Source organism: Camelus dromedarius, chromosome 34 (genome assembly GCF_036321535.1).
Source record: "Camelus dromedarius isolate mCamDro1 chromosome 34, mCamDro1.pat, whole genome shotgun sequence".
NCBI classification, from domain to species: domain Eukaryota; kingdom Metazoa; phylum Chordata; class Mammalia; order Artiodactyla; family Camelidae; genus Camelus; species Camelus dromedarius.
The window spans coordinates 5776995-5847989 of NC_087469.1; the positions used below are offsets into that span (position 1 = coordinate 5776995).

Below are 70995 nucleotides of genomic sequence, written 5' to 3' on the forward strand. Positions count from 1 at the left end.
CGTGGTGGTGAAGAATGATTCTATACAAGCTCAGAAATGTATACACACCATCAGCATCCGTACTTTACCCAGCGGAAGGACATTTGGGGGCACAAACTTAGTACCTGGCCATACTTTTATCAAAGCCTTTTTAGTTGCAAGTAAGGGAAACCAGCACAAAGCAACTCTAAGCAAAAGTGGTCGGGAGGGCTTTTTTGGAGGCCACAGAGCAACCTCTCGCAAGTGCAGCTGGGCCACGCAAGCACTGAACCCGAGTTCTTGCATCATCAGGAAGCAAAATTACTCCTCTCTCTGCTGCCCCACGTGGTCTCCCCTCCTCGATCTCTCTACAGGTCTGTCTTCCTCTCGTTCTCTGTAGTCCAGCGTTCTCTGCTTCTCGGTGGAAATGGTGGAAATTCACATCCCCCCAGCCCTGGGTCCGTGATGCTTTCCCAGCCCCAGCACCACTAACCAGCTGGCTAGTGACTTACTGTCCAAGTTCTGGGAGAGAGTCTCGTGGTCCACTTGGTCCAGATATCCATCCCTCTTCCTACTGGCTTTGGTCAGAGAGGGTGGGGTAACAGTACACATCTGGAACTGGAGAAAAAGGCAGCGAAGGAAAGTATAGGCAGGGCAAACATGCCAAGAGTTTCCTTTTATAAGCATCAAAGTGGAATTCAATAATAACCCAATGAAGGCAAATTCATCTCATCCATCTGCAAGTGAATGTATTTGCATTGATTTAAACTTGTGATTTTTAGACCTGGTGCACATCAGAGTCACCTGTGGAGTTTCAAAAACATGCCAGTGCCTGGTTCCCACCTTTGACCATAACGTCAGACTCTGTAGAGGTGGGATCAGGTAATTTTTAAAGTTTTTATATATTTATTATTTTTTTAATTTTTAAAATTTTTAAACAGTCCAGTGATTCTGTTGTGCTGGCAGGATTGCAAACTGTTTAGATCTCACATCATTATAATTTAGACCTCAGATTTTATGATTTCATATCTTATTCTTAAAGATGTGATCAAGTTAGGGACCACGTGCCTCTGCTAAAATTTGTGGCAAAACCATCATTGAGTAGTTTGGGGAGACGAGCTTCCTTCAGGAGGGGTAGCATGAAGTTAGCTTTTTATATTTCTGTATGATGAGGCTCTGAAAAAGTTGATCATCAGATTCCTTGGAATGTAAGTCTTCTGGAGAAATAAACTTAGTGCCTCCCATAAATCTTCGCTGACTCTGCAGCAGAAACCTTCAGTGGTCTTCCCAGATCTTCTCAGACCCCTCGTTAGTGTTTCTGTGCTCCCCTCTCTCGGCTTCTGTGTGCTGTTGCTTCCAAAGGCCAACACCTACAACTTTTATAGAACTTCCCTTGGGCTTCTAAAGCTTTGTCCGCCCAAGGAAAGAGCAGGAAATGCCAGCGAGTTCACTCCCTGTCACCCCTCCCCGCTCAGGCGCAAAGCCAAAGACTGACAGGTGTGCGCATGCCGGCCAGGCTTCCTAGTGAACAAACCTCTAGCTTTCACTGTCAGTTTCCCCGTTGCGTCACGCTAAAACCATCGTTTCTCCTAAGCTAGTTCTATTGTGAGCGCTTCGATAATAAACACTTGTTCACAAATCCGCATCTCAGGTCTGTTTGAGGAAAACCCAATCTAAGACAGTCAACTTTATAGAATTTTATGCTTTCTGCCTAATATCAAAATTCTATATGGCTTTCAATAATACTGTTTGTAACTTTTTAGATATGGAGCATCAAGGCTTTATTTATTCCTGCTCTTAGAAACAGAGTAGGGAAGTTACCCCCTTGAGAAGTCACTGAGTCCCTGGGAAACTTGGGAGCTCCCAGGAACAAGGAGTTTGGAGGAGAGAGAGGAAGGAAGTAAGCAGGGAGGAACTGGATGACAGCTGTAAGCAGAATGGAGACAGATTGGCCAGGTTGGTGCGGGGAATCTGAAGAGAGATATTTAGAGCAAAGAGAAAAGAGTGGTGACATGAATAGAGGCAGGGCATGACTTTCGATTCATGCAAAAGTGCACCGTGTGATAAAAATGTAACAGCTTGGAGTTTTCTGGAGCTGCAGGTATGACAGTTGCCACAAGGGGACGCTCCGAGTACATTCACTTTGGTTTCCGCTGAGCTTTCCATTTTCCCACTCTGCTTGCAGTCTTGAAGGGCTCCAACTAGAAGTCTGTCACACTCCAGCCATAGCCAGCCAGCCTATTATTAGTGCCAAGACTTCCTCCTGGAGCAATGACAGTGTAAACTTCAGCAATGGCAGAGAGGGGACAAACACAGCTGCTGTGCATTTTAGAATAATTGCTGCAGGCCATTTGGAGACAGCTTTATAATAACACCACTTACACAGACTTCTATAGTAGTTCACTTTTCTGTTTTATTCTCCCCTCAACACTTTGTAACACGAACTTGTTAATCCACTTAACTCACGTGAATCTGAAATTATCTGCCCCTTGATTTTACGAAGTGCAACTTGCAGCGCCCTGGAAGGCACCACACTCTTTCATCTCACCTTCCAGCCTTTTTGCACACTGTTCCTCCCGCTCACCCAGCTCTCTCCTCGCCCAGCTGACTGTCTCTACCCAGCACAAATGCCATCTGTGAAAAGCCTCTCCTCACCTCACCCCAAGTCTGGACTCCTTTTTCTTTTCCCCCACTTCCATCATCCACAGTCCCCTCATCTGCTAGCATTATCTCGTATTCTAGGTATTTCTTATCTATTACCTCCACCCCAAGCTCCTTGAACTTTCTTACCTTTCTATCCCCAGTGTCTACCACAATTCTCCACATAGTGAATGAATGAATGAATGAATGAATGAATGAATGAATGAATGAATGAATAGTGAATGAAGCAAGCTCTGAAAGATCAAAGCCCTTGTCTCATCTTGAGTCTACAGCAGAGATAGAAATATCCAGAAACGTAGACCCAAACCAGAATATCTTAACGGCCACTGTGATGGGCTGTATCCAGGCCTCTCAAACGTAAATGGGAAAGTCCTGGCCTCTTTCGGGATTCACAGGTCAGGACAGACTCCTCGGTGTTGGCACAGCAAGACTTCGAGGCTCACGACCTGTGCAGAAGGCCTGGACAGCATGGCTTTCTGAGTAAGACTATTTTTCTTACCCTGCAGTCTGAGCAGTTTCCTGTCACTGATGTCCTTGAGGGCATACGCAGAAGCAGCAAGCCCACAGTTATGTAATCCTCTGGCTTCCAGGGAGATCTCTCACTCCCGGGAGCCACAAGAGCCCTGAATTTTGGGCGCCCTCTGAGAGAATCAGGCATGAACGTCCTGCATCTGTGTGCCGTGTTTATCCTTTGCACCACTTGCTAGCTGGTTCTGGAGCAAACCAAATAAAACCATCTTGCTCTGAACCCAGGTCGTCTTCCTCATCCTTTGTGAGATGCATGGTGAAAGGATAGCTTATTGGAGGTGCTTGTGAACAAGCTAGGCCCTTCTTGTGCCAACTGTCTTGCGTAAACCGAAATTCTTTTCTGTCTGTTAACTCTTTCCTCCCTCTCCTCCTTCCATCCTTCTCAAACATTTAGCAAGCACTCACTAGGTACCAAGCTCTGTGCTGGAGATAAGAAGATAAGATACAGTGCCCTACCTTCAAGGAGTTCACAGAGTTCTAGAAGAGAGGAGAGTATACAGATAGTCACAGCACACTTGAATGAGTGCTGTAATGGAGATATAACATGAAGCCTTGGAAGATCAAGGAGAGGGCCCTGGGGTGCTAGTGGATGTTGAGTCACCAGCTGGTGAGAGGGGCCCTGATTTGTAGTGTTTGCTGATTTCCATGTGGCAAATGCTCCCATCGTGGCTGATTTCAAGCTACTAACCTGATGTCACCGAACACAGAGTTGGGGAGGAGCACAGTTGGCCCTTTCGATGCTGTAAGAGCCGGCTCCAGCATACAGCCACAATTACTGCCTTGTGAGACCCTGAGCAGAGAGATTATTCCTGCGGTTCCAGGGCTTCTGACCTCCAGAACTGTGACCTCACAGACAAGCTGTTTTAAGCCGCTAGGAGTGTGGTAATTGGTTACGCAACCATAGAAAACTAAACGGAGCCCATGATACCCTTTTTACAGATGTGAAAACTCAGGCTTAGAAACAGTAAGCAATTGGACCAAGGCCATGAGCACCTAGCAGGTGATGGAGCTGGGAGACAAAATGAGGTGTGTCCAAAAGCCTGAACCCTAAGCTCCTAGGTGCTCGTAGAAAACGTTGTCACATAACCAGTGAAGGGCCAGAGTCCTGGGAGACACTTGGGACATACTTATTTATTTGTTTGTTTATTTTTAGGGGCCAGGAAATGTCCATTATAATTTTAAAAACGAAATTCTGTGCCAGAAAAAAAAATCAAATGTTGAGTGTGGCTTTGGACTTGAAGTGGTACCCAATCGGTTATCTTGATATTTATTTCAGAGGACAATGTTATGGAGTAAAAGACATTTCATATGGGATTCTACTCAATAAAGATTTGAGTTTGGCCCGAGTGTCCATTTCTGTTTTTCTCCTCCAGCCTGACCAGATGTGCTCAGAAAATTTGGTTCCCCCTGAACATGTACATCTGTCAAAATTCCTGTCAATTTTAGCACGACTGCCAAGGGAATGAACAAAGAGAGTTAGCGATTAACTTCAAAGAACTTTGTTGGAGAGGAATAAAGATATTTAAGGCCTGTTTTGTGAACTAATTGCATTTGCATATTTATAGGATTTACTGATATAGCAGTAATTAAAAACTATTTAGTAGTCTTAAAGGACACATAACTCAGTTGCTGTTTGCATAATAAACACTTCCTTATTATGTTTGCATAATAAACCCTCTTCCCCTGCTTATTCCAAAACACTGGCCCATCTAAGAGGTGTCATATCTTACTTGGAGCTAATGGGAAAACAAAGTGCAAGGACTCATGGGAATGTGGAGAGGGGACTTCTGAAATAAATATATTTCTAGGTACTCTCTTAATGATAGGCCTGGCCTGAACTGCTGTCAGAGAATGGCAGATTTGGACCTTAGTTTAAATACGTGTTTCTTTTTCCCAGGGGGTAGTTAAGAAGCCTGAATGTTTCTCCCCTGACAATTCCAATTTTTTTATTTTAATGCATTGATCTACTTGAAGGGCCTGAATGGGGTTCTGGCCCTCTTCCTAAAGAGATGTCCAAGGTGGGGTGAAATCTTTGACTAATACATTGTAAGATACAATGTGACTAAAATGTGCTATACTGAAGGAGTGAGAAGTGACAGCTTTCATGGAAAATTTAAGGTTGAGCAAGGGATGGGTACCAAATGCAAAGTCACTGAGTAAACAAACTAAACCCGGCAGGACAGTAAGGTTGGGAAAAGAAAGCTCTGAGCCACCTGGTGGGGCAGAGCAGGGCCGTCACGGGAAGATCAGGAAGCACCTGCCCATAAACTCCTTGGAAGACAAGTCACTCACACAGACCTTTCCCGTCTTGGCCGACTTCATCAGCCAATAAAGAGCTGTAATGGGTGGGACCAGCAGGCTGCTGTTAAATTAGCTAATGAAGGTCATAATGTACATCATTAGCAGTGGCCTTCCAGGAACAGATGGGCATATGAGAAGGTGAAACAGAAGGGAGGGCAAAGCATATCCCAGAAAGTTTGACTTAGAGCCACGGCTTATTGAAATGTGTGGCAAGAACGTAATGCTGATGATCATCCCGATTAAACCTTTGCATAAAGGCAAGCTTCTTCGTTCCCTGCCCATAAAAAACTGCTATGCTGTCTGCAGCTTGCCTTTCTCCAGCCCTAATTCAGCTCACAGGTAGAAGTCAACAATCCGGAGCACTGATGGGAAGTGAAGGGACTTCCGTGGCCAGATCGATCCTGGGTGATCATAATTAGCTCTTGATGGAGCCCCATTTATTTGGCCACTCTCTAAAGAGTATATCTCAAACTTTCCCTAATTTTGTAGCAAATTTCCTTTACAGATTATATTTCTTTTTTTTTTCTTTTTCTTCTGAAATATTTTCAAATGCACAGCAAAATTGGAAGCACGGTGGAAAGAACTCTAAAAAATAAAACAAAATAAAAATAAAAAAAGAAAGAACTCTCCACCCCACCCAGACATCTGAGAGGATGTTGCCATGATGGCCCTTTACCTGTGAGTACTTAGCATGTTATTGTTACAAACAGTGATGTTATTTTAAATAATCTCAGTACAATCAAAACCAGGAAATCAGAATCACTCTATTAGTACCATCTAATCCACAGACCCTATTTGAGTTTCACCAGTTTCCACCAAAATGTTCTTTATAACAAAAGGATCCTCTCCAGAATCACACATTGCATTGAGCTGTCATGTCAGCAAGTCAGGGCCAGTGGGAGCCCCTTCAAGCTATGTGTTTTTAGTGTGTCCCCATCATCTGTTTAGTCTTCTTCACTTTATGATACATGGAGATGTTTTAGGCTCTTCTTGTACGTTTCCTGCCCCAGCCCTTGAATCACTCATTTCTCCATTTCTTTAATCTCCTTTCATTTGATACAGTTTCTCAGCCTTCTCTTTAACTTTTATAACCTTGACACTTTTGAAGATTACCTGCCTACTATTTTGTGGACTGTCCCACGATATGGACTTTCTCCTGGATAGATTCAAGTTACGAATTTTTGGCAGGATAACAGAGGGCGGCTGAATCTCCCCAGTTCCTCCTGTCTGCTGGTGCACAATTCCCGTAACTGGTGATGCTAATTTTCATTGTTTGATGAAGGTGCTATCTGCCGGATTTCTCCACTGGAAGATTTTTTTTTCAATCTTTGTAATAAGTGTTTTGTGTAGATGTCCTATTCCTCATCAAACTTCCACCAACTAGTTTTTATCACCCACTGATGTTTCTTGAGTGAATTCATTATCACCGTGAAGATTCCATTATTCCTCCTACATTCATTAGTTGGCATTCTCATTCAAGGGGAAAAGCTTTCTCTTCTTCCCATTCATCTGTTTATTTAAATCAGGATGGACTTGTGGGTTATTATTTCTATTTAGTGGGTTATAATTCTTTGCCACCGTTACTGATTTTGCTCGAATCACCGATGATGCTCAAATCATCGCACATTTGGCCAGTGGGAGCCCCTTCAAGCTATGTGCTTTTAGTGTGTCCCCATCATCTGTTTAGACCTCTTCACTTTATGATACATGGAGATGTTTTAGGCTCTTCTTGTACGTTTCGTGCCCCAGCCCTCGAATCACTCATTCCTCCTTTTCTTCCTTGTAAATAGGTATGTTATTTAGAGACTAAGATCTGGCAGCTGGGTGTACTCATTGGGGTGTCCCTGCTCCCAGGCCCTCTCGTGGATAGAGCTAGGGATATATACACATTTATGAACATGTGTACACACATTTCATTTCACATTTGTATTTATTTCTATATTGAGCTATATATTGAAAATCAAGAGTTTCACATCAGTACTTCTAAAACCAACTCAACATCACAGGATTTCTTCTAGTCTCCTTTTCCATATGTGTAACTCCCTTCACCCACAGTGGGAAACCAGTCAGGCTACGTTTCATTGGTGGATGAAAATTAAAAAAAGAGCTTCATGGATTCCAAACAAAGGGACCAAATAATTAGAACAGAGATCAGGTATATACTTTCCCCCTCAATTTGTCCTATGAAAACTTATCTCAAACCTGTGCCTCTACATTCAATTCATACGATAAAGCAGGCAGATGTTGGAAACGGTATGAAATTTAGTTTTTGTTTCTAGAGCATCTACGAGTCTACCAATGGCAGATAGAGTTATGGAGAATGAGGCATTTTTCCCTTAATAATGAAGAGTGAATGGGTGCCCAGTGAAAAAGTGAAAAAAAAATTTTTTATTGAATGATGTTAAACTTTAGTAGTTCTCATCCTCAATAAGCCTAGGCACATACTCTCTTATGTGGTTACTTTCTGAGTAGTGGGCAGTGGAAATTTACGGAGCACTGCTGTTTATCAAAAATCAATGTTTCTTTTAATGAAAGGGACTTAGGAATAAACAAAAAGCACTCCTCCCACTGCACTGTTAACAGTTGCTCATCATTTGATAATACCAGGTTTCCATTAGCTTTGTGTAATTCGAGTCTAATAACCATTGTCAAATGCCAAAGATGTTACCGCATAAGTCTGATTTAGGACAGCTATTTGAATCTCAATTATTAATGAAATTAGTGTCCTGAATGTCAGCTACAGCATTGCCTTAGGTAAAGTCTGTAAAGGAAATCATATTAGTGTGGAATTTCCCCTCCTTAGGGGCTCCTCTAAGATTACATTATTCACTTAGCTATCTCCTGTCGGGGAAATTGAAATGCTGGCCAGGATCTGATCCGGGGGCAGGACCAAATGGAGAAGTTAAGGGGCATCACAGTGACATCGATCCCAAAACATTTGTGCGGTGCTGGTGTTGCCTTTGGTCCCATTTAGTGTTTACAAACTAGCACCAGCAAGGGCAGCATAAACTGGCAAAAAGAGAAGAACGGAGTGCAAAGACGCCCTTTCAGGAAAAATTGAGTGGCATTCCATCCAACAGGCAAGTTTGTGTTTCTCATCTTCAGGACGGGCCCCGGGGAACACTGGCAAGTAGGATGGCTCCTCTGTGGCCCTTCGTCCTGGCTGCTGCCTCAGGTGAGTCCTTTAATGATTCTGCCAAGCGTTGACTGTTGACTCCTGGAAGCTGGAGGCACGGGTCTTCTGCATTGTGCCTTATAACCGCTCATGAGAGTTCATTTCTATTCACCGTCTGTAAATCGCCAGTCCTGTGAAGCTGCATGGAGACTAGCAGTGTGATGACTTTGCTCTTACAATTACGAACGCATCTACATACAGGGTCACACAGTGGGGCTTTACACGTAGCTGAAGATCTGCTCCAGAATGATACAGTTGTTTGGTAAATCGCTGCTTCCCTGGAAATCAAGCTCTCTTTGCAACAATTGACATTGAGAGTTTGGGGCATTCTTTTTCAGATTTACTTTTACATCTGAATAATACATTTTTATTATCCAGAATAGTCTTGGGTTTTAGTAGCCCAGAGGGAGAGTTCCTTGGATCCGTCATGGCTACAGACACCTGGATGTCATTTTGGTATTAGGGGCTTTACCTTCAGCTGCACAAAGTCTGTATAAATGAAGAGTTTATCTCTAAAGACAAGCTCCATAAACTTGCAAGTTGAGTGTACAATTCCCTTTAAAAATACTTTAGAAACTAACATATATATATATTTTTTCTAAATTTCTGGAACTAAACTTCCGTGTTGCCAGTATTAATTCTACTGAATTGAACCATTTGAGTTAAGATACTAACTAATTCTTAGAAAACATACATAAATCAAAAATTTATGTTTATGCTGGTGTTTCCCAGCACCCCATTTTCTTGAGGGTTCTCCTAGAGCTCGTATCTGAATTTCCATGTTTTAAAATATAACTAGAAGTGGAATGAGTCAATTATGGAGATGAGGAAGGAATTTGGTAGCCAAGCAGCTGGAAACGATTTTTTCATTGGGTAGAGAAGAAAAATAGCCACTTATCATTAAAGCATAAAAATCCTGGATGTTGAACTTAAAGGATAAAAGCATATCTTAATTATAAAAATGCAAACAGAGGAAATTTCATTAAATGCCAAATGGGTTTCTTAGCAGAAAATAATTGTGAACATTAAACTAAGTAAGATAAAATAGAAAAATGAAGGTTAGAAAACAGAAGAAATCCTTAATGATTTCTCTTTCTAATGTTTTGTATGATGCTTGATTTTTGTTCTGAATGTGGCAGAAAAAGTATTTTAATAGTGTCTCATAATCACTGCTTGACCGAGAACATTTGTTGCAGAAAAATTCACCCTTTGGGATTTTTACTGGGTTGACATCAAGATGGTTTGTACATATAAGAGCATTGAACCAACTCCCAGTTCACAGGTGCACCCTGGAGGCAGTGTGCAGGGGTGGGAGGCCTGGACTAGGACCATTTAGTTCCAGTGGCACTACTTACCAGCCATGTGACCCTGGGCAAGGCAATTTACCTTAGAGATCCTGGTTCTCTGTAAGTTAACTGTTTATTTTGTATGTTCATGAAGACCAAATAAGGTAGCATTATGAAATTGTAAGGGGCAACGCAAATGTTAAGATATTGTTGACCTGAAATCATACATACATGGAAATTCACAATGGGCTGTTTCTGCCCAGTAATGCAACAATTCCTTTTGAAGGGTTGCTCACTGCTGTTCCTAATATTCTCAGGGAGCCAGTTCAGTGTAGTGTCAGAGTGAGAGCTTGGCCTTTGGCTCCAGATCAGTCTTGTTTAGATTCTGGCCTCTTCACCTTGCAAGCTGTATGACCTTGGGCAGTACCAAGCTCGCCAAGCCTACAGTCGTCACCTGTAAGTGGCTCCTCACAGAGCAGCGGAGTACCTATATCGTAACGCTCTTGTAGAAGTTAGATGAGATAATTCACGTAAAGGGATTTTAGCCCCGTACTGGGCATACAGCAAGTTGTTTAATCAGTGTTACGTATTCATTAGTACCACACACCTGACTTCTCTTTCCTTGTAACCTCTCAGATGGGTGTACGACTCTCTTATTTTTATTGATTTATTTTTATTGAAGTCTAATTGATTTACAATGTTGTGTCAGTTTCTCATGTATAGCAAAGTGATACAATTGTTTGTGTATATATATTCTTTTTCATGTTCGTTTCCAGTATGATTTATTACATGATAATGAATATAGTTCCCTGTGCTATATAGTAGGACCTTGTTGTTTATCCATTTTACATATAATAGTTTGTATCTGCTAATCCCAAGCTCCTAATTCATCCCTCCCCCAGCCCCTTTCCCCATTTGGTAACCGTAAGTTTGTTTTCTATGTGTGTGGCTCTCTCATAATCCTAAGGATGGTATACTCAGCAAAGCAAGAAGAGCTCTTTTCATCAAAGCACCCAGAACACTGTAAGACAGTGTATGTGAGTAACTCATTCAAACAAAGAAAGCAAAGGAATAATTCTATTGTGTTCTTATCTTTTTAAAATCTCTCCTCACCTGAAAGTGTTTCACAGTTCAGTTCCTAACGTAGTCTGCTTTCCAGAAATCTTACAAGTGAATTATTTGAAGCTGATGATTAGCATTCAAGGGGGCCGGCTAGTGAGGAATCTTTCCTGGGTCTGTTGATGGCTTCCATCAGTGTCTGTTGAAACATTGCTGAACTGTGAGTCGTTTAGTGCTTGTGTGAATGTCACATTAGCTTTCAAGGGGCATAATTTACTGTTAATTAATGGTCACTTAAATCCTTAATCTCACTCCTGTAATTGATCTTTCTCCTCAGGCAAATTTGCATTCATAGCAGAAATGTAATTTATTATTTCTTCCCATTTTAAACAAAGAACTCTTTCCCCCTGTAGTTTATTTAAGCACACTTTTGTTTGCTTCTTATTTTTCTCCTATCACTGCCTGTTTCTCTTTTATTTCTGTTTCTAGCTTTCAGAACATTCTCTTTTTACCCAAAGACTTTGACACGTTCCAGAAAATGTGTTTATCTGTGGGGGAGCCTAAGGAGGGGGCTTTGAGTCTCTATGAGCCGAGGGTGTAGGCAACACACATTCATTTCTCAGAATTATGTCTTAGCTCTGTCTTGGGTAGTTTCCTGTATTGAAACATACACATTTCAGAGTTTCCCCAACTGGGACTTGAATTGGAGGCTTCCAAGCGAGTAAAAGTGAAGTTGCCCAAAGCGAAGTTCGCAGGAAAAGCACCAGACTAGCTTTGCTCTGGGCTTCTGACTTCTCTCCCCTGGGGTCCCTCAGCAAGAAATGGTCTCAGGTAGAGAGATTCATAGCACATTTTTTTGGACGATCACAGTTCACAAAAACTAAAGATGATGCCTGATGCGAACCACCCGCCTTGGTCTTACACACCTGAATAGCTGCTGTCACTTCCAGCATCTCGTCGGGTGAATAGTTAGGGAGTTAAAATGCTCATTAGATTCCTGGTTCTGATGGTAATAAATGTGAATATTCCACTGCCCACAATGAGCCTGCAATTGCACCTCCAGCGCCATTGTGAGCATGTTGGTCGCAGTGATATTGATAAATCATAGAAATTGCTGCCTGTGGTGGCAAGTGACATGGCATCGTTCATAAAGAAATGGGTATAAACAGGATTGTCGCATGGGGAGAAGATATCTCATTTACAGTTTCCTGCTGGATCCCACGCACCGTCAGCAGCTCATCAAAATAACCATCAAAACCACTGAGAACTGAGGTGAATTCATGCACAGGACACTACAGATAGATTTCACCCTTGCGCTGTGGCAGGAGGGGTGCAATTTGATTCAGCCCAATGACTTTGCGAAGCTTTGAATCCCCCAGGGGCTGGCAGAGCTTGTGAACAAAATATCTTTCTGCAATTCCGAGAAAGCCCTCACAGATTTGTCACTTCCAATTGCTGGTGCTCACTTCTCTTGCGTCTTTCCCCCTGGCCTCCCCGGCCTCAACACCAATCACTGCTCCTCTACAAATCAGGATTCCTAGGTCATATAGGAAATGGTTGTTCCCTGGAACCACAGAGAATTTTCCCAAAATGAAGATCTCATTTTCTGACAAGTGCCTTTTATCTAAAGACAGACCAAGTGAGAGAACAGATGTATTTTTTGCTGAGAAAAGGATGAAATGGAATCTCATTAATCCTATAACTTAGAAATCCACACAGATCTTTGGGTTCAGAGGTTTGTCCATGTTTCTGCCTGGGTTTTCTATGTAATTTTGAATTACAAATGATTACAAATGGAAAATCAAAAGAAAAATCCAAGGCGGGTGTGACATTTTGGTTAAGTGCATAGGAAGATTTCTCCTAGGTACCAGGAAGGGGTGATACAGGAATACAGAAAGGATGCTGTCTCCAACATGCACAATTGCTGTGAAAATGGAATTGTAGGTGCAGCTTGCATCTTTGAAGATGGGTCTGATTTATTTATGTTTACAATGAGATTTCTCCATTGGGCACTAAGGCCATCAGCTTCCATTTAAATAAGTGTCTGCCAAGAAGCCCCCCAGCTTGCTGTGAACTTAAGCAGATTAAGGGGAGCTGAAAACTGCATGCTGCTAGGAGCCACCAAGCCTTGAGCAGTCCAGTGTCTCCTTAAGATGCTAAGTTCCTCTTATTTTCATCCTCACGATGACAGTTCTCTTTTCCAGGAATCCTGGCCATTGATGCGCCTCATCCCAGGAGCTCTGCTCTGCGTCATCTCACCAAGCAACTATTGCAGAAATACCGCAAGGAGGTGAGGCCGGTTCACAACTGGACCCAGGCCACCACTGTCTACCTGGATGTGTTTGTCTATGCAGTGCTGGATGTGGTAAGGACCACCTCACTGTCTCCTATTCCTACCATTCTTTTGAGAGACTACCTGCTATTTACACAGGGGCCAAGGGGTTTCATTCTTGAGACTCTCATTGAGTTGACTGAGACACTGTGCTAGGCTCATCTGAGCAGTGAGCTGGCGGGGGGGGGGTGGATATTTATTAGACAAGTCATGCTTTCTAGCTTCCAGCTTACATCGTGAGGGGCAGGTAGTCTAGAAATATGAATTTCATGGAAGAAATTTTAAGAATCTGGTCATAGATCACAGTATGTATTTTATGAGCACTGTTGAAACCAACAACTGTAATAGGTGTTGTTTTCTGTGGTTCACATTTCTTTGTGATAATAGTAGGTTTACGAAACATCTACCAGGTACTGCCTGAAATTTTAAAAAGAGGAAAAAAGTGTCTTGGTATCCTGAGTCTACAAGGGACTTTATACCTAAGGCATATGCTAAGAATGTTGGGAAGTATTGGTTATTGAAGCACGTCTTTCCTACCATGAAAAATGGGTTGTTGTGGGAATTAAGGAGAAAAATGAATGTAAAGCAGGTAGCAGAGGTCTTAGTAAGCCCTCAGTAGATGATGGCTCATCAAATTATCTCTGCTTCTTCTTTCTCCTTTTTCTTGATTGCAAAGTCTTCAATATAAATAGATCCCAAATTTAACTTGATTTTTTTTTTAAAAAGCAGACTTTACTGAGCTTTTTTGTTGTTGTTAAAGTAGTTCAATAATCATTTTTCAGTCTACTTCTAAAAACTTTTTTTCTAATTGTGGTACAATATACAGATACCGAAATGCACAGATCTTCAGAACAGCTCAACAAGTTCTGGTAATTGCGTGTACCCACATAATCCACATCCCTATCAATACGTCAAACATTTCCACCACCCCGGAGAGATCCCTCATTTCCTTCCCAGTCAGTCCTCATCCCCTCCATCCACAGGGACAACCACTGTCCTGATCTCTTTTATCAGAGATTATTTTTGCCAGTTCTAGAACTTCATACTTTTATGGTTGCTGTTGTGTCTGGAGTTTTCACTCAGCATAATGTTTTTGAGGTTCATTCATGTTACTGTGCATATCAGTAGGTTTTTTTCAATTGATAAGTAGTACTTCATTATGGCTATATCGTGATTTGTTTATCCATTCTCCTATTGATAAGCATTTGGGTTTTTTTTTTTTCCCAGTTTTAGGATCTTATGAATAAGGCTGCTATTTCTGTGCAATTCCTTTGGTGCACATATATTTTTATTTCTCTTAGGTAAAACCTAGAAGTGGAATAATGGCCACTTCTCATAGGATAGTTGTACATTTAATGGGAAACTGCCAGACTGATTTATAAATTGGTTGTACATGGTATATACCCTCCCGCCCAGCAGCCATGAGAGTTCCCATCTCCCCACATCTTCACCAACGTTAGGTGTTATCAGTCTTTTTAATTTTAGACATTCTGGAAAGGGTGTAATGATATTTCATTGTGGTTTTTCTTTGTACTTCCCAATGCTAATAATTAGGGGCTCATTTTTGTGTGATTATTGGCTTACATATCTTTCTTTGTGAAGGACCTGTTTAAGTCTTTTCCTCTTTTTTATTGTGTGGGTTGTCCTTTTATTACAGATATATAGGAGTTGCTTATATATTCTGGACACAAGTTCTCTGTCATCTATATACTGTGAACTCTCAGTCTGTGGCTTTCCTACTCATATTCCTAATGTGTCTTATGATGAACAGACATTTTAAAATTTAATGAAGTCCATTTTTTATCAATTCTTTATTTATCATTTGTGCTTTCTAGGTGCTGTCTGAGAAATCTTTGCTACTTCAAGTTCACGAAAATATTTGCCTGTATTTTTCTTCAGAAGATTTATAGTTTTTAGCTCCTCAGATTTAATTCTACAATCTATTGAGAATTAATTGTTGTGATGGTGTGAGGCATAGGTCATTTTGTTGTTGTTGTTGTGTTTTGTTTTGGTTGGTTTTTTGCATTTAGAAAAGATTTGTTCCAGCACCATTTTTTGGAGAGGATTTTCTTTCCCTATTAAATTGCTTTGATGTCTTGGCTGAAAACTCAGTTAATTGATAAATGGGACTATTTCTCTTGAAATCAGATAGTGTAAGTCCTTGAACTTTGTTCTTCATTTTTAAGATGCTTTGGCTTTTAAGACCTTTTACTTCTACATAAATTTTATAATCAGCTGGTCAATTTTCTTTAAAAAAAAAAAAACCCTCCTGGGAGTTTGTTTAGAATGTACGGAATCCACAGAGAAATTTAGGGGAGAATTGACATTTTAAAAATATTGAGTTTTCCAGCCTTTAAGTATGGTTTGTCTCTCCATTTATTTGGGTCTTCTGCAGATCAATCATTTTATTTTTTATAATTTTCAATATGGAAGTTTTACACATATTTCTATTAAGTTTATCTGAAAGTATTTTTGTTGCTGCTATAAATACTACTTAAATTTTAAAATGTTGTAGTTTTTTGTTGTCATTATAAAGAAATAGGACCATTTTGTACATTGATTTTATTGCATTAAATTTTTTTTACATTTTTTATTGATTTATAATCGTTTTACAATGTTGTGTCAAATTCCAGTGTAGAGCACAATTTTTCAGTTATACATGAACATACATATATTCATTGTCACATTTTTTTCTCTGTGAGCTACTGTACATTGATTTTGTGTCCCGTGACCTTGCAAAATGTACTTAACTAATGCCAGTAGTTTTTTGTAGATTAATATTTTCTATATATACAATCATGTCCTCTGCAAATAGTTTTACTTCTTCCTTGCTGATCAGTGTGCTCTTCATGCTTCTTATCTTGTCCTATAGCTTTGCTTAAGACCTCCACCACAATGTTAATGGAAGTGGTGAGAGCAGACATCCTTGTTCCCATTCTTAGGGAAGAAGATCTTTCACCATTAACTCTGATGTTAGCTATGGATTTTTCATAGATGTTCTTTATCAGGTTGAAAAGTTCCCTCATTTCTTGTGTGCTGAGAGATTTTTTTGTTAAATCATGAATGATGTTGAATTACATCAAATTTTTTTCTCCATCAATTTGAACGATCATATGCTTTTCCTGTTTTATGCAGTTATTATGGTAAATTATTTTTGATTGATTTTCAAATATTAAACCACCCTGCCTTCTTAGAAAAAACCCACTTGATCTTGATATATAATCCTCTTTATTCATTTCTGGAGGTGAATTTCTACTTATTATAGATTGCAGCTGTGATAATGAGGTGCATTGGGCTGTAGCTTCATTTCTTGTAACGTATTTGTTTGGTTTTGGTATCAGGATTATGTTGGTATCAGGGCTATGTTGGTGTCAGGAAAATGTTCCCTTCTCAATTTTCTGAAGGAGTTGGGTAATATGGGGATTTTCTTTTCCTAATGTTTGATAGGATTCACCAGTATACTATCTGGGATTGTCGTTTTCTTTGTGGGAGGGCATTTAAATAGGAACTCAATTTCACTAGCATGTATAGGAATGTTCAAATTTTCTATTTCTTCTTGTGTTAGGTTTGGTAATTTGTATTTTTCAAGGAATTTGTCTGTTTCATCCAAGTTGAAAGTTAATTTGCTCACAATATTCCTTTTTAATTCTCTTAATGTTCAAAGGCTGGCCAGCGTTACTGCCTCTTTCATTCCTCATATTGGTAGTTTGGGTTTTCTCTTATTTTCCCCCGGCCAATATTGCCAAATGTTTATCAATTTCATTCATTTCTTTAAAGAACCAAATATTGGTTTTGAATTTTCCTTATTGTTTTCTGTTTTACTGAGATCTGCTCTCATCCTTATTTCCTTTCTTCTACTTACTGTGAATTTAATTTTTCTTCTTTATCTAGTTTCTTAAAGTGAATAGTTACATCATTGATTTTAAACCCTTTTTCTTTTCTAATTTTAACATTTAAGTTATAATTTTCCTCTAAGCACTAATTGAACTGCATCCTATGGACTTTTGATGCATTTTAAAATTTGAGGTATAAATTGCATAGAATGAAATTCATCTTTTTTAAGTTAGTCCCTTCCTCCAGCTCCAGTCCCTGGCAACCACAGATTTTATTTTTCTCCCTATAGTTTTGCCTTTCCAGAATGTCATATGAATGGAATCATATTGTATTTTACCCTTTGTTTTTGACTTCTGCCTTTGAGATCCATCCGTGTTGTGCTGTTGCATGTATCAGGAGCAGTATTCCATTGTACACATTGCTGCAGTTTGTTTATCAATTTGCCATGTGATGTCAGTTCTTTCCAGATTGGGGCAATTATGAATAAAGCCATTATAAGCTTTTGCATATGTTTTCACTTCTGTTGGGTAAATACTTAGGTGTGGGATTGCTGAGTTGTTTAAGTCTATGTATAAGTCTATATAACTTTATATATGAAACTGCCAAACTGTTTGCCAAAGTGGCTGTGTCATTGTGCATTCCACCTGCAACGTATGAGAGTTTCAGTTCCTCCACATGATTGCCAGCACTTGATGCTGTCAATCTCTTTAAATTTTAATCATTCTAATCGATTTGTGGGGGTATCTCAATGTGGTTTTAAACTTTCATTTCATTAAAGACTAATGATGTTGAATATCTTTTCATGTGTTTATTTGACAACTGTATATCTTTTTAAGTAAAATATTTGCTCAAATCTTTTATTTATTAAAAAATAGAGTTGTTTATTATCTTATTACTGAGTTCCAAGAGTTCTTTATATAGTTTTGGTCTGTTTCTGGATTCTGTTCTGTGTCGACATATTTCTCCTTATGCCAATACACTGTGTCGATTTCTGTACATTGTAGAAGTCTTAAAATCAGATAGTGTTAGTCTTCCAACCTTATTCTTCTGTTTAAATGGTTTTTGATGCTTCTAGGTACTTTCCATTTTCATATATACTTTAGAATCAGTTCATCAATTTCTATTTTAAAAACTGCCAGAATTTTTGAGTTTGCATTAAATCTGTAGATCAATTTGAGGAGACTCAACATCTTAACAACAGGCTTGCAATCCACGACTACAGTGTACATCTCCATTTGTTTAGTTCTTTACTTTCTTCCCAGAATGTTCAGTATTTTTCAGTGTTTGGCACATATCTGGTTAAATTTATCCCTAAGTATGTCACATTTTTGATGCTATTAAAATTGTATTTTAATTTTGGGTCTCTGTTGCTCGCATACAAAATATATAGAGCATATATATACTGGCCTTGGATCCTGTGATTCTGCCATGCCATTAATCTTTGAGTCTTTTTTTTTTGTAGATTCTTTCAGATTTTCTATGTAGAAGATCTTGTCTGTGAATAATGAAGATTTTACTTCTTTTTTTTCCCAATCTTTATACATTTTCTTTCCCTTTATTGCCTATTGCATTGGCTCGAACTTCTAGTACAATGTTGAATAGAAAGATGCTCTGTTCCATAAGTGTAAACGCAATAAATGTGTTTACAGTATTGTTAAAATCTTCTATAACTTAAACATTTTTGTCTAGTTGTTCTATTAATTTCATAAAGAGATACATTAAAATTCTCAATTATAATTTTGGTTTGTGTATTTCTCTGCTCTGCTATTAGACGCATACACTTTTAAGATTGTAAGTCTCATGACAAACAGAACCCTTTACCACTACGAAATACCCTTTTTTAATCTCTGATAATATTCTTTTCCTTGAAGTTTTTTTATGATAACTTTTTGCATAGTATATGTTTGTCCATTCTTTTATTTTTCAACTTCTGTGACATTGTATGCAAAGTTATTTCTTAGAGAGTGCATTATAGTTTGATCTTGCTTTTTTCCCCCCAAGTTTTTGTTTTGAAATAATTGTAAATTTACAGGAAGTTGCAAACAAACTTATAGGGAGGTTTTGTGCACCCTTCACCCAAATGCCCCCCCTAATGTTAACATCTTCCAAAAATATAGTACAGTATCGATACTAGGAAAATGATGTTATATTTTGTTAACAACCTTTAATGCAAAAAATATGAAAATGAATACATGTATGTATATGAATGACTAGGACACCAGAGATTGACAGATTGTAATTGACTGTACTTTAATAAAAAAAATAGTTTAAACCTTCAGAGACTCCATGGGGCTCATGGGTGAAAGAAACACATGAATAACATTTTAAAGATCAAAAAAAAAAGAAAATTGTTGTTGATACAATACAGTGGGTATTCAGATTTCTCCAGTTTTACATGTGCTCTTTCGTGTATATGTATGTGTGTGTGTGTGTGTGTGTGTGGAGAGGGGTGCTTCTGTGTAATTTTATCATATGGGTAGCTTTGCATAACCAATATTACCACCACATCAAGCTACACAATCATCACCACAGGGCTCCCTAAGACATCTAAGTTGTTGTGTGTATCAATAATTCACTCCTCTTTGCTGCTGAGTAGTATTCCAGAGTATTGCTTTTTTTAATCTGTCAATCTATGCATTTTAATTAAATTTTTTGTCCATTTACCAATACCATTTGCTGTTTTTTTTATTGATTTATAATCATTTTACAATGTTGTGTCAAATTCCAGTGTAGAGCACAATTTTTCTTATACATGAACATATATATATTCATTGTCATATTTTGCTGTTTGTTTTTAGTTGTCTCATCTGTTTTCTGCTCCTCTTAGTTCCTCTAAAATCAAATTGGCTTGTTAGCAATCCCTCTGTGTTTCATTTTTAGATGTTACTTTGGGGATCTCCACACCCTAGTACAATGTATTAATTTAATACAATGTAGTTAGGATTAATGTTATTACCCTTCATATAAAATGTACAAATCTTACAACGGTAAAATTCCATTTACCTGTTCCCCTTAAATTAACATACATAATGTACCCTACAATACAATTTTATTATCTTAATGTACTTTGTTAAAATAATTTAATAATTTCTCTTCATTTCAATGGAGGTGGTTTTTCTATACTAATATCTTAGTGCTATCCTATGAATCATAAACTGATTTTTTTTTTTGACAGAGAATCAGGCATTGAAATTGATGGAAAAAAATAGTTTGAAACTAGCAGTATAGTTGATCTGTTCTAATAGTGTTTAAATTGTTATCTTTTATCTGATGCAAGTAATTTTAGCATAATTTTCCTTTAGATAAACCCCTTCTCATTGTTTCTTCATAAGCAGGTACATTTGAATGGTACACAAAAATCCCCCTTTTAGCAAACAATTTCACTTTTCCCAGCTTTATTTTTCCACTCACACTAGTAGAAGTACCATGTCTAAGATCCTAGAAATGTTGTTTAATTAAATGCCAGAAAATACCCACTCTTAACTTCAAAAGACCTAGTCTTACACAGAACTCCAAGAGAAAACTCCTTTGAATCTCTTTTCTAATTGGATGTTGAACTCGGATTTTGGAGACAATTTTCCGGGGCTGTATCTTCACCTACTTAAAAGATATTAGTTCTTGCTATGTACTTGTCAGTGGGTTACCATGCCTATATTGTTTATTGGACGTTATCCAATAGGAAAAGCATGATTTGAATAAAGACATGATACGAGCTGTGTCATATGAAACTCCAGGGCAGAGGTATAATCAGCCTTGAGTAATTCTAGGTCTCTCCTCATCCTTCCACTTTCTGACTTCATATTGATTAAGGTAAAGTGGAATTGCTCAGACTTTCCTTTAGAGGCTTATTTGGAGATAAACAAAGAAAAGGAGAGGTATTTAGGTTTATTTATTTATTTAATGGAGGTACTGGGGATTGAACTCAGGACCTTGTGCACGCTAAGCATGCACTCTACCACTAAGCTATGCCCTCCCCCCAGGAGTAAACTCTTTATATTAATATTTTCCCTTGGAACAACAGTATCAAGTTGAAATTTTTAATGTAACTCTTTCTTCCTACCCCAATAAAAGAAAATAAAACCGTATCCATTATTGTAGGTAAGGAGAACACCATTATTTTTTCAAGATAAGTTTTTCTCTATCGTTGCGGAATATATTAATATTTTTACAAGAGTATGTTAGACATTTTATTGAATATGGAAAACTTGCCTTCAGAAATGTGGAAAAATCTTATAGTCATCCCTCTAGTTTTATCCCTATCTACTATCTTAACTTTATCTCCTGCATATGCTCAATGCTACAATAAACTTGAACTCCTTGTTATTTCCTGCCTGTATGCTGCTTACATGCTATTTCCCCCACTGAATGTCTTCCTCTTCCTTCTCCATCTATAAAATACTATCGTCCTTCAAATCTCAGCTCCTAAAAGAAATTTTCCTCATTTCTTCGAACTGACAGCAGTCTCATTCTTTTAAATCCAATGAAGTATGTATATTTCTTAATGCACATAGCTATTTGTTAAAATATCACATACCCTAATTTATCAATAGCTACACGAGGGAAGGATTTTCTAACTCACGTTTGTATTTCCCACAATATGTAGCAAGCACAACGTATCTTACTTCAAAGATGCTGGGTGGATATTTGGCTAACCGATTAAGATCTGTGAGTACAATTCTAGGATTGTCTTCATGAATGACTTCAGTCTAATATGCTTTGCAAATGTCTCTATTACATTCAGGTGGGCTAATCTTAAAGTCCATCCCAGAGGCAGGGCCAGTGGGCCAGTGTGAAGGACTTGGTAACATCGCGCACAGATTTTGCTCAGACAAGGACACTCCCAATGTGAATAGATGACTTGTTGGCTGCATCTGCCAGCAGCTGAACTGTTGGCAACTTTTGTTTGGAGTGGAGAGCTTTCAGCTTTTCATCACAGTACCTCACTTCCATTATAATGTTTTGCCTCCTGTTTTGTTTACATGAAAGACTACAGTCTTGTCTTAGAATTTCTGGGTATTATGAGTACCTTAGGGAAATCTGATTATAGAGATAATCTGCTCAACAGTGAAGAGTTTCAATTTGTTTCTATTGAGTTTTGTCGATTCCGAATCCCAAATACCTTTGTATTCCAGTCCATTGACTAGAGGCTCCCAGCCAGACGTTGAGGCATCTGTTTCTATAGTCTTCAGAACTGGGGAAGATAAATAAGAATGTGCGGGAATTATCTGTATATTTGCTAACCACCAATTTAGATCTAAATAGACTCCCTCTGTTAGGAAGACTAATGAATTCCAATTCTCTGAAATATCCTTTGCTTTTAACAAGCAAGATGGAAGGTATCTAAAGAAAAAAGCGCAAGAGAGATACACAGAGGGAAAAGCTGTGAATAATGCCACCAGAGAACCAATTATGTTCACCAGCTGGCATTGAGAAACTTGTTTCCCTTGACAAAAAAAAAAAAAAAAAAGATTTCAGTTTTAGCCTCAAACTTCTTTTTGACATTGTGTTCTTTAGGGCTGAATGACGAATCCGCCCAGATACCCCTCAAAGATGTTAGGGGGAAAAAAATCTTAACGCTGTTGTTACATGTAGCATGACAAAGGGATGGGCATCAACATGGTGGTTAATAAGAGACAACTGGAGAAAATGACTGTGAAAATGAAACATGAAAACACAGAGACCTCCTCCCTAGCCACACGACTGAGTCAACGAGATGCGTTCGCAACTTGGCGTGACAGTGATGAAGAAACTGGTCAGGACATTGCATAGATGTGAAAGGATATTTGTTATGAAAGTGGTTAAAAGGTGTATTTCCTGGTAATACAGGCGGCACTTTAGGCATTTTCCCCGTTATTGGGGAGCCCTCGCTGACTGCAATGAGCTGTGCTTTAGTGGGTGAGACCTGGTCTATTTCAGGACCTCTCAGCTGGTAAAACTTGGAGGAGAGTGGTGTCATCTAACCCTGAGCTCAGAGGTCTTTTTTACACTAGCATGATCCCCGCAGAGCCAGTCTTGGCTTGGAGTCCCCTCTGTACCTCCTCTAAGAGTTCCCTTGGGGAAATACTTGTGAATTCAGTGTTTTCACTTTGTACAAGTCAGTCCTCCACATCCTTGGGTTCTGCATTTACAGACTGAACCAACTGTGCATCAAAAATACCTTTTAAAAAATTCCAGAAATTTCCAAAAAGCAAAATTTGAAGTTTCCATGCACTGACAGCTATGTATACAGCATTTACATTGTATTAGACATCATAAATAATCTAGAAATGATTTAAAACACACAAGAGGATGTGTGTAGATTATATGCAAATACATCTCCATTTTATACATAAGGGACTTGAGTATCCATAGGTTTTGGTTTCCAGGGGGTTCTGGAACTAATCCTCCCAAGGACACCAAGGGACAATTGTATATCACTTTAAAACCTGCCATTCCCAAGTATCTATTTGAAGTTCATAAAAACCTATAGAGCGAGTTCACTCAGACTAGCCTTACTGAACCACTTATGCAGAGTCACTCTGTATCTGCACAATCTCTTCTTTCTCAAGGTACCTAGTAATGTTTATTCAATAGCTACTTGCTTTCTTGATTGCAAAAAGGGGGGACTTTAAGAAATTTATTGTTTCTCTTTCAAATGATGCTAACCTGTGTAACCCCTGTGTAGTCTGAGTATTACACAATTCCAGGTGCACCCCTACAAGGAATAAATATCACTGGGAGCTCCCTACCTCCCCCACCCAACCTGGATTGAAGAGAGTGGTAGTTTTTACCCTATGCACAAAGAGTTATTTTTGATGTGGTTGGATAATGGACTGGATAATTAATTTTATATGTCTCATTCTGGGGTGGAAAATTGAGCTGTTATTTGCTTTCATTCTGCAACTCCCCAAACTATTATTTTACCAAAATTTGGTATTACGCTAAATATTACAGAAGTACAAAAGTTATTTAAGTGACTCCTTAGCTTGAACCAAAATCAGCACATTTTATTTCACATGTTTTCATCTTGAATTTTCCATGTCTTTTGTTCTCTTTGAAACAATTTTAATGATGGATTATACATGGAAACAATAGTTTCATCAATAGTCTGTATCGACCTTCTTACTAATGAATTCCCTGGAAATGTCTTCAAAGATGGTTTCCTTTTTCTTTATTAATACATTTTTTAAAATGGCAGCTTTATTAAAGTAGGCCTCAACCACAAAATTGATCTACTTAAAGTATCCAATTCAGTGGTTTTAGTGTATTCACAGAGTTGTACAACCATCACCACTGTCTAATTTCAGAGCATTTCATCACTTCAAAAAGAACCCTCATACCACAGTCACATTCTGCACTCCACCCCCACCAGTGTTAGGCAAAAACGAATCTACTTTTTTAATATATATATATATATTTTTTACTGAAGTATAATCAGTTTACAATGTTGTGTCAATTTCTTGTGTATAGCACAATACTTCGGTGATATAGGAACACACATATATTAGTTTCCATATTCTTTTTCATCATAAGTTACTACATGATATTGAATATAGTTCCCTGTGCTATACAGTATAAACTTGTTGTTTATTTGTTTTATGTATATTAGCTAGTATCTGCAAATCTCGATAATAAATTTTATATCTATATAGATTTGCCTATTCTAGACATTTCATGTATATGATATCATACAATAAATGGTCTCTTGTGACTGAATTTCATTTAGCATAATGTCTTCAAGTTTCATCCATGATGTAGCATGTATCACATTTCATTCATTTCATTACTTTTTAGTGCTGAAAAATATTCTATTGAATGGATATATATCACATTTTAAAAGTCTGTTCATCACTTGATGGACATTGGATTATTTCCACTTTTTGACTGCTGTGAATAATGCTGCTATGAACATACTTGTGCAGGTTTGCTTTTTCTTTCCGTACAGGTTTTTGGTGTGGACTTACGTTTTCAAGTCTCTTGGTTATACATTAGGAGTAAAATTGCTAGGTCATATGGTAACTCTGTGTTTAGTATTTTGAGGAATTACCACACTGTTTTACAAAGTGACTGCACCTCTTTATCAACCTATTAGTAATGTAGGAGGGCTCTCATTTTTTAATATTTTCCCCAACACTTATTTTCTGTCTTTTTAATTTTATCCACCCCAGTGGGGTGAAGTGGTGTCTCCCTGTGGTTTTAATTTGCATTTCCCTAATAACTAATGATGTTGAACATCTTTTCAAGTGCTAATTGGCCATATTTGTGCATCTTCTTTGGAGAATTATCTATTCAAGTCCTTTGCTCATTTTTAAATTATTTTTGCTTGTGGTAAAATACACATAATATAATATTTGCCACCTTAACATTTTTTAAGTGTGCAATTCAATGGCATTAAGTATATGCTCATTGTTGTGTAATCATCGCCACCATCCATCTCCAGAACTCATCTTCCAAAACTGAAACTCTGCACCCATTACACACCAACTCCCCATTTCCCATTCCCCAGCCCCTGGCAGCCACCATTCTACTTTCTGTCTCTATGAATTTGGCTAGTCTAGGTACCTAGACCATATATAATGGAATCGTATAATATTTGTCCTTTTGTTACTGGCTTATTTGTGACTTAGCATAATGTCTTCAGGCTTCATCCGTTTTGTAGTATGTATTAGAATCTTCTTCCTTTTAAAGGTGGAATAATAGTACATTGCATGTATATACTACATTTTGTCCATCCATTCTTCTTTTGATTGGCACTTGGGTTGCTTCCACCCCTTGGCTATTGTGAATAATGCTGCTATTGAACATGGAAGTACAAGTATCTGTCCACGTCCCTGTTATCAATTATTTTGGGTAAATGCTGAGGAGTGGAATTACTGGACCATATAGTAATCCCATTTTTAAGTTTTTAGGAACTGCCACACTGTTTTCCATAGTAGCTGTACCATTTTACATTTCCACCAGTAGTGTACAAGGGTTCCAGTTCCAATTATCCTCACCAACACTTATTTTCTGCCTTTTTAAAAAAAAAACATAGCCATCCTAATGGAATTTTATTGTGGTTTTGATTTGTATTTTCCTAAAGAATACAGATTGTATCAGCCAGCTCCGACTGCCATAACAAATACCATAGACTGGGTGGCTTCAACGACAGAAATTTACTTCTTACAGTTCTGAAGGCTGAGAAGTCCAAGATCAAAGTTCTGGCCAATTTGGCTCCTGGTGAGAACTCACTTCCTGACTTGCAGGTGGCTGCCTTTTCACTGTGTCCTCACACAGAGGAGAAAGAGAGGTCATTCTCTCTTATTTTTTTACTAAAGTCACAAATCCTATTGGATTAGGGTCTTGCTCTTGTGACCTCATTTAACCTTAATTATCTCCTAAAAGTCCTATCTGCAAATACAGTCCCATGTGAATTTTGGAAGAACACAGTTTGGTCCATAGCAGTCACGTTGAGCGTGTTTTCACAGGCTTATTGGCCATTTGTGTGTCTACTTTGGACAAATGTCTATTCAAGCGTATGTCACTTTGTTCATTTTTAAATAGGGATTTTTGTTTTGTTTTGAGTTGTAAAGTTCTTTAATATTCGGGATATTAATCCTTTATCAGATATATGATCCACAAATATTGTTTCCCATTCTGTGAGTTGCCTTCTCATTCTGTTGATTGTGTCCTTTGCCGTTCACTTAAAAATTGGGTTATTTAATTTTTTATTGTTGAGTTGTAAGAGTTCTTTGTATATTCTGGATACAAGCCCCTTATCAGATATGAAATTTGCAAATATTTTCTCCCATACTGTGGGTTGTCACTTGATTTCCTGATGGCATCTTTTAAAGCACAAAAGTTTTAAATTTTGATGAAATCTTATTTACTTTTTCTTTTGTTGCTTGTGCTTGTGGTATCATAGCTATGAAATTGTTTCCTAATTCAAAGTCATGAAAACATGAGCTCCTATGTTTTCTTCTAAGACTTTTATAGTTTAGCTCTTACATTTAGGTTTATGATCCATTTGAATTGATGTTTGTATATGTTGTGAGATATTCCTTTTCTTTTAATCCCTAAGAACATAGTAAATTTAGAATGTTCGTTTACTAGATTCAATATGAAAAAAATTAGTAAAGAGGGTTTCTTTTTGATGTTTTGGGGGATCCTTTTAAAAAAGATACTGACTCATTGCAGACATGGAAAATCACATCTATTTATATCACCGAAAATATACCTCATTTAGATTAAACTCAACCATCTGTTTTATAAGCGGAGAAATCCAAACATAAGGTAACACCAGGAATGACTGCCAGTAGCAGGTGAGATAACACTCATTCAAAGATTATGAATAACATCTTGATTTCAAATAAAAGCTTGGTCTCATCTTTTTAGTCCAGACTTGGCTAAGACTACATATCATCTTTCAGTCTGATTAATGACAGGGTAACTAATTAGAGTAGGAAAGAGACTAGCAAATCATTTAAGATGTCAAGTGCAGTTAAGGTGTCATTTTGTCTTGGATAATAAAGCTCATAGCGACAGGTGTGTGTAATAAGAGCTGAGAATCCTCAGATCTTGAAGAGTCAAAGTAATGTTTTTAACATCAGCATTATTTAGTTGGATTCAATTTTCTTCCTCTGAATTGTCATACCGTTGAATTAAGCTTTGATTTACTGACATTCTAAGATTTGGTGTGAATTTTCTTTTTGCTTTGCAGGATGCACAGAATCAAAAATTAAAGACAAGTGTATGGTACCGTGAGGTAAATGATCATGTTTCCTTCTGTGCATGCTGGACTCTTGAACTCGATCTGTTGCAAAATGTCATTATTCTAAGGAATAGGTATTACCTTTGTGTTTATAGATTCTTGCATCTGCAGCAGACCTGCTTTATTAGAACCTGTGTAAGATATATGGCGGTGGTTTCTAGTTGGGACAACCATCTTTAGATGTTGGCTGGAAAGTCTTCTCTAGCAGATAGTACTAACAGGCTGATGAACTGAAGTATTCATTCAAATCCTTCTTCAGTTCTTTGGTGACGTTGACATTGTCCTTTTGTGATGTTTCTTTTCTGGCTGCTCCTAACAGGTTTGGGATGATGAGTTTTTATCCTGGAACTCCAGCATGTTTGATGAGATTAATGAGATCTCCCTACCTCTAAGTGCCATCTGGGCCCCTGATATCATCATTAATGAGTTGTAAGTGTATTTCTGTGGGGTTTATAGACTTCAGAATATTCAGACCAGTTGCTGATTACTCTCTGTTATTGTTACTATTTCTTGTTTCCTCAACTTTCCTCTGTCCTCAAGGAACAGATTGTTGGGAATATTCAGGTTAGAAGTACCATGAGTTAACATCACTTAAGATACAGGTTTGATTACTAATGCTTGATGCTGCTCATGGGCTATGTCTGTGTTTAAACAGTAGCAAGTGAGTTGACTTATGAGGCTGTCATTGCAGAACCCACCTTTGCCAGGGTGAATTATCTGCTGGCAAATGTGATTCTGTCTTTGCACTTCTAGGCTATCCTTGGATGTTATGGTCATTACCAATTCATAATCAGTTCTGTTTATGTGTTGGAAGGACAAAAGCCCTCTCTGTAACAACAAGACCTCTTGTGTCTCATATAGTGTGGACATTGAAAGATCACCCGACCTTCCCTATGTTTATGTGAATTCATCTGGGACCATTAAGCACTCTAAGCCCATCCAGGTGGTCTCTGCGTGCAATTTAGAGACATACGCTTTCCCATTTGATATCCAGAATTGCAGCCTAACCTTCAGTAGCATTCTGCACACAGGTAAGGCATAAGAGATGTAGTCTGCTAGTGGGCAAACACACCTGGGCTAGGTTGGCACACACAGGTGAAATTATATTATGCCATCCCTCAGGTCTCTTTCATTCTTACCTTAATTGACTTTCTATAAATCAGAATCTCTTCTTGCAGTTACTTGGCTCCTCTTGTAATTCAGGCTAAATTCAGTGTGGTACCCAAAGATATAGCCCACTGCTGCTGTTGGTTTGGAAATATAACATAAGGCCTCCACTGCCATGAGAAAGTTGTAGAAGTCACAGGATCAGCTCCATCATTCTACAGATAATGGGATACAAACCCATAATTCAGAGTTGTGTTTTTACAATGACTAGAACGTATTTATCCCACATCCCTACCCCTAATTCAAAATAATTATATTCAACCCCATCTTAGAAAGACTGTTACATGGGGGCAGGAGTAAAAGGAAGGCTTTGAATTCAGAGTTAGAAAGCTGGGTTGATATTGGTGCCTCTCTCTGTGGGCAATTCAACTGTTTTTCTCTGTTGTTTTCAGTGGAAGATGTAGACCTGGCCTTCCTGAGGAGCAGAGAAGACACCACGCATGACAAAAAGGCATTTTTGAATGACAGTGAGTGGGAACTTCTCTCTGTGTCCTCAACATATAACATCCTGCGGAGCAGCGCTGGAGATTTTGCCCAGATTCGGTTTAATGTAGGTCCGCCCCCTTTCTGTCCCGGTTGCTGCTTCTCTGCCATCTTTGACCTTCTCTGTTGGGCTGAGGAATCTCTGCTCTCTTGCATATTCCCATTCGTTGTCATCAGAAATGCAAGTCGGTGTCTCTAACACTCACATTTCAGAGACCAGAGGTTAAGTCACAGATGGTGAACTGCTGTAGCCCTTCCATATGAGTATAAAGAAAATGGTCTTCAGACACAGAGACCTGAACCAGCCACCACAGCAGGAATCCTCAAGCCTTTCAGTACATACAACATCCTCACTTTTTTTTGTTACTGGAGGCGTTGGGAATTGAATCCAGGACCTCATGCATGCTAAGCATGTGCTCTACCACTGAGCTATTTCCCAAACCCTGATATCCTCACTTCTAATTACTACTGATAGGGAAACAAAAAAGGAAACACACACAATAGTAACAAAAATTTGGAGACGAGTGTCTCTTCAACATTAATGTCCTGTTTGCAATTAAGTAAATTATTAATTAATTCCAGATGCAAATGCATAAAATTATCATATTATTAACTTGCACATCTTGAGGGATTAGCTAACAAATCACCCTCAGGATCTTCACAGACCACTGACAGTTTCCGGATCAGAAAAAACAACTACTCTAAAAGGGCCTCATGAGACCTGGAACTTCTCAGATGCACCACTGGGAATGCACTTGGCTGCATTGTTCACAGGGAGATTTGCCCAGCAGGTGCCCAGAGAGGGGGCAGGGGTGTGTGCCGGACGGTGAAGCGTGCTGCTTTGCAGTCCAGCGGCGCCGTCCTCCCTTCCCTCCTGGCAAACCATCTTGACACATGGTCTGCAACAAGTTCCTGCAGCCGGTGGACTCATCGTTAGCATTCAGCTCTGCTGTTTCTGCACAAAGTCAGCTGGTGATGGTGGTAGTAGTTGGCGGGGGCAGGGTGGGAGGGTCCTTCATGCCAGGTAATCTGATTGAAAAGCAGAGGCTACAGACAGGCCAGATGAATTCTCCTGGAACAGACCTAGGAAAATTCAGCCTAGACTAAGGTACTATGGTTACAATGAATAATCATAAACTAAGGAGGGGTGGTGGTGGTGAAATCACCTATTATTGAGGGCACAGAAGCCCTCCGTTGGTTAAAAGGTGTTGTGTGCAGCTTTTGAGCAAAGCTGTTGTTAAACCAAGGCCCCTTAGAAACAGCTGTGATTTGAACCTGACTAATGTATATCACTGCGGACCAGCTAATCGCAACTCACACCTTCCTTGTGGTAGGGCGTGGGTTCCTGCCTAGTCGGCTGGGTCTTCGGCAAAGCTTGCATGGTGGCTTGTTTGTCCACTTTTTTTAATCAAGGGAAAGGGAGGGGGAAAAAAAGGAAAGCTTTTTTAATTTCAATGAGTTTCTTGGCTAAGAGTAAACACCTCATTAATTTTAAAGATATCAGCCCGCAAACATTATTAATGCAGCCCGAATAATGGAAAGCATTAAAGGGAAATGCAAGGGAGCAGCACGTGTAAGGTGGAACGCAGTCACCTACCAAGCACTCTGGAGAATGCTGCACACACCATTACCTACACCGCACAGAGGAGACAAACAAAGACGAGAGATGGGGCAGGTAAACAGGAGCGTGTGTGCGCATGCGTACACACACACACACACACACACACACACACACACACACACACACTCTCTCTCTCTCTCTCTCTCTCTCTCTCTCAGTCTCTCCATAGAGTGGCCATTATTTGTAATTACATATCACCCTTTAGCCTAAATATTAATTTGTCTTCTCAACTGTGGTGAAAGATTTTCTATGTCTTATCTCCATTTCAAATATGATGAACAGAGGCATAAAAGATGATTGAAGGCAGAAGAGATTCCCCTGGATCTCAAGAACCATGATCTCATTCCTTTGCCTTCTTCACCGCCCTGCTTCTCCATTCAGTGTTCAGGTGGAGCGGGGCCGGAGGGGGCATCCATATGATGTTATGCTCTTGGAGCTTCTCCCTGGGTCCCTTTGCCCTGGGCATTAAGGTGGGTTATCTAACAAGGCTGGCTTCCACCCCGGCACTCTGGAACAGAGGAGGGAAAGAATCCTGAGAAGAGTCACCAATCGTATGTGGCAGGGCGGGGAGCTAGACTCAGGAGGAGTTCTGCAATGTTGAAAGACTTCAAGTAGATTCGGTGACTCTCTAGTTCAGTTCTTTATCTCCCTCGACCTCTCTCAGCTCCATGCCTCCCTGTTCCTACTCTGTGCACTGCCATTGGCTCAAGTTCTCTTGCTCCATACCTGACATCCTACTCTGAATTTAGCAATCGAGTCACCCTGGTGTCCTTCACCAACCCTTGGCCAATGATGTGAAGTTTGGAGCCCAGTTCCATACCAACACTGGGCCTGCCAGGGTCCTGGCAGCAAAGGGCCGTCTCCCTCTTAATCTAATCACCTGCTGTGTCCTAGTCCAGGCTGTCCAGCAGGGGGTGGGGGACAGGTGGGGCAGGCAGGAGGAACCAAGATCTACACACATCATTGCCCTGGGCCTGATGTACACCGCTGCCATCAATACTGAATCAGATGCTTCCAGTGCCCCATTGGTGCCAGCTAACATGTCATCACATCTGCCAACTCCAGGGCACGTGTTGTTTCTCAGAGGACACCGCTGACACTTTGGAGTCAGGCTGCATTCCACAGGGAGCCCAGAGCACAGGCACTTCAGCATCCAAGGGTGTCTGTGTGCAGCCAGGAACCCGATCCAGCAGCCATGGAGGGGAGGTTTCCTCCAGTTACGTCACTGGAGGTGCTGGTTCCCAGAAACAGCAGGGCGAGCATTCTATTTCTGTATAACAGTGTTTTGTTTCTTTTCTGTTTTGTAAAGAATGAGGGTAGAAGCGGGAGGAGGTAGAAATGAAATGTGAGCACTCGTGTTGGATGGAAAGGGTGGAGATTTGTGGAAACTAAAGTAAGCAGCCTGATCACCAGATGTCCTGTCACCGAGTAATTGCTCATCCAGGCAGGATTTTGGGGACCCACAAGGGACTCCTAGAAAAATGCAGAGGGGCATTTGGGAAAGAAAGATGCCTCATTCATCCTCTTTGGTAGGTGTAATTTTCCTTTCTAGACGAGGGTAGATTAATTTTGTTGAGATGTCCATTGAATGCAGCTCATAAACTTGATAGAAGATCCTTCTAAGCTCCACCAGGTGAGAGAGAGTGAGAGAGAGAGAGAGAACTTAGACCCCGAGAAACCCTTCCAGGGTCATTCAAGTAACCCTGAAATCATGAACTTTCTGCTGATCCAGCATGGCCTATGGTCTAAATCCAAGAAACTCTCACTCTTGTGCAAGGATCTTACTTAAATGGCAGCAACTTCCCCATTCTTTCTGAATTGGGAATGTTGGGAGGGGCTTGGGAGAGGAGGAAAATGGGCTTCGGTGTGAAGCGGGAGTCTGGGCGTCAAAATTCCAACTATGTCATAAAGACGGTCATGCAAAATTGAGTACTGGTGGGGTCTACCATCAAGGAGGCAATTAGAGGCTAACCTTGGGGCCTATTCCATCTCCAAGGAGCTCTCCGCACACACATTCTGAATTAGATTGATCTCTTTCATTAACATCAATAGGCTCCAAATACCTTTGTGTACTTATTATTACCTGGCTTTAATGGATAATGAAATTGTGGCATAATATTGCTAACACCTGAAGGGTGTCTAATGGAGAACACGGACTGAAACTAAAGTGCTTTTTCTTCCCTTTCTGCGGAATTTAAAGGCACCAGCTCCTTTAGTCCATTAGAAATGATGGGCTCTAGGTAAGGACATTTCAGCAGAGAGCTGTGTCTCACTGAGCTGGGGATGTACCGTCCCCCTGGCATCGGGGGGCCCTGCCTCTGACATGACCTGCAGACAGGTAGTCCTCAGGGGACTGAGCTCAGCTAGGAGAGGACCTGTTTGGACTCACTCCTCTCTCCTAGCCCATTGGGACTAGAAGTAGCATTATTAAGCGTCTAATACAAATCAATGAACATCTTTTCACCTCTTATCATCTGCCAAGTTCAATGATTAGCACTGAGAACACAAGCATGAATAAAACAAGGCTCCCAGTCCCTATCATGGGTCTCGAAATCTGTCCAGGGAGGCATCATAACAGCAACATAAAACAGAGAGCTAACTCTGCATCAGGCCCCGTTTTAGGAGGTTGGAGATGTACTCCTCACAACTCTACAAGGCGGGAACTCTGAGTATCCACACTTTTACAAATGGAGGAATTGGGGTGCAGAGAAGTTAAGGAACTTAACCAAGGTTACAGGGTGACTGGTGGAGTCTGGACTCGAACCTGACTCTGGAAACTCTGTGCTTAATTCTCTATGATGATGTGATGACATACAACTGAAGAAAAGCAGTATCTTCCAGTCCGATTCTGTGGCATCGTCCATTCACGGTGTGTTACCGGGCAAGTCACCTGTATTAGTCTCCTAGGGCTGCCATCACAAAGACCACTTTAAAACGATAGAAATTTATTCTCTCACAGTTCTGGAGGTCGGAAATCTGAAATCAAGGTGTTGGCCGTGCTGGTTCCTTCTGGGCGTGGTCGGGAAGAATCTCTTCCATGCCTTTGTCTTAGCTTTTGGTGGTTGCTGGCAATGTTGGCTTTCCGTGGCTTGTAGATGTGTCACTCCAGCGTCTGCCTTCGTCTTCATGTGGCTTTATCCTTTGCATGCCTCTTTTCTTCTGATGATAATGCTACCAGTCACACTGGGTCAAGGACCCACCCTATCCCAATAAGACCTCATCTTAACTAATCTCATCTGCAGTGATCTCGTTTTCAAACAAGGTCACATTCTGAGCTTCTGGAAGGACATGAATTTGGGGGGGGGCATTAGTCAACCCAGTACAGCCTGCCACCCTCTGACTCCCCCAGATTCATGTCTGCCCCACGTGTCAAGTATAGTCACCCCATCCCAACATCTGCAAATGTCTTAACCCAATTTTAAGACCAAAGTATCATCTAAACATAAACTCAGTCCCAAATTTCATCGTCGAATCAAGTGTAGACTCTGGGTACGGTCCATTCTGGGGCAAACTTCCATCTGCAGACTTGTGAAACATCTAACCATCAGAATCTGGCTCCTGATGCCATAAGATGTTGGCGGGGGCCGTTGAGGTGGCAAGAGCAGGGACCTGTCCTGTTCACAGTTCTCACTCCAATATTTAGAATGGTTCCTGTGGCTCTGTTCATGTTCAACTAGTGTTTCTTGAAAGTGGGAGTAAAGGGCTTTGAGGATCAAATGACATCATGAAAACAAAGCATTTCTGAAAACTGTGGGATAAAATTAGAGTTTCTCTAGATTGCACTGGGTCTGTAGAGAAAATTGGTCTAGTCCATGGGTAACATTGCCCAAATCAACCTAAAGAGAAAGGTGGGTTCTTTGTTCTTGAGGAAAACCAAGCCTGTAGGTACTATTCGGTCTCTTAGTGATCGGAACATCCTTGCTAAAAGGCAGCGGGATGGATGAGGTGGTTTTGGAGGGCCTGCCTAACTTCACAATTTTATAATCCAAACATAGACAGGGAGCTTTCTGCCTTATGTCACAGCACAAGCTAATTGTCTACCCTCATGCCTCCCTGTTTCCTCTCTACTTTCAGCTACTGCTGATACCCAGTGAGGAATGTTCTCACAAGAGGACCGGCTACATGATTTGCGGGGCCTGGTGCAAAGTGAAAAGGCAGGGCCCATGGCTTAGAAATTATTAAGAATTTCAAAATGGGGCCAAACCAAGCCTGGGGCCCTTCTAAATGCAGGGCTCCTTGTGACTGCATGAAGCCAGCCTGCCTCCCAACCCCTTAGCGTTGTCACTGCTCTCCCCTGGCACTTTGGGGAACATGTGGTCTGCGGACACTGCACTTTCTTGGAAACCAGGGACCCCCAGGAGCCACACTGCCCATCTTTGGTTCTGACCCAGATTTCCATTCATTCTCTGCATCAGCCTCTGGGTGGAGCGAAATCATCTCAGCATGCGCTATTTACATGGGAACTTTACTTAAAGAGTACAACAGCGAATCTCAATTGTACCCAAGATGCTTGGCAAGGCAAAAAATAAACTGCTTTTTTCAAAAAGGGAAATATCAAGGCATGGAGAGGTTAAGTACTCCCCGGCATCACTCAGCTAGCACGGGTAAGCACTTGTCCTTGAGGGGCTCGGGGACTCTGCCGTCCCTTTGACTCTAAGTGTGGGCTCATTCTGCTTGACCAACGTGCCTACTGGTACTTTTCCTTAGGGTTTGTTTTTACAGTTTTCATCTCCTTTATATAATATCCAACATGAAGTCTCTGCGGGCCTTCCCGCTTCCACCCTCCAGAGACAGCAGGCTTGGTCGCCCCAACCTCCCATATGGCCAATCACCAAAAGCCCAGGTGGGACCCCCAACACAAGACCCCCTGTGGGCCCCCTCTGACCACTTGGCCCCCTTCTCCTGGCCCCACCTGACCACAGCCACGTCTGTCACAGCATGATGAAGGGAGTGGAGAGGGGCAGGTTGGTGACAGTTTGTGTTGTGGTGGTTTCGCTTGTTGACTGCACTTTGGTAAAAAGTGTAAATTAACCAAATTATTGCAAAGCAGCGAGTGTTCCTCTGGTTTAGATGTTTGCAGCCAATTATGTTTCATGGGAAAGACAACAGCCAAACTACAACCTACCAAATGGCTCTGGTCTTCCAAGCTCCACTGAGTCAGGATATGCGTCTAAGACCCAAAGGTGGGGAGACCCCGCTCTCATCAGCAAGGTGATGTCTGGTCTCATCCAGCCAGGCTCTTCCCCCGCCACCTTCTGTTCCATCCCTGGCCTCTGCCTTGGATCATTTCTAAATAATTCTCTTCCAGAAAGGGAGGCAGAGGTGAGGGAGAAGAATCCTGAACTCAGAGCAGAGGCGTGATCGGACCAAGAGTATGCTATGTGGGAAAGAGCACAGGGCTTGGAATCAGAAAATGTGGGGGCCCATCCCACCTCGGCCACTTATTCAACTTACTTAAGGACTGACTCTGAGCTTTATTTTTTTTTAAATCTATAAGATGGAGATGCTATGTCACCTGACAACAAACTCGCAGTGAGGATTAAACAAATCACATCACATGTGAAAATTATCTAGCACACTGACACATAGAAATCAGAGCCATGGGAGGTTTCAGACATTACTTTTCCCCCCAAATCCAACAGCAAAGGGCCCAGAACATTCATTTATTCAGCAAACATTTACTGAATACCTGCTATAAAGTAAGTATTATTTTTGGCCCCATCAGGGGTTAAAAAAATTGCTGCTCTTATCCTCTAAGGGTCCGCAGGTTGGGGGAAGCAGCCCTGTCATATCCTGGTTTCTCTCCAGGAAGGATGAGAATAGATTTTGTGCTAATTACAGATGCTTCCTATCACCGCCCCAGAGAAGCTAGGTATAAAAAAGTGGCAAAATACTCATTATAATTTTATGAGACTTCAACTCCCAGCTACAGACACCACTCAGCCGCCCTCTCCCCAAGCCATCCTGCAGGCCCCACCGGATGTCTTCAGTTGTTCCCCACTCAAATCTACGTTTGCTCCTAGAGACCAGGCTGTGGCCTGCAGAGATGGGACCCCTGGTCAGGTTGAGCCAGTTGCTGGCAGGGGGAGCAGTGGCAGGAGGTTGGAGGGAGGGGGAGAGCGAGTGGGGTGTTATTTCTTCATTTCTCTCCCTGCCAAGCTGGCTGTGATCCAAAGAGGAAACCACAATTCTGCCCAGTTTTCTCTCCCCAGGTTTCAATCACATTCCCAGTCCTTGGTCCCTTCAGGGACAGCTCAGCCAGTCCCCCCAAGCCCTGAAGCACTGCCTTCCCTCTTATAATTTCTTTATCTCCTGCCCACACCTGTCAAGCCCCCCTCAACTTTCCCAATTTAATGGTGCTATTTGTTCCTGCCCAGACTCTGACCAATACACAGGTGCTAAGGTGTTTGCAGTCCCAGTAAGAAGACAGACTAAACCCAAACCAATACGATGTATTGCATACAGAGCCATTTAAGAAGGAAGATTTGGGTGTAAGACCTGGTTTTAAAACAGTCTCTCCCTAACCAGCTGTGTGAATTTAGACCAGCGGTTTCATCTCTACGAAGGTCTGTTTCCCTGTTTGTAAAATGGAGATAATAACACCCAGTCCTCAGAGTTGTTAAGAGGATTAAATAAATGCATATGAAACACTTAGTCTAGTGCCTGGCAGACAGCAAGCAGTGAATAAATGATAACTTATTATTATAATTATTAATATTAATATTAGCTCTATGTAAAGCTTAAAAGATTTTTTCCCCTATTTTTTTAAACCACAAGATAATCTCCTGTTTTTAAACTACACAGACTTTTCACTTTATGCAAAAATGTTGGGACTGCAGAAAGTGTTCTTGGCTGGGGTTTGGCTACACATTAGTCCGTTGGCTTAGACCCTCTTTTCAGTAGGTCCCTTGTCCCCTGCCAGGTAGTGATTCGCAGGCGCCCCCTGGTCTATGTTGTGAGCCTGCTGATTCCCAGCATCTTCCTGATGCTCGTGGACCTGGGGAGCTTCTACCTGCCGCCCACCTGCCGTGCCAGGGTTGTGTTCAAGACCAGCGTGCTGGTGGGCTACACGGTCTTCAGGGTCAACATGTCTGATGAGGTGCCCAGGAGCGCAGTGAGCACCCCGCTGATTGGTGAGCATCTTCCATCACTCCTGTCAAAGATCCAATGTTGCATTTCAGATGGGGGGAAGGAAGAGGCCCAGAGACCCCTGCTAACTCCGCCTCCTCCGGCTCCTTCCTGCAGGGGTCTTCTTCACGGTCTGCATGGCCTTCTTGGTTCTCAGCTTATCCAAGTCCATCCTGTTGGTCAAATTCCTCCATGATGAGCGGTGCAGCCGGCAGGAGCAGACCCTCCTGTGCCTTCGAGGGGACACCGATGCTGGTGGGCCTAGAGTGGATCCCCGCACCCAGTCGGCTGGGGTCACAGGTTTGTGGGAAGCCTTGGGGTTCCTGCCTTGTCTTGCTTTATCACCCTCAGCACCAGTTCCATGGGTAGGGCAGCAGGCTGTGTGAAAAAATGGAAAGATCCACTGCTTAGCCTCTGTACTGCCTTTTACATTACCTCCCTGGAGACTGAAGACCATCTCCTGCTGGCTTTCCAGAAAGCCCCATTTTAGCCTAGAGGTCAAGCCCTCAGTTCCCTTGTGTCATTGTCTAGTTTCAACCAGTTCCCTGAAGTGACTGAGCCATTGGCTCCAGAATAGTGCAGTGCCTGTGCACACGCACACACACACACACACACACACACACAAATAGTTTGTATGTATTTGGGTTCTATTTGCTTAATGTAAGCAAGTACACACATCATCCCAAAGCTCCCTTTGACAGCACATATACTAGAATTGGAACAACACAGAGGTCAGCATGGCCCCGGAGCAAGGACGACACACAAATTCACGAAGTGTTCCATGCTTGAAAGTTGCCGAGAGAGTATGGCCCAAAAGCTCTCATCACAAGAACAAATATTTGTAACTTTGTGTGGCGATGGGTGTTACCCGGATTTACTGTGATCATTTCACAACATATACAAATATTGAATCACTATGTTGTACACTTGAAACTAATATAATGTTGTATGTCAGTTACATCTCAATTTTTTAAAAAAGAACTACTCTAGCCCCTAGAGCTCTAAGCGACTAGCTCAGAAAATCTCCTGGATGGATGAGCCCAGACACCATGCTTACACAACACCCTACTTGCCACGTTCTCTAGGGCTTCCTTCAGGACAGCCTTGCCTCCCCTCAGCGGCAGGGAGAGGTTCCTTAATCCTAACCCAGCCCCGTTTTGCCTACGACCTTTCTTGAAGGATGAGGCCATTGGCTTCAGTGGGAAGTCTAGGGGAGCCCTCAAAGTCTCTGTCTCATGCAGAGTGTTTTCCTCCCATGCAGAGTTCCCCGTCTGGCAAGAGCACCAGGCCCAGTCCGAGACCCTGAAGGAAGTCTGGTCCCAGCTCCGCTCCATTAGCAGCTACTTCCAAACCCGGGACCAGGCGGACCAGCAGGAGGCCGGGTGGCTGGCCCTCTTGGAACGCTTTGACCGACTGCTCTTCCAAAGCTACCTCGTTGTGCTGGGACTTTACACCGTCACCCTGTGCTCCCTCTGGGTGTCGTGGAGCGGCTTGTGAAGGCTGAAGTCTGCTGGTCTCAATCAGTGTGCTCTCATGGCACGTGGGGAAGGCTGACAATTTGGGGGAGGATATGGGAGGGGGCGGAATGGTGGGTTTAAAAGCTCTCTAGCTGCTGTTGCCTCTTATTACTCAGCCCAAGGACACACACCTAATGAGCTGTTGAGCGACCCAGGAGTAATGCATTCATGATGAAAATGCATAAACAGTACGACAGTACGAGGTATTCAGTGGAAAAGTAAATCTGTCTTCTTACCCAGTTCACTCCCCAGAAGGGACCACCATTAGCAATCTCTTTCAGAAAATTTCTAGGCCTATACAAGCAGACATGTATGTTTAAATGTTTTTTTTTAATTGTAAGATCACTCCATCTCCTAGTTCTATCTTGATCACTTACTAGATGAGTCATTCAACAAAACTTTCAATGAGTGTCGACTAAGCCCTAGGTATTATGTTAGGCACGCCAGACAATACAAAATGGGTCAGTTTCAGATCATTCTTCACTTGACTTGACTCCTGGGGAACCTTGTTCCAACCAGAACACAAAATTCCCTCCATGCCTGTATCCTGAAGCTCTTGTGCCACCGCCCCATTTGAGTCATCTTTCTCTGTGCCTTCTCGGCCGTGTATTATTATTGGAAGGGATCCAGGTGCTAAGAGTTCTGTGTCCAATCCAGCACAACATTTATCAACACACACCATGGGTAAGGCACTGAGCTGGGAGATTGCCTTAATGCATGGCCCTTGGGGTCAAGGAATTTATAATCCGCTATCTTTGTATTTGTCTGCCTGGGCTGCCGTAACAAAATATCACAGATGGGTTGACTTAAGCAGAGATTGGTTTTTCTCACAGTCTGGAGGCAGGAAGTCCAAGATCAAGGTGTTGGCAAGGCTGGTTTCTTCTGAGACCTCTCTCCTTGGCTTGTAGGTGGCTGCTTTCTTCCTGTGTCCTCATATGGTCTGTCTCCTGTGTGTGTGTGCATGTGTGTCTAAATTTCCTCCTTTTATAAGGACATTAGTCATATTGGACTAAGGCCCACCCTAATGAACTCATTTAACCCTAACTACTTCTTTAAAGGCTCTGTTTCTAAATCCAGTCCCTTTGCGAGGTACAGGTGGTTAGGACTTCAATATATGAATTTGGGGGGACACAATTCAGCCCATAAAACTCCCGTGATTGCAGAGGCTTGGCAAATCTGTAACCTGCAGGGCAGGCTGGCAGGCTGGAGACCCAGGGAAGAGTTGCAGTTCGAGTCCAAAGGTGGTCTGATGGCAGAATGTGCTCTTCTGTTATGGAGGTTGATCTTTTTCTATTAAGGCCTTCAAATGATCAGATGAAGCCCACCCATATTCTGGAGGGTAATCTGTTTTATTCAGAGTCTACTGGTTTAATCTAGTAGGTTTAATACTCCAGGATAAACCTTCACAGAAACATCATGAATAATGTTTGAACAAATATCTGGGTACCGTGGCCCAGCCACGTCGACATGTAAAATTAACCATCAGAGTCCCAGTGGTCCCTTAGCTTCCCACCTATGACCACGGCCTCTCGTCCGGAGGAGCCCTCATCACCTTGCACTTGGGTAACTAGTCAACCTCTGGTTCATACTCTTCAGTTGCCAGTTCTGTACTGATCATCCTATCGTGTGGTAGTTCCTGTGGCCTCATAACCTGAATCTTAAGATTAGAATTCAAGCCTTCCACAAAGTTTCCCTCCCCTTATATTTGACTTTCTTCATTTCTCATTGATTCCTACTACGGAGTCCTCAATTTAGCCAAACCAGCCTGCCTGCCATCCTCCTCAGGAAGGGCTGTACTTCCATCTAAGCCTCTACTTCTAGTTGGCATGCTCTTGCTTGTTTGTTTGTTTCACCAACTTGTATATCACTGTCTGAAGATCCTGCTCAAAGGAGCTGTCTTCCCTCACCTCTTCCACCTGGTCCCCCCAGGACTCTGTCTTCTCTCTTGTATCTTCAGATGTATATTATCTCCTGTCCTCTTTGAATGTTTTGTGGCTTTGTGTGTGTGTGTGTGTGTGTGTGTTTGCGTGTGTGCATCACTTGTAAAATAGATCATACACTCCTGGAATAGAAATCCTCTTTTCTATTTCTAGTTTATCCCTCATCTCTGCCCAGGTACACACAGAGTTTTGCTCATAGTGACTCTGCAAAATTATTAAAATTTAAACCTAGCTCACCACTGATGATAGACACATTTCTACTGTGTTTTCCCCAGTCTGAGGGATGAAATCTGCCCAAAGTCACCCATGCAGTCCCTCAGCATCCCTCACGCAGGGCAGATGTCAGGAATTGGTGGGTAGAAAAACACAGTGGGCTGAGTGACAGGCATCACTCCTAAGGCAGCTGGCAGAGGACTGCTCTTTGCTGGGAACTTTTTCCAGCATTAAAATTGCCCTTAAAAAAACCTGCCCCCCCATCTCCCCAAAGAAAAAGAATTTAAATTCAAACAGCCTTTACCTGCATCCTCCCTCTCTCATTACCTCCCAGTTAGTGCTCAACGCCAATTGTCCATGAAATTCCACTGCTGCTGTTAATGAAATGAGGAACATAAGAAGTTTGTGAACAGGAAGTGTCCACGCAAACCTCCACCTGTTTCCCTCCTCACTTCCTACTTCCTGCTACTGGCCTCCTCTGCTTCAGCCTGCTCAGTTAGCCTCTAAATTGACTCCTAAATCTCTCCCCACTTCCTTGGTTATTGGAGGAGGAAAAAGCCTGCAGTGAACGCTCCACAACAGAGGCTCTTTCCTTTCCAACCGTGTGTTGAAGAAGGCACCTGACTTTGCTCCTGGCTCCATCACCACCAAGCCAGGGGACCTCAAGCCTAACCTCTCAGAGCTTCAGCTTCCCCTGTTTGGCCTCGGCATTACTTCCACTTATTCTACCCATATCACAGAGTTTTGAGGATCAGAAGGAAGCCATGTATTTAATAGCACTTCGAAAAGAAAAGAATATATCACACAATAAAAAGACCTGCCTGCGATCAACAGATGGGTTCCAGTCTCGAGCCCTCGATGTGCGGTCCTCTTTCAGCTGCCTCTCTCAGAATCATTTATGGGCTCTGGTTCTCCCCAGAAGCGCCTTTTTTCCAGGATCCAAGGGCTGAAGCCATCACATGCCTCCTTGTCGGGGACTTGGGTTGGGGGAGACTGTCCAAGAGACTTCCCACTTTACTTTCCACGCAGCTCACCTTGGCTTCCTCCCTAGGGAGTATCTCCCAGGCTCTCTCTGTCGGCCTCTACGAAGCAGCCCTTCAGGATCGAAGCCTGGCTGCCGCTAAGCTGGGCCCTGGAGTGGACCTCCTCTGTCCAAGTGCCAAGTGGCTCTGACCTCAACGGGGCAGCCAGGGACTCATTCTGCGCCCTGGATAGGGTCTGCGTCCTGAAGCAAAGCCATTGTCAACAATGGCACTAGAGCTTTCCTCCTGGAGGAGTGTCCCCCTGCAGCGGAAGGTAAAGGGCGCCAGCCGCCCTTATTTGCTGAGCAGCGTTCACTCAGCCCCTCCAAATGTTTGTACATTTCATGATTCCTGTTTCATAGACGAAGGAAACTGAGGAACAGAGCAAAAGTGGGATTTTCCCAGCTGTGAAGGCTCCTACCGTCTGCTGTTACCCAGAATCTAAGGTATTTTCAGCACTCACCAAGAAATCCCAGCGCCAGTTCTGGGATTTCACTGCGGTCTAGAAGAAAGAGTGAGTGAAGCACAGCCCCCAGCTAGACAGGCAGCCCTCCTTGTCACTGTATCTCAGAATGACTTCCAAGTGCTGCGGCTATGATCTCCCACAGCTTCTGCAGCCCTTTGTTTGACCAGTAATTCTGCGGTGGAGGTCTCTCCTCCCAAGACATCCCCATCTCCCTCTCCAGTTTTCCTAGAGGGGAGGAGCCCTGTAGTTAAGGGAGCTGAGCCCCTGGCCTCTTACATCCCCAGCCAGTCTCCCGGGGTCCAGCTTTAAGCCTAGTGAGTCAGACCCAAAAAGGAACCAAAGAGCTGCAGCATGAAGCTGCTCCTGAAGGCATCAGCCCTTTCCACAGTGCAGCCCCGAGCGCTCCCAGGTCCTCTCACTGCTCAGGGATCCAATTACGCATCTAAACGCAAGGTTAGCAGAAGGGGATGGAGCTTAAACTTTTACCCCACCCTGCGGCTTTGAGGTTCCAGAAAACTTCAGGTCTTGGGTTTTAAGCTAAGGATTTCCTCCACCAGCTCCTAGGTGGTGGGTGGTCACCCCGGGCAGCGATCTGAGCCAGTTCCTGTGTTTCCTCCAGGAAGTCTGTGCCTCCCTCCCTGCCACCCGCTCTGTGCCTGGGGCTCAGCTCAGTGTCCCCCCCTTCCGTTCCATGGCGGCTCACTGTCCGTCTCAGCAGCCAGAAGCTCTCGGTCCCGAGTTATCCACCTGCCGAGACAGTAAGAGCTTCGCAATTAGCTGAGCACCAGCACGGAGGCTTTTATGAGCTGCCACACCCCCAGCACACTCCGGCGTGCGGAATTGAAAACGGCCCACTCCAGTGATTAGATGAGGGGTTGAAGCAGCCCGGTGTGCCACCCCAGCCCCTCCTTGTCCTGTCAGGGGGGTGATGTAGTTAAGTTTGTGCTTCATTGGGCAGAGGCCATGAAGTGGGAATGGCAGCGAGCCTTTCTGGCGGGGAGGGGAGAAGGGACCTCAGGGCAGTGGGCAGGTGCCATGGCAGGGAGCAGACTCCAGATCTGGGTGGGGGAGCCCCTTGCTTGCCCCTTACCTGGCCTTTCCTACCTCTCCCAAAGTCTAAGGCTCCAAAGACTGGGGCCCACGCAGACCTAGTGGGATTATCAGCCCTAATTGGTGTCACTAGGGGTGGATGGCCAGCCATTGATCGGACCCGCCTCCCGCTCATGTGACTCCTCCTTTCTGGAGAGCTCCAGGCTGAGAGCAAGGGGGCCGAGGGGCTGTTGGCAGTTCTTTTTCTCCCCACCTCCCTGGTCAGTCTTGGCTTCTCTGCTCTTCCCCATACAAGCCTCCCTCTCTGTCTCTATCCCATCTGCTTCCTCCTGGGTGCCGACACTGCAGGCTTTGGGGTCAGAAGTGTTCATTTGTTCCACTACAGCATAGTGACCCAGAGCTGACATAGCTTTGGTCTCGGTGCAAATCTGAGGGTTAGGCAGAGGCTGCCTGGAGTGCTGTCTTGAGACAGATTTTGGGGCCACAGGCTGACTCTGCGGGAAAGGATGCTGTGATCAATTTGTGATGTCTGCCCCAGGCAAGATAGGGGTGAGAGGACAAACAGAGCTAAGGTTTACTGAGGGTTTCCCCCTGTGCCAGGCACTGTGCTGACTTCTTAGGAGGAATTATTCTAGGATCCCTAGAGTGCCAGCCCTGGGAGAGCGGGGAGCTTACTGTGTTCACTGCTATATTTCCAGTGCCTACGACAGTGCTGGCCACACAGGAAACACTCAGTATGTCAATATGTGTCACACTGGGTTTAAATTCCAGCTCCATCACTTATTAGCTATGTGATTTGGGGGCAAGTCATTTAAACTCTGGGCCTCAGTGTCCTCATCTATATAATGCGATTAATAGTAACCCTGGCTAATAGAGTCATTAGGAGAATTAAATGAGTTACTACATGTAAAATTCTTAGAAAAGTAGCTGGTATATGATCAGATGATAGTTTTTAATCCTTAGTATTCATATCCTCATTTCACAAGTAATCAGTGTCACTTACATCTGTGCCAGACACTTCTCTAAGTGCTCTCTCTCTGTCTCTAATCTCATTATCTCATTAGGTAGATAATATAAAAATTAATAAACAGAAACGTCAATTCAGATGGAGTTGGGCGGTCAGAAGGGGGAGTCCTCACACCCTAAATGACAGCAGAGCCCAACAGGAAGAAGAAAAACTTTCTCTTCTAGACCATCAGGAGCTCAGCCAACAAGAGATGATCACAGCTCAGCCAATGAAAAGCTACTGCACTTTGAACTCTCAATTCATCCAATGGGCTCTTTGTTTACTATAGCCCTCTCAACTTCCTCTTCCTCTCTATAAAAGAGTTCTCTCCTTGTTGTATGAGACTTGCACGTGGCTTGCCATGGTTGCTGACCCCAGATTGCAAATCTTTGCTAATCCTGAATAAACCCATTACTGCTGAAGAAGTAATTGTCTATTTGTTCAAGGTCAACAATAGATGGATAGATAGATAAATAGATAGATAGGTAGATAATGCTATGGTTATTATGAGGATTATATATATTATGAGATATACGTGTATAATAAGATATCGTATACCATCATCCCTTGGTATCTGCAGGGTATAGGTTCCAGGACCCCCCGCCATGGATGCCAAATCTGTAAATGCTCAAGTCTTATACAGTCAGCTCTCAGAATCTGTAGGTTCCACATCCACAGGTACAAAGGGCTGATTCATAATAACCCTAGCATTATTCCCATTTCACAGTTAAAGAAACTGAGGCACAGAGAGGTTAAGTTGCCCAAGATCACTAAGCTAGTAAGTAACAAAGCTCAGATTCAAATCTAAGCAGTCTGAGTCCAGACTCTTGGGCTCTTTGCTAACCTCAGGCTCACTCTGACTCCAGGGCTTGCCCTCTTGAGCATTACATCTTCAAAGAAGACAGGAGTTTGAATTCCAACTCCACCACTCATTGGGTTTCTGACCTTGGTCAAGTGACTGAGTTATCTCAGAACGTCAGTTATTTTTTTCCTCATCTTTTTTTTTTTTTTAACAGATTTTGGGGGGGTGGTTTGGGGGATGCAGTGGGAGGTAATTAGGTTTATTTATTTATTTTTAGAGGAGATACTGGGGACTGAACCCAGGACCTGGTACATGCTAAGCATGCACTCTACCATTTGAGCTATATCCTCCCTCCCTTTTTTTCTCATCTGTGAATCCTGAGAAAGAGCTCTTCTGCTGAGGCGCTGTGAGGACTGAGATGGACTGTATGAAAACCCAAGGCTTGCATTAGAAGCATTGAGAATAACAGTAATTATTATTATTTACCATCTTTCTGCAGGGCTATTCCGAGAGCCCAGAGAGATCATAGGCATTAAAAAGCCATGTAAACTCTAAGGATTTCCTACTCAAAAAGTGTGACCTTGGGCCACCAGGGACCATCACCCCAGACTGGCAGGGAACATCACTGGGAAATTGGTTAGAAATACAGAATCTAGAGCCTATGCTGGAATCTGAATTCTCACCAGATTCCAGATGATTCCTTTGCAGATGACAATTGGAGAAGTGCGGCTGTAAAGGATGGTGAACGGAAAGGGGGGCAGTCTGAGTTCTGGGAAGGGGATGCCCAGAAGGGGGTGCTTTTCGGGCAGTGCAGCGTCACGTGGAACCAGCCACCGCTACCGGGGCAGCTGGGCCCGCCAGGCACCTGCCAATCACTGCACTCCACTCGGTAATCTGCCCTCCCCACAAGCAGAGCAGCCAAGCACTCAGTGCAGCTGGGTGGCTGAATTATAGGCTGTGGGCAGATGGCGGAGATGGCTGTGTGTGTGCCGTCCAAGGAGAGAGGGGAGTGAAGGAAAAGGATGGCCCCTTCCACTGCCCTCCTTCCCCTGATAGAAGACACCCTCTTTTCTGGAGAACCAGGCTGCCAGCACCAACCATCAGGTGCCCTCTTTACCCCAGAGCCCACTTGCTGTGTGGGGCAAACTCCTGAGCTCTCCTGCCGGCCAGGTCACAGCCACAGTCTCTCCATGGACCTCCACTGTGTGACTCCCTCCCCTCACGGGACGGCTTCCTCTGATGGACTGGACTCTGACAGATGCAGCCCGTTTGTTCATCCAAACCCTCGCCCAGAGCTTGGCTCTGAGGTCCTTGGCTTGGTTCTGACATCAGAGTATTAGGCAGAGGTGGACCTGAGATGGGAGGGACCACGCTGCGGTCACCCATCCCGTATCTCTGGCATGTGGCACGGTCCGCGCAGAGCACCGGCACTGGGAGTCCTGGATGAAGGAACTTGTGCTCCCATTTCCTGAGAGGCAGCCGGCCAGGCTGCGGTGGGAAAAGTGCTTTCTGTTGTTGACTGAAAAACTATGGACAACCTAAAAGTTGAGAACTTTGTTTTTACTTGGAGGACTTTCTGAGGACTTCAAGCCCCGCAGGCAGCCTCTCAGATAGCGAGGGACTGCTCCGCAGAGCTAAGGGAGGGGCCAGGATATACAAGAGTTTTTGCAACAAAAACCAGGTAGTCGGAACATCAAAAGATTACTGTTAATTAAAGAAAACAGAACATCTCAAGTTAATGAATTTAGCGCTTCTCTATGTAGCGGAAGATGCGAGAGTCTGGGCTCCCTGAAATCACTCCTGTGATGTGCACCTTAGCTAGCCGGGGCCAGTGTCCAGTTCTTTCCCATCCTGGGTCCCCTCTCGGGGCATCATTGGGCATGGCTGCAGTGGCTGTGGGCTTGGCAGTGGGCAGCCTGTTTGTCTCCATCCTGAGTTCACTCGGGGCTCACTGTAAGGGCGGGTGTAGTGGGTTGATGGCTGCAACATCCTTTGTTTACTGACACAGCAGACAGTGCCTTTCGTGCATGCTGCCACTTAGTATCAAAGCACTGGGCGCTGAGGGTGGGGAGGGGTAGAACCCCAAGTGACAGGGTGGGGTTGTGCTGCCGTCACCACTAAGTCCCCTGCCTCCCAGAGGTGCCACTGTGAGGAGGAGGCACCACTCAAGTGGAGCCGACGCTGTACCCCCACCCAGGTCCCTCAGGTGGCCCAGTGGCCATTGTCCCAGACACTGTGTCTCAGCCGCCCTCCCGGGGAGGGATGAAAGCTCACTCCATCTCTAAGACCTTCCTAGCTGGTGAGATTGCCAACACCCATTAGGTTTCATGGGGCACGGCTTCCAGGGCTGCAGGAGATGGCTCTGGGGCCAAACTCCAGGCCCATAGGTCTCCCTGCAGCCCCCTCGTCCCTCTGGCCATGTGCCCCGTTTCCCCCTCCCCCTCTGCCCTCTGCCCTCTGCCCTCTGCCCTTTCAGCCGCCATGAAACTCTGCCTGCTCCCTGAACTTGACACCGAGGGTAGCTGAGCAGGACGCAGGCTTGCCGCTGTGGCTTTGTAGGTCTGGGGTCCCCTGCACCACCTCTTTGAGCGACACGATGTGTGTGTTTATGTGTGTGTGTGTGTTTGGGGGGCGGTCACTCAAATTTGGAAGGGAACTAGAGCAGCTTGTTCAAAGCTCTCATTTTGTAGATGAGGCGGGGATAAGGTAACAATAAACCCCGGAGAGTGATCAAGATGATGGTAATGATGCCAATTACTGACAGCTACCACCTGTGGGTCACTGACTGTATGTCACGCAGTGGATGAGAACTTTGCATCCTGGACATAATTTAGTCCTCCTAATAACCTTAACATTGTAGTGTAAATGGGGCTGGTCAGCTCAACCTTTGTTTGGTGGACTGACAAGCTGAGCTATAGAATTTGGAGAGGACGTGCATGCCTGAAATCACCTTCAGGGGAACCGGAGGGGAAGGAAATTTTCCAGGGGGACAATCAGCAGCTGCAGCAAGTGTGCAAATGTGATTATGGCAGCAGACGTGCAAAGTGCAGCCCACTTTTGGAAGACTCTTCATTAGGACTAAATACTCGGAACCAGGAAGATTGAGGGAGCCCTCTCGGGGAAGCTCCTCCAGGTCAGCAAGACCTTTGGGAGGCATCTGGAAAGTTCCAGAGGAGGAGGAAGAGGGTGGCTTAATGGGGAACAGCACTCGGGAGGAGGAACACGAGGCTATCAGGGCTGCAATCACCGGGGACTTTGCAGGGTCCTCCTGCCCCAGCGTTGGTCTGTGAGGGTCCGAGGTTTAGTGTGATGAGAGAAAACACACCTGTGGTTTGTGCTGGTGGTTGGGAGGGGTGCTGTCTGTGGAATATCGTGTATTAGCTTCCTATGGCTGCTGTGACAAATGACCACACACTTAGTTGCTTAAGACAACACGAATATGTTCAAATATTTACTGAGCCCCTATTAGGTCCAGGCATGGTTATAGTATTTGGGATACATCAGTAGACAAAGCCCTCAAAGATCCCTGCCCTCGCAGAGCTGACAGTCTATCAGTGGAGACAGAGAATAAAGAATCAACATGAGTCAATCCTGTAGAAGACTAGGAGGTGATGGGCCATGGGAAGAAGAAAAGAAGTGGGGCAGGTAGGCGGGATCAGGTGTGCTGGGGAGGGGTGGGGCCGGTGAAGGTGTGAAATGAGTATCAAGGTAGGCCTCACGGAGCAGGTGAGATTTAGGTAAAGACTTGAAGGAGGTGAGGGCACCTCATATTTAGCTGAGTAGGCATCTGACAGGAGAGAGCCCTGGGCAGAGGGAAGATCTCGAGCAAAGGTTCTAAGGCAGAGTGGACAGGACAATAGGGAGGGTCACAGGAAGAGGGTTGCAGGTGGGGACAGAGAAGGAACAGGGGCCAGGTGGGCTACGAGGCCAAACCCGAAAAGAAAAAAGACAAAGCAAAGCAAGTTCTCTAAACACCCCAGCAGGGGACTCTGGGAAATTCCCTGAACCGGAGTTAGCTCTGGTTTGACGACTTCCTGGCCTTGCTGAGATGCACTTTCCTCGCTGATAAATTGAGAAGCTTGCACCAGATTTTTTTGCCTCTTCCATTCATTCCATGGACTTGGTCAAGCACCCCCAAGGCCTATCCTGTTTTTAGCCCCACATCCCACACCCCTAGAGGCAGCGGCCATTACAGCGTGTTGTGTTTCCTTCCTCTTTGCTTCTCACCTCTGTGGAAAAGGTCAAAAACGGCCTAAGTTCTTCATGAGTGCTGCCCTCGCTTGGCTTAGGGTTCCAAAGCAGGCGTGGCCACCTATTAGCTGAAAGGCGTTGGGCAAGTTACTAAACGTCTCGGAGTTGTAGTTCTTCATTTATAAAGTGGGGATAATGTCACCTATGTCAGAGGGCACCAATGCATTTCAAAGGGGAAGAGACAACCTGCGTGAAGGCACACTGTAATCTGGGTGGTGCTCACAAAAGTCAGTCAATGGTACTATTCTCTGCCTCTGCTTTCTTTCCTCTGGAAGAGCCCAGAAATGACCACTGTGTTCTCACTGCCTCTCGGAGATGATGGAGAGGATGGATGGGAGATGGGACTCATTTCTACAGGATGAAAGGAAATGATTCAAATTGTACCAAGTGCACTTAAAGTTAGATATTAGGAGAAACGTGGTTTTGAAATCCCAAAGGGGCTTGTGAGGTTTCTTTCTTTGAAAATTTCCCAGAAAATGCTAATAACAATATATTAAGACTAATCGTCCCAGAAGCAAGAGGATGGAAAAAAAGACCGCTCCAATCCCTTCCTTGCTGGGAATTAGAATTCAAGTAAGAGAAATTTAAGCCAAAGCATCTTCTGCTCCTGGGTCCAGTTCTGGGGTGGCCAGATGGACAAATGGCCACTCACCAGGAATAAGGTGTCCTCTCTGGTCCCTTCCTCCCTAGAATTTAGTAATTCCCTTGAGTTAGAGAAAACTTTAAGCCAAACGCCCGTCTGTCCCCAGGTCTAGCTCTGGTCTGGGGTGACCAGATGGACTAATGACTCATCACCAGCCCTGTGAAGGCCTGGCCTCACCATGTCCCTTACTTTAGAACCTCTGTCCTGTCTGGCTGGAGGACTAGAAAAAGCCTCTTTCCCGGGTAGCAGGAGACAAGAAATAACCCTACCGTTCTTATGAAGCCCCACCCCAGGCACCCAGACTCTACGGAATAACATTAGGCTCCCAAAACTCTAGCATCACTTCCAGACCATGAGGAGGGGCCGCAGAGGTCACCAGCCCCACATTTACTGTGCAGCCCATACCTAACGTTTGCAGAAAGTGGCCCTGCTGGGGCTAGGATGCTGGAGTGTGGTATTTCTGAGGCCACTTTGTACACAGCCCATTGTGATCATATACTCTTACTTATGACACTCTTCAATAAAAATATCTTTAATTAGCAGGCTTATGTAGGGCCAGCCCAATGAGCCTACCGTCTCAACAAAACCAATCAAGGCAAGAATGAAGACCCCATCCATTCCTGGGATTGGAGCCAGAGTTCAATCAGCCTGGGTCTAAATCCAAGAGATGCTCTGAGACTCAGTGCAATCACATGGTCAAAAGCCCAGGCTTTTGAGTCTGTAAGACTTAATACCACACTCTCCGCTTATCAGCTATGTCAGCTTGCTTAATTTCTCTGTGCCTCAATTTTCTCATCTGCAATATGGGACTAAGATCTTCTCCATAGAAGGTAAAGATTAAATATGATAAAGAGCTTAGCACAGGGCCAGGGACCCATTATGCTTGATAGATAAGTACTGTTGGTGGAGTGATGCAAAACCAGGCCATTCCTAAGACCAGGGCCTTGACAGAACAGGTCATGATGGGACTTGATGGGACATCATGGAAAGAAGGACCAGGAGGGAAGAGACCCTCCAATGTATGAGGACATATCTCCTCTTCTCTCCTCCCTATGAAGGCCACTGCTGCCGCTTTGGGCAGGGGAGCTAGGAAACTGAGCCAGGCATCTTCCCATCCATCTGGCTTCCACCCGCACCACGAGTAGACAACCCCTAAGTTGTTCAACCTCGATGCCAGGGTGTGTCAGGTCCCTGGAAATGGGTGGTGGAAAGGCTGCACCAGTTTCCCTATGCCATCTCCAGAGCAGAGAGGTGGGGCTCATGGGGACTCCGTGAGCCAGCACCAAGCCTGGGTGTCCAACCACTGGGGCTGCATGGGTCCCTCTCCTCAAGGTGATGGGGGAGGATGAAGGTGTATCTCCCACTTAGCACCATGATGACAAACCATACGCCTCCCCCAGCCCTTCTCCAGCAGGCAGGCCCCGAGTGGGGCCAGATGTACTACAGCTTGCAGAATTTTTGTAGGTTTATAGGTTTTAAAAGATCAGGCTCTTTGGTGGTAAAGGTTTTACAGACCAGTAAAAATCTACTGGAGAAGATGGGAAACACAGTTGTAATGGAAGAGGCCGGAGCCAGGATCCTGGGGGATCTCAGCTCCATCCACAACTTGCTTTGGGAATTGAGGCAAGTCCTGGAGGCTGTCTGAGCTGTGTTTTAATCTGAAAAATGGGAGCAAGAAAAGGGATATGTCGTGCATCCCAAGTGGGTGGAAAACTCCAGGCCCAAGTGTGAGTGTGGTCCTCCTTCCCACGGTGCAGGCAGCAGCTGGCACAGAGGACGGCCCTGGTCTGCGGGTCCTGCAGCCTCAGAGCTTTTCATTACCCACGCTGGACGGCTGCCATCTGCGTGTCTGCCTCGGCTCCCTGGGAGGAGCCCGGCCGTCTGCAGGCAGAGCTCAGGAATCAAATTAGCCAGGCCCCTGCTTTTCCCTCATCCCGACTGGCCAGGGAGAGTTTATCAAGGCCTCACACTAATTCTGATCTTGTTTAAAAGGGGCAAAAGTGACTCCACAGGTTTATCGGAGGCAATTTACACCCCGCCACCGGCCACGGCTCCAACTCCTGTTGTCTGTTGTGCCATCAAATCCATTAATAGGAAATTTCTTCAGGGGAAACTTGATTGCTGCTCCATCAGGGAGGCGCACAGGCAATACATCTCCATTCGGGGCCGTGGCCCGCCCTGCTCGCTCTAATCCTGTTACCTAAGAAGCTAATTCTCTAATGCACACTCTGTACAGAAGACATCCTCTTTCCTCCCTAAAACAGTTGGGCAGTCTCAGAGGATTCCAGGGGCTCACTGCAGAAATGAAAGCTTGGGGCCCGTGGGACAGGGTCTCCAGGCTTTCCCACTGCCCTGGAGATGGTGCACTGGCCAGTGTGGAGAGCCCCGCTCCCGGAATCCCACACTCAGCCCACCCGGGGGCTCATGGCTCAGCCCCTTCCTGCCACCTCCATGGCATCCTTCCTCCTCTCTCCTCTCTTCTTTTCCTCCTTCTCTTGTCCTCTTCTTTGTCCCCCTCCCTCCTTGCCTTTTACATCTATTTTCCTCTTCCTTCTCAGTTTCTTACCAATTTTTCCTGCTTTTCTCATCTTCCCTTTCTTCTTCCTTTTATTTATTCATTTTTAACCTCTCCCTATTCTCCTTCTCCAGGTCTGCCCTTTCTATAGCTTCTGCTTCTTTTCATCCTCCCCTTGTCCGTCTTTCCTTGTGCTTTTGCGATGCCCCTTTCAGAACAAGTTCAACGTCAGGTGCTTCCCCCTGGCTGGCTGTCTCCGGAGGGCTCGGCTCTGTGGAAGGAATGGGTTCCAGGCCACGCTAGCCTGGGCTTGGAGCAAGAGACGGGGTTGAGGGGGTGCCTCACGGATACACACAAGGAGCCCCAAGGATACAGAATGGGGCATTTGGGGGCAGGGGTTAAGGTGTGTTGGGGGGATCAGGTAAATGTCTATTTGCTCTTTAATGATGTAACAACTATAATGAAAACCATAAGTGGGTTTGTTACTTCCGAAGATCAAGCTCTGGCTAACAGCTATATGAAGGGACCCCATTAATAGATGGTATAATGTTATATGCAGACTTCATCATGCACGGAAGCAAGAGGAGAAATCCTTCTAGAAATCTGCAGGAGCCTAAGAGGCTTGGTTTATCACTCCAGATGTAGGACATGAGGATGCAGGTAGAATCCTCAGGTAGCCCCCACCCCCGAGTTTGAGTCCTTTAGAGACCTCAGCCTAGAGGCCCTGGGGCAGCCTGGTTCTGCTGGCCTCGCCTTGTGTGGCTGTCGAGCCCGGAATCCGAGTGCATTCATTCTGGGCGTGGGAGCACATTCAGTCTGGCTCTTTAAATTCCCTAGAAGTTCACGGTCACATCTTTTCTCCTATTCCCCCTCTTACTTGTCCTCATCACCATCCCCCGCAGGAGGAATTCATGGAAATGATTTTCCTCGTTTTTCTGGATTGTGCAGTGAGGATGCACATGACTTAAGAGAAGGGGTAGCCCAACCTCCTCGAGCTTGATTGGACATCCCAGGGCCAAACTCTGCTGATAGACACATGAAGGGACGCCACCCGTGACAGGTGCGATGCTGCACACAGATTTCATCCTGCCCACGAATAAGAGGAAAAATCCAGACAGACCCATAAAGGACTCACCCCAACCAAGGTGTTTTTTTTTTTTTTAACTTAACTACAATCAGAAAATTCTTCCTTCCTACAGTGTCCTCAGCTTATTCCACATTTAAATTCAACTGGAAGAGGATTAAAAGGAATGGAAACGTTTTGTGGTTGAAGTTGCCATGACGGATGCAGGTGCATCTTGCCTTTAACACACTTGAGGTGAAAAAGTCCACATCTACTCAGATGGCGAAGTGGGCGCAGGACTCCAAACAGAAACTCCCAGTGGCTCTTTTCTCAGACAATTTTGGTGGCACTCAGTTGAGGATCTGAGGGGTAGATAACTGCGTATTTAACTTACAAGGGAAAAAGAAACATGTCTTAAGAAAACAAGCATTTAAAAGGAAAGTGCTGAGGCTGCTCATAAAATGATATTAAGCCACAAAAATGGATCAGGACACAAAATTATATATATATATATATATGGTATATTTACTTCATTGTATACCTATTACCAAAGGAAATTATAGAAAAATATACACCAAAATATTAAATATTAATTAATATTAAATAATAGTAATATTATTACTGCTGTCTCTGGCAGTAAGTATGCTTATGGATGATTTTAAGTTTTCTTCATGTATTTCTACAATGAGTATGTCTTACTATTATATTTTTATAACACGTACTTACTGTGCATATTAAAATATATAAATATGTATGTATAGTTATATAAAATTCTATATATACATGTATAGAATTACTTACATATTTAAATATGAAAATTTAGGCAGACGTGGGTCCCCTTCCTCTGTCTGCAGACACCTGTCACCCGCTTAGCTGGGACACTGTGTCACCTGTGCAGTAAGAGGATGGATCTCCTGCTTCCCCTCCCTCACCCCACCCTGCCCCAGCCCAGTGCTACCAGGGGACATAAATGAAGGCAGCAGCCTGGAGCACCTCCCAGCAGACAGGCTGCATCCTCGCTCCAGGGGCTTCTGCAGCCCCCTGTCCCCAAGTCACTCCTTGGGGAACTTGGCCGGGCCACCTGGCCAAATGCGTGGACTGGGCTCCAACCACATGACATCAGTCTGGCGGGCTCCCCTCTCACTGGCTCCCTCCCCTTCCCTCCCACCCTGAAACCTGATCCAGCTGAAGCACTGATTGCAGGAAAACTTGGCAGCTTCCCAGCCCTGGTGGCCCCGGCAGTGGGAGGCTGCAGCCTCAGAAGGTGCGGGGAGCAGCCAGCCCAGAGAGGCAGGCTGGTGGGGACATGCGGCTGGCAGAGAGTGAGCCGGCTGGTCCTCAGCAGGGCTCACCCTGAGGGCTACTCAGAGGCACCCCCGCCCGGCGGGAAGCTCGCCATGCTGCTGTGGGTGCCGTGGGCGCTGCTTGCCTTGCTTCTGCCCACGCTCCTGGCGCCGGGAGAAGGTAAGGGGACCGTGGGGAAGCACATGGGACCTGGCCGGCGGCTACGGAGGCTGGGTAGCGGATGCTCAGTTCCTCCAAGAGTTGAGGCAAGGGGGCTTTGGGAGTGGGTGAAGCTGTTGGAGAGTCAGGGATCTTACCACATAGGAGCATGAGAAAATTTTAAGGCACTGGGGTCCAGCTGGCAAGTTGGAGAGGATGAGCACAGGGGAGAACAGGGCTTGCAGAGAGGGGCTCAGAGCAGCAGCCTGTGATGCGGGAAACGCTTAGACAGGCACCAGAGAGGGGCTCCCCTTCTCTTTGCCCTGCCCCCAGACCCATCAGATGGCAGCTGCAAGGGAACTTGGAGCTCATGTGGTCCACCCTTTCTTGTTATAAGTGGGAATGCTGTGGTCCAGAGAGGCGGAGTAATTCACTCAAGGTCACACAGCTCATTAGCAGTCGCGTGGAGGCCAGAACTAACGTGGTCATCTTTCCTCAACTCCACTGCTTTCATTGCACAAGTTGCCTGGGCCTTCCACTTCTAAGTTCCCTTCCAGGGCTAAACTCCAATAACACCAAACTTCTCTCTGCCTTACCCCACCCATCCTTTCCTGCCTCCCGTGGATACAGGGTGTTTTAGGCACAAAAGGATCTGTTTCCTTCAGCTTCAGACAATGTTCAGTCCCCATTTGGGGAGGTTTTCTTTCCGTCCAGAGCTGAGTTAAAGTTGGGCCTGGGGCACAGTTAGGATATGCTTAACTGGACAGATCTGAACAGCTGTTGGGCACAAGGCTTTCTTCCCCCCTGAGCTGTCGCTTAGGGAAGCTCAGTGCGACAAGGAGGCCGAGGCTGCAAGTTATGACTGTGGTCTGGGGCTTCGCTGTCTGGGGAGAAGCTCTGCCCCTCCCAGCAATGGCCCTTGGCTCTGAGGCCTGCAGGGCCCGGTCTGGCTCTCTCCAAACTGGTAACAGTCCCAGACAATAGGACTGTTGCTGGGCTGTTGCTGGTGTAGTGAAAACACACAGGGACCCGGGTTCAAATCTCACTTCCCTTATTCATAGGACACAGTACTTTCTGAACTTTAGGGGTCTTTGTCTGTATAGTGGGGACTGTCATGAAAGCCACTGCAGTGGGCTTTTCTGAAACTGAAATGAGCCATATGTTCACTGATAATATTCCAAGAGAGACATGCAGTAAACAGCTTCTTGTCTTCCTCTCTCTCTGCTCTTCTCTGTCTTTCTGAGGGAAGCTGGAAGGTTATCTGGGGCAGGTGGGTGAGGGGCAGGGCCAATTTGCTATTCAGGTTGCACAGGTGATGGACACCATCAAAGAGGCAGCTTTGTTTCGAGAATCCAGGCCTGCTGGCCCCAGGGTCTGTCTCACACTGCCAGCCCCTGATGGCCTTGCAGCCTGTATCCTGGTCCCCCCGGCGCTCCCCTTCCCCGCCCTCTTTTACCACCATATTTCTGGCATCTTTCAGGAAGCACCCATACTGTTTCCCAGAGGGACGACTGAGGTGCGGGTGAAATTCCCCCAGAGAGGGGCTGGGCCTCGGAGTTGGGTTTTCCCGTCGCTGCTTTGTCCTCGCAGGCCTCCTGCTCTGGGGACAATCTGGCTTCTCCTCGCTTCCTACACACCTCACCCCAGCCCTCTTCCTAACCCCATCAAATTGGCCCGCAGAGGAGGCCTGGCCAACCGTCCCTGGGAGTTTGTGGGAACATGGAGAGGGGGCGGGAATCTTCTGGGGATGGAATCTGCAGGACGGAGGTGGGGCATCTGTTCTACTGGAGGCCCACCCCTCCCTCTTTGTCAGTTGCGGGCTGGGGTCAAGAGGATGGCGAGGAGCTGGGCGGGTGCTGAGATCTGACCTTGGCTGCAGCTCACCCTCGACAGCCCACTGGGCTTAGAAACTGTGTGCGTGGGGCTGTGCTTTCTTGCAGACCTCGCACCTCCCAGCGTCACGTCCCAGCGCCAACTTCCCTTTATCTCCCACGGGCGCACCTCCTCTGGGCAGGCAGCTACTCTCAGCCTGTCTCAGTTCTCAGCCTGCTTTAGACCTCACCTGTCTAATGTCACCTGCTCTACCGCCCGGCTGCCCTTCTCATGTAAACGGGCACCTCTGTTCCCCTTTCCAGACAATCCCTTTGGATTTTGGCAGGAATCTCTCTAGACAAATGCTCTAGTGATGAGAATGTCATCCTGTGGGGTGTGTGGGCATCTGGGGAGGGGGGGAATGCTAGGGTCACTTTCCTTTGAACAGCTTTCAAACCAGGGCAGGAGACCTGGGGAAGGCTCAGGCCCCACCGTCCACTTGGAACTGCTCTCCTTCCCAGCCAGGCACGGCGGGGGCCTCCCTGCCCAGAACTCCTCCAGGCCCGCTCTGCTGAGGCTGTCAGATCACCTCCTGGCTGACTACAAGAAGGGCGTGCGGCCGGTGCGGGACTGGAGGAAGCCGACCACCGTGTCCATCGACGTCATCGTCTACGCCATCCTCAATGTGGTGAGCGCTCCGCCCCGCTGCCTGGGTGGGAGACCACGTGAGACCAAGTCGCCCCCCGGCAGCACAGTGGGCATTTAACTGCCCACAATACCTGTGGTCTGGCACGGCTCAGGACAGCTGTCCAAACCAGAAAACTGGGCTCACCTGCGTGGCTGCCTCTCCCACGCCCTACAGCCAGTGGGTCACTCACGGCAGGTGGTCGGTCACACATTGATTCTGCGGTGGGAGCTGCGTGAGGGCTCAGACTGTCCGATCCACTTACGCCCTTGCTGTCTTGCACACATCCCTGGTACATGGCGGGTGTTAACTAAATTGCTGTTGAAGAACGAATGATAAATAAGTCAATTAATCAATTACTGGAGTAGGGTGGGGTGCACTGCCCAGCAGAGGAGGTCGGACACTGGGCAGAGGTAAACAAAAAGGCAACTGCAGAGATGCTGGGCACTGTGCTGGGGGAGGGTGGGCGGAACGGACCTTCACAGTTTACTACAATGTGGTTGTTTTGGGAAGGGAGATTGGGAGTTGGATGAGGGAGGGAGAGTGATGAATTTTTCACTCTATGTGGTTTTGCACAGCTTGACTTCATACTAAGGCAGGAGACAGACATCTATCTGGATAGAGAGATGTATAAATGTACAGACGTGTATCTCCATGATATTGTCACGTATGTCTTCTATCATCTTCTGTTATTATATTATATATGTATATGCAAAATATACACAACATAATAGGAGGTAATAGGAGATATATATATATATATATAAACATATGAGGTTGAAAAAAAGTTGAACTTCTTTCTAGGTGTGTCCTATTAAAGACCAAGTTTTCCTGGTTGGTGTATTTTCCCAGCCCCATTTCATCACTCTTACTTCCCAAGGAAACAGGGACACTGAGCAGCAGCTCCTGTTGGGGTTGGTGTGTGCAAGGTGGGCCCCCAGCCCACAGGGCCACCTGTGCTGAGCACCCTTTCCTTCCTCAGGATGAGAAGAATCAGGTACTGACCACCTACATCTGGTACCGGCAGGTGAGCCGACCAGCCCCTCCCCCACCCGCGTTTCCTGGAACCGGACTTACCCTTCCTGGAAAGACTCCATCTCAGAGGAGTCAGGACGGGATGGGACTGGACTCTAGGAGGCCTTGTGGAGGGGAGGGGATGGGATGGGAAGGGAAGGGAGAGGGGGAGGGATGGGGAGGGGAGGAAAGGGGGGGAGGGGAGGGGAGAGAGAGGGGAGGGGAGGGGATGGAGGGGGGAGGGGGAGGAGAGGAAGGGAGAGGTGTGGGGAGGGGAGAGGGGCCAGGCATACTCATGAGACCCAGGATCTCCTGAGTCTGGACTCCTCTAATGTCAGGGGACGGAAGGAAGCTTCAAGATTAGCAGAAGGGAAATCCTCCAAACCCTGCTGGCTTCTGAGGTTTTTCACAGCACCTCAAGCAAGTGCTTGCCCCACCTCTGTTGATTAAACACCTCAGTGCCCCAGAGCTCAGAAGGCATCTGCTGGCTTTCAAACGGCTCTAATTGCTAGAAAGTTCTTCCTTCTGTGAAGTCAAATTGGACGACTACCAAATTGGGTGATTGAAACAGGATGAGTCCATCCACCTAGCCTTCCCCTCCTCTGCCGTTTCCCTCCTCTGCCAGCTTCTGAGGGGCATCGCTCAGGGACCCGGGTGTGGATGACTCTAAGGTCCTGGCGGCATTTCTGGTTGGAGCTGGCAGGGGAGGGCAGGCCAGCAGCGGGGGCTGCGGTCCCCAGCTGGTCCTGCTCCGGCAGCCCCTGAGGCTGTGGGGAAGACGGCAGAGCAGGAGGGGACACCAAAGTGGCTGAAGGGAGGGCGGCAGGAGGCGGGGGACAGCTCCTAGAAGTCACACCTGAAGGGGGCTTTGGGGACACACCTGGCAGATGTGGGTCTCTGTTAAATCCCTTCCCCTACTCACGGCGACATCCACCTCCACCACCAGCTCATGGGACAGGGAGTGGTGTGGAGGAAGAAGCCAGAATGCTGATTCCTCATGTACTGCTCCCTCTCGGCCTTGGAGAGATCGCTTTATACAGAGCACACCTGCCTGAAGCTGGGGACCCAAGAAAGCACAGGCAGCCTGGGGCCCCTTTCCCGAGACATCCGGCCTCAGTCCCACCTCTGGACCTGTAGGATCACTTGTCTGTCCCAGCAGTGAGGCCAGTCGGCTGTGTACCAGCAGCTGTGCTAAGGGACCAGAATTAGAGACACAAACTAGACTCAGGCCCTGCCCACAATGAGCTCACAGACTAGTGGAGGCCACCAACACAAGAGCCACAATTCAAAGCAGCAAGACAACTGTTCCAATGCAGCAAAGTGAGGTACCAGCCGCTGGGGGAGCACAGAGGAGGCACAAAACCCAGCCTGGGGAGTGGGGTCATAGAAGGATCCTGGAGAAGGAAACAGACAAATGCCTTGGCTAAGTCTGGAAGGATGAGAAACATTCATCTCGATAGAGAAGACAGGGTTGCAGGATGGGGAGGGAGCAGGGTATGCAACGATGTGGAGGTTTCCACAATGTTTAATTCCATGTGGCTGGAGGGTAGATTGCACGGAGAGCTCGGCAAGAAAAATGAGGCTAGAGAGACAGGTGCAGGTCAGAATATGTAGGCCTTTCTTGCCCGTGAGGTTTAATGTTATCCTAATGGCAACAGGGCACCACTGAAGAATTTTAAGCAAGGGAGTGACACTATCAAATTTACATTTTAGATCAGTCATGCTGGCAGGATAGTGCAGGAAGCATTGATCAAAATTTAGCAATAACCATCTCTACCCTGTGAGGTGCATGCTACATTTGCATATGTGCAGATCAAGACCCAAGAAGCTATTTGTCTAAGATCCCTCAGTTGGTGGCTAGAGGATTTATAACATTTAGAAAAGACTGAATACCTTCCCGGGGAGAGGCTGCGTCTGTTTGTGTCATGTTCGAACACGGATGTGTGAGTACAGAGGCTGGGGGACTACTGAGTGGTCTGGGCACCACTGACACCAAGATTCTCCCCAGAAGACACCACCTGTTGCATGGGGTTCCGAGCGGTGAAGTTGGCCTGAGTTGCAGACCATACCGCCCAAGATGTAAGGGGTTGCCCGTGACTGTACCTTCTCCTCCCCTAGTTCTGGACTGATGAGTTTCTCCAGTGGAACCCTGAGGACTTTGACAACATCACCAAGTTGTCCATCCCCACGGACAGCATCTGGGTCCCGGACATTCTCATCAATGAGTTGTGAGTGCTGCCATCAGATGGCCAGGCAGCAGGGCGGGGGGTGGGGGGTGGGGGTGGGGAGGCGCGGGGGCTGGGGAAAGGAGGGGGCGGGAGACAAGATCCCAGCTGTTGCGTTTGAGATGCCCCACCAGACCCGCAGAACTGTAGGTAAAGTTGGCTTGGGCCCAAATTCCCCTTTGTCTTTTTTGTTCCTCTTTTCCTTTTCTTTAAAAAACAAACAAACAGACAAACTCCTCTTTTTCTATGTCTGATGTTGGAACTTTGTACTTCTTGGCCCAAGGGCCCTCTTCCCCATGAAAAGGAGGCCAGTGAATGAATCCACACTGACTTATAAGAGTCTAATGAGGGGCAGCTGTGTTTTAAAAGGAGCAGGACTATTACTGAAAGGAATGAAGTACCAGTGGTGGTTACCGCTCCTGGTCATAGAGGAGATTTGGGGCCTGGAGACACTCAGACTTTCAAGTCACACAGGTGCCTGACAGGCCACAGATTGCACCCCTGATATAAAATGGGTCCCACCAGACTTTTTTCCCAATAGCCAAACACTGTCTCATTTGGCTTTGACCAACTTCCCTTTTCCCCATCCTTCAGGCGCCACTGCCTGGGCTCCTGAATCCGAGGGCTGGGAAGATGGCTGGGCAGGCAGGTTGAAGGGGAAGGTGGCGGGGGCCAGTTGCCCTCCACCCAGTACCCACTGCATCGCCCATCTTCAGGGGGTGTCCCTCGCATCATTATTCGGGGAGACAGCTGACCCAGAGCCCCACGCCCTGCATTGCTTGGGCTAGAGGGACTGGGGAGCCCCAGTTTCCTGGGTCTCCAGCTTAAACAGTGAAGTAGCCTTCGTCTTGACTTCTCAAGGTTCTGCTTTCCCACCAAGCCTATCTGTACCAGGCTGGCAACCCTGGGGGCTGAGCTTTGCCCAGCCTGGGGTCAGGGGTGGTACATGGGGACAGCTGGGCAATCTCCTTACAGCCCGTGGCTTTGGGGTCTGAGGGCACCTGGTCTGCCTTCGTGGCTAGGCTGCCAGGGGAATAAAGGAGAAATGACCTTTACTATTTGGAAAGTGGCCTTGGCTGTGGCAGGTCAGGAGGTAGATAAGAAGCTTGGGAAAACGAAGACCAGACTAAACTGCCAGGCTGCCCTGCTGCCTGGAACCCCCTGCATTTCTTTCCCTGCTGAGCTGCTCAGAGACCTTCAGGTTCCCAGGGCTTGACCTGCTTCTTGAGCCCGCCCCACACCGACCCCTCTTCCCTGGCCAGCGTGGACGTGGGGAAGTCTCCATATATCCCATACGTGTACGTCCGGCATGACGGGGAGGTCCAGAACTACAAGCCCCTCCAGGTGGTGACCGCCTGTAGCCTCGACATCTACAACTTCCCCTTCGACGTCCAGAACTGCTCGCTGACCTTCACCAGCTGGCTGCACACCAGTGAGTCTGCGGGCTCCGGGAGGCGGAGCACGGGTGGGGGGCCCCCAGGACGCCTGCGGGAGGAGCACACCCTAGGATGCGGTCTCCCGCACCCAGCTTGCTCGCCACTTATTTGTCACTGTTACTGGGCCTCTGTTTCCTCATCCTCCAAACGGCACTGGTACTGTTGCCCTTCCCGCCCCCCTCAGCTGTCATAAGGATTGAATGTGCCGGTGTGAACTGATGGCAGGATGCGCAATCAGGGACAGTTCTTCCCCAACATCACAGATGGGGGCTGGCGTGAAATGTCTTTTAAATCCACTCACTTCTCCACTGACAGCCCCTCCCCTCGATGCAAACCACCCTCATCTCCTGCCCACGTTGCTGCGAAAGCCACTCCGCTGGTCCCCCTCCAATTCATGCTCCTCACAGCGGCCTGGGAGATCTTATAAAATGCAAATCTGATCATGTCACTCTGCTTAAAACCCTCAGTGGCTTCCCAGCACCCCTGAGACACAATCCAAATCTCTTACCTGGCCGACAGGCCCCTGCAAAGTCTGGCCCTGCCCACAGCCACCACTCCAGCCTCACCTGGCATGCGCTTCCCAGCCCAGCTGCCTTCCTCCCTGGACCCCAATGCTCCTCGTTCCTTCTGTTATACACTTGCAGCTTCCCCTTGTAAGCCACCTTGCCCCCTCCTCCTCCCTCCCAGCTCCTGTGCTTAGCATGCACAGGGTACTGGGTTCAATCCCCAGCACCTCCATTAAAAAAAAAAAAAGTTAAAGACAGGCAGCTCTCTGAAGGCAGAGGTGAGGAATGCTGACTCTCGCTCACTTCCTAAATGAGAAAGTCCAACAGGAAACCTAGAAATGTGCTTGAAGGGGTGTGGGTGTCTGTATGAGAGACAGAGAGACAGACAGATACAGAGAGAGGAGAGAGTTTCCGAATAAAAGGTTTGTCTGGTTCTCTGCATTTTGCTGTGTTTCTGTCCGAGCCTTCATCTCCCTCACCGCAGCCCCGCTCACAGGTAGGTACAGGGTTGCACTATCACCTCATCTTATAGCAGAGGAAGCTGAGGCTGAAGGTTAAGGGCTGAGACTTGAGCCATGCCACGTGGGTGCGGCCCCACCATCACAGGGTCTGGCACACTCCCGGCCGAGACGCCAAAGCTGCTTGATTTCTCCCGTCTCAGTCCAGGACATCAATATCTCCCTGTTGCGGCTGCCGGAAACCGTGAAGTCGGACAGGAGCGTCTTCATGAACCAGGGCGAGTGGGAGCTGCTGGGGGTGCTGACCCAGTTTCAGGAGTTCAGCATAGAAAGCAGCCACCATTACGCGGAAATGAAGTTCTATGTGAGTGGGGTGGGGGTGGGGGCGGATGTGGGTAAAACGATGCAGAAAGTCACACCCAGATAGACTTAAGGAGGCATATTGGAGGCACCTCCGTGGCCCTTTTCTCAACTCCAGGGTCACACTCATCCCTCAGAACCTCAATGAAGTAGATGGAGAAATACAACTGAATTGCCCCTTACTTACCCTGAACAGCCCCGAGCCTGGATCCAGAGGCAGAATGTGGGGTCTTTTCAGCTCCTTCTCTGAGCAATCCAGGCTGAAATCTCCATGAAGCAGGGGGTCTGGGATGGGGTTCAGGTCCCCAGGCTTCCCCGAACTCCTCCCTCCATCCCAGGTGGTCATCCGCCGGCGGCCCCTATTCTATGCGGTCAGCCTGCTGCTGCCCAGTATCTTCCTCATGGTCATGGACATCGTGGGCTTCTACCTGCCCCCGGACAGCGGTGAGAGGGTCTCCTTCAAGATCACTCTTCTCCTGGGCTACTCGGTCTTCCTAATCATTGTGTCCGACACGCTGCCGGCCACGGCCATCGGCACACCCCTCATCGGTAAGACCCTCTCCTGGGGAAGAGCTCGGTGTGGCCGAGGAACTGGCCCTCCCCTACCTCTACCTCCCGTGTGTGTCCCCCACTCCCACCCCGCTCCGGGGTGCACAGGTGTCTACTTCATCGTGTGCATGGCTCTCCTGGTGATCAGCTTGGCCGAGACCATCCTCATCGTGCGCCTTGTGCACAAGCAAGACCTGCAGCGGCCAGTGCCCGCCTGGCTTCGGCACCTGGTTCTGGAGAGGATCGCCCTGCTCCTTTGCCTAGGGGAGCAGTCAGCTTCCCGGAGGCCCCCAGCCACCTCCCAAGCCGCCAAGATGGATGACTGCTCAGGTGAGAGTGTGAATAGGAGAGTCCCCCTCTGGCCTGGAGGCAGGGACATGGTGGGGAGTCTCCAGAGGGCGTGCCAGGCCAGAGGTCCTGGGCTGGGCCTGGGAACTGGGTACCGGCCTGCACACAGTGCCCACGGCAGACTTCAGCCAAAGGCATCAATCAGCCCTTTCCTCACCTTTGCATCCGCTCATCAGCCCAGATGCAGACAGAGAGGAGTTAGGCATCCCAGAGCTAAGCATGTTAGGAGCTGAAACCTCTGGGCTCGGAGTGGCCTTTCCCGAGACGGACCCCAAGGTAGATCAAATGGATACCCTCAGGCAGTTAATAGGACAACTATGCCCACCCAGTTCTTTACTGCAGCCGGGTTCCTATCACTCTCTCCTTGGAATCAGCCAAAGACAGGGTCCTTTTGAATTTCAAACACCTATGAAGCAGAGAGGGCACAGAGGGACACTAAATTCCTCATGCCCCTGCGGAATCTATCAGCATTGTTAGTTTGCTGGTTTATTTCTTGATCACTTTACCGGGTGAAAAATGTGCCTTATCACAGGTGATCCTCATGGCAACCCAACAGGATCCCCATTCTCATTTTTCAAACGAGCAAACAGAGGCAGAGGCCAAACCGCTTGCCCTACTTCATGGAGCCAGGACCTAGTGAAACCATGACTTGAACCCAGGCCCATCTGACTCTAAGCTGGTGTTTTAAACCCGCCACCTTACTCCATTCCTCTGTGTTCTCCTCCTGGCTGGGGCCAGGCCTTTTACAGAAGACTTTTGGTTGACCTAAGACCACCTCATCATGAGCTAATGAGCTCATATGCCAGCCTAATACCCAATCCCACTGCGCACTTGGTAAAGGTAGTGATCCCAAGGTGTGTTTTCTGGTCCAGAAGGTCTCGCAGTCACGCCGGGGAGGCAGTGAGGTTAATATGATGTAGTGGACAGAGCAGTGGATTTGGAATCTGATACTGGGCTTTGGTGGCCTCACCATTAGCTGTGTCACCCCAGGTTAGTCACTTAACTTCTCTGAGCTTTAGCATCTTCATATGAAGAGTGTGGATAGTAACCACTCTTACTCTGCCTCTCTGTGGGGCCACTGGGAGGCTCAAATGAAATAATGGATATCAAATTGCTGGAGGAAGCTCATGGGTTAAAAAAAATTCATGGGAAGGGTAAACATCAAATTCACGGTCTTGGTGATGTGGGGAGGGGTCTACAGGGACCTTCAACCTTATGGGCTTTCTTTATATGCTTAAGTTGAGTCAAACACGTTAAGTTATTCTCTGTACTCTTTAGGCCTAAAATTGCATGTAATAAACATTCCTGAGGCCACAGAAACATAAGGGCCAGTGTTCAGGCAATCGTGCTGGGCCTCCCTCCTTTGCCAACACTCTGCCTTTCTTCTAGACATGGGAAACCACTGCAGCCATTGGGCGGGACCCCAGGACTTGGAGAAGACCCCGAGGGGCAGAGGCAGCCCTCCCCCACCACCTCGGGAGGCCTCCCTGGCGATGCGCGGGCTGCTGCAGGAGCTGACCTCCATCCGGCACTTCCTGGAGAAGCGGGACGAGAGCCGAGAGGTGGCCCGGGACTGGCTGCGCGTGGGCTCCCTGCTGGACAGGCTGCTCTTCCGCATCTACCTGCTGGCAGTGCTGGCCTACAGTGTCACCCTGGTCACACTCTGGTCCATCTGGCAGTACTCCTGAGTGGGCACAGCCCAGCAGGGGGTGGGTAACGGCACTGGTTAGGACGGGGATGGGGGACTTAAAGGGCTCAGGGGATGCCAGGGACCTTCTCAAGACACATACACAGTTCCCCAGCTGTTTCCCTTGCCAGTTCATCTCAGTAATCCCAAACCAGGGCCTTAACTTTTCCCTAAAACCTTGGTCCTTACATCCTCCTCCACTCCCCTACTTGCCCATTATGACTTTAAAACATGCTGTCTTAGATCAAGAGCAACCCAAGCATGCCCTGACTTCACTACCTAAGCAATCAAGCCTCAGTTTCCCCATTGGTGCTTCCCTGAATAAGTCACTCTGGAATTCTGCTTACTCCCTCAGCCTTGTTTTAGATGGAGGGTAAACCAGCTCTCTACTGCACGGGCCTGATAACTCTGGATTGGGTTTATCCATCGTTAACGTCTCCCTGTTCACTTCACCTGTGGCTACTTCCCTGAACACAATTTAGATGGGGGCGGGAGGAGGGGGGGGTTGGGTAATAAAAAGCGATGAAGCCCTAAACTCTCTTCTTGACCATTTATTTGTCTGCAGTTGGGTGGGTGGAAGATGAGGTTTGAAGTTACTGGTGAAAATGAGGTTGGAGAATTATCTGTGGTTTCAGGTGTTTGGTGATTTCCTCCCCAAGGAGTTCAGAGGTGACCAAACGGTGGCTCTTCTGAAGAACGGGAGGTGGGATTTGAGGTGTGAGGGTCAGGACCATGAACACTTAGCAGTGGGGAGGTGGGGAGGAGGAGGCTTAGCTCTGTGACCCTTGGAAAGATGCTGGAAGGGCGTACACAGACCTGTTACCATTCTGGGCTCCCAGTCTCTTGGTGAAGCTGGCAGTCAGCGAGGACATCAGTACCACGGCCAGCACCAGTTGGTTTGGTGTTTGAAAGCAGAGAACGCCAAGTCTTCAGTTTGTCTCCTTTGGGAACTCTCAGCAGCCGGCCCCTGGCACATCTACCAGAAAGCAGGACCACGAGGGAAGCAAAGTCTGGAGCATCGATCTTACTTTTCTTATCTGGGCCCCTCTTCCACTCAGCAGGCTTTAAGACATGCTAAGGAGCATAGCAACTCTACCGCTCCACCCACCTAACAAGCGCTCAGAGGAAAGGAACGCCAGAAACCACCGAGAATGGTGCTCAGCGTCCACCATGTTTGCCTGAGGCTTTCCCCGGTTCTCCTGTGCTCACTTCAGCCTTATCCCTCTCCCTGTCCTGTGCTGCCTGTCTCTCAGGGACTGGAGTCTGCCAGGCTAAAAGAAAAGGACCCCACCCCACCCCACCCCTGAATATCTGGGATGAGTTGTTTCAGGCTGGCTAATTGTAAGGGGTTCAGTATGGAACACCTGAACCTAGACCTTCCCTTGACCCCAAACTCTGCAGCTCTAGTTTGTAGACCATCAGAGGCCAGATGGAGGGCAGAACCTTGGGCCCTTGAGAGCTTCGTGTCTGAAAAAGCCTAGAGCCTGAGGAAGCCGATTTGTCTGGTTTAGCTTCTCTGAGCTTCTCACCCCAGCCTCCCCAGCAGGCAGAAAGAACTCATTAAATATTGCCTAACCAGCTGCTTGTCCCTAAGATGAGCTGGAATGAGGTTTCATCTGTTATTTCCATCCCAGATGTATGTGCTTTTGATAGTAGTTAAGGATTTTACTTTGTTTTGTTCATAGGTAGGTTTCAGGGTTTCCCCAGCAAAAAGCAGGAGACTGTGGGGCTGGAGACTGGCCCTCCATCCACAATTGTTCTCTCCCGCTGAGCAGAGAGTGGCCTAAGGCTGAGCACGGTTCAGGCTGACTCTCTCAGGAGGATCCTGACAGCCCATACTTGGGAACCTGGTCTTGGGCTGAAAGGTGCCCCACTCCACCTGGGCTTGCCGGGCCAGCCTTGCTGCTGGATGATTCTCGTGTCTTAGGCCAGAGAGAGAGACAGAGAGAGAGTTGGACAGCCTGGCACTGTCAATGCACCACTGATCAGTAAGTGGGTGGCTATTGACAAAGTGTCCAACCAAAGAGCTAGTAAGACACTAATCAACCTATTGATTCCCCATCTCCCCCTCCCCTCTCTTTGCCCACAATCAATGGGGCAACAGAGCCCAGCATTGAGGCAGCCAATTAACCACCTCGAGAATAAGCCGCCACGTGTAACATCTTCTGCTCCACTAGCCACAGCCAATCAGCTCATCGATCCAGCCTCCAGGCTGTGCTGCCCTGGGATGGGAAACTGAGGCCCAGGGCCAGAGAATCCCCCAGGGTACTAACTCTTGTCCATCAGTATTGATCTTGGTCTCCTCCCGAGGAGACCTTTACTCTGTCTGGGATGTAAGAACACCCCGATTCTCCCTCCCACCTGTTATCTCTCCCTTTCTCCTGCCACTTTAGTTCTAGCCTTGCCTTCTATCCTAAGCAGAGAGAGAAAGCCAGAAACCATCCATGTCTTTACAAGTATTTCTGAGAAGCTTCCCAGTTCTCTGTCTCATCTCCACTCCTCCCCTGCAGCCTTCTCCGCTCACCTGCATACAGTCCCAGTTCTCGCCTCCTTTCCCAGCCACCTTGCTTTCCAAACCCATCATTTCTACTCAAAAGATTCCCTTAAAGGTCTCGAAAGTGCCCAGCCTGGACCCCCCAGCCCTCTAGGATGCTCCAAGCTGCGGAGCCAGCTACACTGCCACCATCACATCTGGGGAGGCAGCCTCCTCTCCTGGGTGACAGCCATCTGTGCTCAATGACCCCTGGGCCCCTCACAGGAGTGGACATTCGACAGCTCTCAGGAGAGAGTCCAGGGGGAGTAGCTGAGCTCAGAGTCAGGATACTGGCGGAGGGGAGATGTCCCTGAGAGACCAGGAAAGAGGGAAAGCTGCCTGGTGGGGTGAAGCGGGGAGAGGGCGAGCCTGTGGAGAGTGGGGTCCAGCACGAGCCAGATTCTCTTCCCTCTCTCCCTTCCCCCCAGCCTCGGAATCAATACGTTTGGAATCTAATCTAATAACAGAGATTTAACGAGGGGATAATGCCCGGCGCTTGCTTTGTCGCTTCTTTCAAACGGCAGCTGGGGCCCATTATCTGGGGACAATACTCCATGCTAATCACTCCCTCTCTCTTCTGAGTGTTTGGGGAGGGGCGTGGGCAAGAGAGGGCAGCTCCTCCCCTGATTGGAGGTGGGCAGAGGGGTGGAAAAGGGGGGAAGAAGTCGGGAAGGGTCTGGCGGGGCCCCTCACCATTGTCCTGACCTGACACCAACTCAATGGCCTGCTCCCCCGGCTGCGCTGTCGGCCCTGAGCAGACAGGGTCCGGAGCCCCAACAGTGCACGCAGACAGCAGATAATTACCCATCAGCTGCAGTACCAGTGGCTGGGAGTTGGGTGGGTTTTGCTGAGTTTTTTTCCCCTTCTTTCCTCTAACTTGGTCCTCTGTACTTTAAACTCTCCCATTAAGGCCTGTGACTGGCCAGCCCCTACTGTCACAGTTAGCGAATTAAACCCCAGTTGTAGAGACGAAAAGTACCCCTCTCTGAAACAGAAGCCTGCTCCCCATCCTCACGCTCTCTCCTAGCTGGGACTTTATATCTGAGCTTGACTTGCAGGAGGAGGGGTGGAGGTTAGACTGCAGGGAGAACTTCCCGATCGCCACATTCCCGACATGAATTAGTCTGGGAGTCTGAGCGGGAAGGAATGGAACCTCATTTCCTAGAAGCTTTTAAAGAGAGACCTTTAT

General features: G+C 45.9%; 2 protein-coding genes and 1 non-coding gene across 4 annotated transcripts; all 3 read left to right on the forward strand.

The window, feature by feature from the left end:
* Positions 1-7689: 7689 nt before the first annotated feature.
* On the forward strand, positions 7690-39759 carry HTR3B (5-hydroxytryptamine receptor 3B). The gene is made up of 10 exons (XM_010983318.3): positions 7690-7701; positions 8554-8623; positions 13173-13333; positions 27813-27857; positions 28183-28292; positions 28725-28894; positions 29423-29580; positions 38057-38267; positions 38380-38562; positions 39524-39759. Exons 1-10 carry the CDS (start codon positions 7690-7692, stop codon positions 39757-39759), a joined length of 1356 nt encoding a protein of 451 aa, XP_010981620.2.
* LOC116150269 (U6 spliceosomal RNA) lies at positions 38950-39051 on the forward strand. Its single transcript, XR_004133985.1, has one exon. It is a non-coding gene; the product is annotated as a U6 spliceosomal RNA (small nuclear RNA).
* Positions 39760-56138: 16379 nt separating the features above from the next.
* On the forward strand, positions 56139-67754 carry HTR3A (5-hydroxytryptamine receptor 3A). 2 transcript variants are annotated; one of them, XM_064482253.1, is made up of 9 exons: positions 56139-56214; positions 58527-58693; positions 59673-59717; positions 61823-61932; positions 63192-63361; positions 64533-64693; positions 65028-65238; positions 65347-65568; positions 66976-67754. In XM_064482253.1, the coding sequence occupies exons 1-9, from the start codon at positions 56148-56150 to the stop codon at positions 67272-67274; spliced, it is 1452 nt and encodes a 483-aa protein (XP_064338323.1). In that variant the 5' UTR covers positions 56139-56147; the 3' UTR covers positions 67275-67754. The 2 variants fall into 2 exon arrangements, with proteins under 2 accessions (XP_064338323.1, XP_064338322.1); XM_064482252.1 differs by having other exon boundaries at positions 65028-65568.
* The last annotated feature ends 3241 nt before the right edge of the window (positions 67755-70995 follow it).

Excerpts from the sequence above, each read along its gene's own strand:
- HTR3B (XM_010983318.3), top strand. Across the intron at positions 28,895-29,422 it reads CAGTAGCATTCTGCACACAG|TGGAAGATGTAGACCTGGCC; the intron begins GTAAGGCATAAG and ends TGTTGTTTTCAG. Across the intron at positions 38,563-39,523 it reads CCAGTCGGCTGGGGTCACAG|AGTTCCCCGTCTGGCAAGAG; the intron begins GTTTGTGGGAAG and ends CCTCCCATGCAG.
- HTR3A (XM_064482252.1), top strand. The coding sequence starts at position 56,148 with ATGCTGCTGTGGGTGCCGTGGGCGCTGCTTGCCTTGCTTCTGCCCACG. Across the intron at positions 61,933-63,191 it reads GACATTCTCATCAATGAGTT|CGTGGACGTGGGGAAGTCTC; the intron begins GTGAGTGCTGCC and ends TTCCCTGGCCAG. Across the intron at positions 65,569-66,975 it reads CAAGATGGATGACTGCTCAG|ACATGGGAAACCACTGCAGC; the intron begins GTGAGAGTGTGA and ends CCTTTCTTCTAG.